The sequence below is a fragment of the Cyclospora cayetanensis genome, unplaced genomic scaffold, assembly GCF_002999335.1.
Source record: "Cyclospora cayetanensis isolate NF1_C8 unplaced genomic scaffold, CcayRef3 CcayRef3_contig_227, whole genome shotgun sequence".
Taxonomy (NCBI): Eukaryota; Apicomplexa; class Conoidasida; order Eucoccidiorida; family Eimeriidae; genus Cyclospora; species Cyclospora cayetanensis.
The window spans coordinates 1-54,161 of record NW_020312178.1 but is presented as its reverse complement, the minus strand read 5'-3'; the positions used below and the strand labels follow the sequence as shown (position 1 = coordinate 54,161).

Sequence of the window (54,161 nt, the reverse complement as noted above, 5' to 3'; positions counted from 1 at the left end):
ATATGCACAAACTCACATATGCAGATACCCATATATACATAAACTCACATATGCAGATATCCATATATACATGAACTCACATATGCAGATACCCATATATGCACAAACTCACATATGCAGATACCCATATATACATAAACTCGCATATGCAGATACCCATATATACATAAACTCACATATGCAGATACCCATATATGCACAAACTCACATATGCAGATATCCATATATGCACAAACTCACATATGCAGATACCCATATATACATAAACTCACATATGCAGATATCCATATATACATGAACTCACATATGCAGATACCCATATATGCACAAACTCACATATGCAGATACCCACATACACACACGTAAACATACATGCACAAGAAGCCGCATGCGTGCATATCGGCACGTGCAAGCCTCCCGACCCCCACAAGGACCGTAACACCGGCAAACACGCGAGGGGAAGCCTTGCAGCAGAGGCGACATTGCGCAGCGTACATGCGGCATTGCCCCTCGGTTGCTTTCCAGCTGCAGCGCAAGTGCTTCTGCATGCGCAGCTGCAGCAGCTCGAGGAGCTGCAACTGCCCATGCTGGAGGCGACTGTGGTCTCCAGGCACCGCCTCCACCACTCAGTCGTCGCAGCCAGTCTCGTTTGAGGCCTCTTATGACTGATGCTCGCTGAGCGGCACTCCCAGGCTGCTGCTGCAGCTGCTGCAGCAGGAGCTGCTGCTGCAGCAGGAGCTGCTGCTGCACCACCGGCGGCAAGGCGTCCTCCTCATCGCTGCTTTCCTCCTGCTGCGCTTCCGCCAGCTCCTTATACCCCGCAAGAGCAGCGCAACTCCCAACGGGAGGCACAGGGGCCGCAATGCATGCCAACTCGTCTGGCACGAGGTCCCTATACACCTGAAGATTGTGCGCAGCAGCAAAATGCGCAGCAGCCGCGGCGCTCGAAGCAGGGCTTTAAAAAGACAGGAACATACAGAGAGAGAGAAATAAATATATTTATTTATAAAGAAAGAGAGAAATAAAAGAGACATTTATTTACGAAGAAACAGAGAAATAAAAGATAAGGAAAGCGAGATAAAGAGCATAAAGGACGAAACAGAGAGAGAGAGGAGTGACGTTTGTACAGAATTGCAGCAGCAGCATCCAACGCCAGTGAAGAAACAAACACACAAACACATACACAAACAAACACATACACAAACCAACACACACAGACCTCTCCCCACCCCTCCTGCTCATGCAGACTGCCGCCCTTGCCGAAGACAGTACAGTGGGAGCTGCAGCATCAGCGAAAGAAAAACAGAAAACAGCAGCAGCCTTGAAGCGGTGGCAGGGGAAACAGCAGAACGACGAACCTGCCGGCACAGAGCAATACACAGCGCTTCGACTGCTGCTGCCCAAGGAGCAGCGAGAAGCCTCCTTTCTTCTTGGAGCTGCTGCAACATTCTGAATCTCCCAGCTGCTGTCGCGCCGCTGCTTAAGCGCAGCAGTGCCTGCCTTCGCCATCGCCGCTCGTAGTAGAAGTCTCGAGCCATCCACGCAGCCTCCTGGAGCAGCAAGGATCGATGGGATCGCTGCAACAAGGGTCCTGCCTGCTGCGGCACATCCATCGCCAGAGGCGTCCTATTGCTGCTGCTGGCGCTGCTGCTGCTGCTGCTGGCACCGATGTTGGCACTGCTCGCTTGTTGTGGAAGATGAAGAGCAGCAACTGCGTGTTGCTGCCGCTGTGGCTGAGAGAGAGCCGCCACTGCAACGCCCCCACCAGCAGCGGCGTAAAGCACATCCTGCTGCTGGTGCTGCAGCGCATGCGGCTGCTGAGGATCTGCGCAGACAACAGGATACTGGTGGGGGTGGTGAGGTTGCTGTTGCTGATGGGGTGCTGGTGGAGGGAGAGCAGCAGCAGCAGCAGCAGCAGCCGCAGCCACCTGCTGCTGCTGCTGCGGATGTTGCTGCTGAAGCTGCTGCTGCTGCGGGTGTTGCTGCTGAAGCTGCTGCTGCTGCTGCTGCTGCTGCTGCAGCCCCCAGCCAAGAGGGCCCCCGGGAGTCCCGTTCCGTTGCTGCTGCTGCTGCTGCTGCTGCTGCTGCTGCTGTTGCTGCTGTTGCTGTTGCCACTGCATCATTGCTTGCTGCTGCTTCTGCAGCTGCTGTTGCTGCTCGGGGAATGTCACAGAAAGGCTGGCTGCTCCTGGAGCCGCCGCTGTCGGAGCGCCAGCCGCTGGTGCTGCTGGGGGGCCCCCCGCATGCCATGGAGCAGCAGCAGCAGCAGCAGCAGCAGCAGCAGCCCCCGTCGCTGCGAGCTGACTCAGCTGCTGCTGAGGCAGCTGCTGGTGGTTCGGTGCCATGAGGTGGTGATGGTGGTGCTGCTGCTGCTGGGGTTGTTGTTGCTGCTGCTGCTGCGGCTGCTGCTGCGAGGGCAGGAAGGTGGCGAAGGCGCTAGCAGCAGAATAGGGGCTTCCCGGTGCAGGGGGCCCCGCGTAGTACGTGTTGGGTGCAGATGCGGCGCATGCGTAGGGGCCTCTAGGGGCCCCCGCGTCTCCTGGAGGCGCTGCGACTGCGGGATATCGGAGGGCGGGGGGGGCCCCCGCTGCCGCAGAGACTGCTGCATCGGAAGCAGCAGCGGCAGCGGCAGCGGCGGCTCCGGGGGAGGCCGAAGGCAGGGAGCCGTAGCCTTGCATGCGACGGCTTGCGAGCAAGTGGGGAGGCTGCAGTGGCTGCGTGGCGAGGGGCACTCCCGCAGATCCTGGAGCAGAGGCACCGTAGGAAGCGGGAGCGAAGGCGGAGGGAGGAGGGGGGCCTCCTGCTGCTCCTCCCGCTCCTCCTGCTGCTGCAGAGACTGCTGCTGCTGCTGCATGGGGGTCGCTGCTGCTCCGCTGCTGCTGGGGAGGCGGTGCAGCGGCAGCAGCAGCCGTCGCGTAGCTCATGTGCTGCTGGGGAGTGCAAAGAGGAGGCGAGGCCCCTACGGGGGCAGGGGGCCCCCAAGGGGCCCCTTCCTGCATGATGCTGGGGCCCCCCAGGGAACGCACGGGCTGGAGTAGGTGTTGCTGCTGCTGCTGCATATGCTGCTGCGGCTGCTGCTGCTGCATTTGGTTGGGGAAGGGCGGAGGAAGGGGGTGGAGAGGAATGAGCTGGTGCTTTTTATCCCGCTGCTGCTGCTGCTGCTGCTGCAAGCGGCAGGACTGCAGATGGGGGGCCCCCTGCTGCTGCGTGTTTCTCGAGGACGGGGGGGGCCCTGTGAAGACTACAGCGGATGCAGCGGCAGCGACGACCTGCTCTCCATGCTGCTGCTGCTGTGGCTGCTGCTGCTGCAGCTTCTCCTGTCGCATCACGAGCGGTGGCAGCCGCTGCGACAAGGGGGGACGCCTCCGCTGCTGCAACTGCTGCAGCGCGTGCTGCTGCAATTGCAGCAGTTGCAGCAGGCGCTGTCTGGAGAGCGAAACAGCGTGTGCATGGGTTGCCGACGGAGGTGCTTCGGGAGGTTTCGAGGCACTGCGAAAGGGCCGAGCGAGCTCGCCGCGGAACGAATCCTCTGCCCGCCTCGCGCCCAAGCTAGCTGCTTACCGTCCTCGCGGAGGGGCAGCAGCAACACACATGCGCAAGCCCTCTCCCCCTTCGCGCGCACAGGCAGCCACCGTCGACCTCTGCAAGAAAGCCGCTCGCTTCAAGACGGGGCCTAAGGCCCCTAGAAGGGCCCCTGTGCGTTGCGATGATGGCTGCGAAGCGGCTGAGGCGCTGGAGCGCCAGGAAGCCGACGCGGCTGCAGAGCGAATGCTGCAAGAGCAGGAGGGCAGACGAGGGAGGGTTCGTGTCTTAAACAAAGCGCAGCTCGTGGATTTCAGGAGCCTGAGGAGCACACGCAGGAGCGCGCTGCTGCTGCTGCTGCCTATGCCCCCGGTGCTGCAGACGACGTTGCAACCACTAAGCAGTCGCCACTCAATGCCGCTGCTGCTGCAAGGTGAGAGCCAAAAAAGATAGAGGGTTTGCTGCTAAGAGGGGCCCCAGGGAGTCGGTGGCCCCCCACAGAGAACCAGCAGCTGCAACTGCTGCTGCTGTCCATACACCCGTGGGGCCCTTCGCCGGCTTTTCCCGCTGTTTCCTCGCGTTTCTCCCCCCTCTTCGTCTTGAAGCGCTTATTTTGCCTATTAAAAAGGGGAATCTCGAAACAACGGCTTCCGGGGCGCCTGAGACTCTCGAGATCGCACGGGCCGGTGCCCTTCCCCTCTGGCGTCAGCAGGTGCCACGAGGGTTCAGAGAAAAAGCGGCGCTCTCTCTCGCCCGTTTTGCTGCCGCTATTGCTGTAATTTATTTCTTTTATTTTTTGTCAGACCCTCCACTAAAGCGTCTCAGATTCGGTGCGGCGTAGACACCGTCCGAGCACAGCACGGGCCTATAGCACTCCGTGGCTTGATTTACGTGCAGACACCGCTGCTTCTGCATGACGCTAGTCTCCTGACGGCAATCGCTACCACTGCATCATTGCTGCCGCAAGGGCCGCCTAAGGACGGCGATGGGAGGGGAAGGCTGCGGAAAAGCAGCACATCCCCTGGCTACAGTTAGTCCTAGGCTTAGCCCCCGTAAGCACCATGTTCCCTGCAGCCGGATTTGCTTGGCGAACGATCCAGCGACACACAGCACACTGCTGGGCTACATGAGATACACGCACTTAAGATTTTGTTAGACTTTGGAAGCGTGTCGTGGCTGCTCCTTCCTCCCAGTTGTGGGGTACGTGGGGAGCAGGGTATGGGCTACGCTTCAAGAGTTTCTACTCTACTAGTTATAGGTAACTTAAGATTTGTGGAGAATATATTAGCGCACTCGTCCGTCCGTGCGTCTTGTCTACTGCGTACTAGCGCTAGCGCGATACGAGAGGACGCAAAGTTGCGTGCATGCTCGCTAGATGCTCTGTGCAACTAGCTGTGAATGCTCGAAGGGCTTAGAAAGCGCATCTACTGGTTGCCTCCCCTTAACCTCATGTCGGGAACTTCGAGGAGCCCGAGTAGTAGAGAGCGGGGGCAGTTCTTTCAGGACCACTCAATAGCTTTATATTAGGTTTGTTTTGAGACAGGGGTGAAGCCCTTCCCTTACGAGACGTTAGATGGGACGTCACAGTTGGCAGCATTGCATGACTCGATGTAGCTGTTATCCCCTCTACGATTGGCTGTGGAATCAGTGGGACGGCAGGCTTTTCGACAATAGTTGTGTGGCTTTGTACATGTTATTTGGTAGTTCAGTAGCCTAATTGTCAAGTGCAACAGTCTGTAAAGCCACATTTTTCAAGAAGTAGTTCACTCTGGTACAGCGCCTATTGGGGCGTTACAGGCAAGCCTGCAAAACGGATGTGAAGGCACGAGCTTCATAGGTGGTAGAGAGGCTTGACTTGTTGGCCAACAAAATGTTCGTTGATGCGTGAATAAGGCTGTGCGGCCCAGAAGGGTATGACAGCCATAAGGATAGGCGAGGACTCAAAAATTTTGTCAGCTGGCTTGTACTGTACCGCACTTGATACCCCGCACATGGAGGGACATGAGTGCGCGTTGCGCTATTTTTACTGGGGAGAGAAACACTGCTTTGGTGGTTCTGATAAAACGAACGAAATCATCTACCTGCATGAAGTAATACGCCTCACGCCTTCATGCATCCCCTGACTCATAGATTTATGCCGTGACAAGCTCAACAGCAAGCTTTGGGGTTATTAGGAAAGCTGAATCAGGAGATCTACTAAAGCCTCACTGTACCCAGAAAGATAAAAAAATTGGTTCTCAACAATGACAAGGTAAATGAACACATCCTTTATCATCGCTTTTCTCTCAGAAGTACCCAAAGTGTCGTGTAAGTTGGCTGCGGTAGCCACTCAGCGATTAGGTGAGTGACCGCTGGGGCCTTCCATGCATTATGGACTATTCGAGGTTTCAGGAGCAAGGGGCGAAACTCCTGCGTTTTCCGTTAAAAAAGAGTAACCAAATCAAACTCAGAGCGTACGGATGCCGGAGCTGCGTCGCCCTACCATAAGCTACAGCCTAAGGGGAAGGCGACAAGGAAGTCAGAAAGAACCCACGTTCCTACGCAGACGCGGACAAGTATCATGCAACAATCCTGCTTCTAGTGGGGTAAACTAGTCACATAATGCAAATCGCAAGTACATGCCAAAAGCAGGACAGAATGTTACTAAGTCCAGCGGAGGCAGGCTGCTTAGCAAGCAGAGAGGGTGCACCAGGGATGTGGAATGTCCTACACGCAGGCTGTGTCGCATAGAAGAAGACTAAAGAGGATGGAGATTAAGCTGCAGTTGGGAACCTACCACCACTTTATTGTGTGTTTACACAAGTCCACATAAAGGTCAAGAAATGCCACCCCTATTTCACACTGAATGTACGTGAATCTGCGCTTCCTACGAGACAGCGTATGGATGTAATCTGCCTGTTCCCTCGTTAGACCAATCCATAGGAGCGCTCAGGTTAAGGATGCAATGATTGGCAAGGCTACAGCAGTACGCTGCAATTTCGAAGCGGAATCAAATTCTATTCGCATGACCTAGGACTCTATCTTGGAGCTGTCCACCACGATGTAATCCTAAGAATGCCCTGGGTGAATCATGGAAGGCGCTCGTGCGACCACAGCAATGGGCTGTGGTTAGAGTGCGAGAAGAAGCTAGAAACATGCAGCTCCTGGTCTCCTCAACATCGCTCTTCTCATTAACAGTACGCGGGGTAGAGGGGATACCTCAACAGGGTACAGCTGAGTTTTCATGCCAGCGCCTCTTGAGTGCAATGAAAGAATAAATTTCTGAGCATGCATCCCCCCTTACTAACCAGGCAAAAATTTTTGCATTGGGACGTTCAAGTGAACGCTAGAGAACAGCTGAACTGGCCAGCTAATAAGGAGTAGATCGTGGATGGGCTAAATACTGACGAGCTACCAACAGGCTCCCTACCTGCTCATCTTCCAGTGCATCAAACTGAGCTATTCCCCTGGAAAGCCTCACTCTCCGTTTCGAGGCTTTGGGAGCTACCTGCTGATAGTGCCATAAAAGGACGGAAGGTAGCAAAAGTGCGTTGGCTGTAAGCTGTGAAGCAGAATTTCCCAAGTTCTTTACACCGGCAAATTACTTCACACACTGCACGGCTCAACAGTCTACTCGAAATTTGACAGACGCTCACTCCCGGATCCCCATCTACCCAGATGACAGTCACAAAATTGCGTTTCACACTGGCACTCGTGAAATCGAGTGGACCTGTATACCGTTCACACTAGTTTCGTAGATTCATTGCTTCAGCTACAGGAATTGAGCCAGATCCTGCAAAATTGAAGCAATTATGGTGTGTCCTCTATCTTTGCGCACCCTCAATGACGCTCAACAGCTTTTATAAAATTCATCTTCGCACCGAAAACACTCTTTTGGATTAAACACCATCGCTGGTTTGACTGATCTACAGAAGTAGACCGGGTCCGCCACCTACCAACGGTGGTGATATAGCGGTGGGTGACATCTTCTATCCACAGGCTGTGGGCTCTTCGAAACATCGATTCTCGCTTGTGATACTTATCAGTTCACCCAACAAAGCAGTGGCATCCATTACAGAAAAAGAAACTGTACGGGGTATGGTGGGGCCTAGAAGGGCTGGGAATTTCTCATGGGCGTCACACATGCAATTTTCTAGTAAAGCCTCCCCTTCGTGCTGCCACCCTCACCCGACAGGCTTCCGGCATAAAGCACGATGAATAGGCGCCTTTGACCCTTCAAGCACTCGGAACCTTCATGGCGCGCTGCACACTGCAACAACCGGGGGGCTGCACACTGGTGGTTCTTGTGTTGAACTAGCTCTACTCTGCGACCAAACAGATATATGGCCAGCCAATGCCCTGTGGGCATCCCTACTAATTTTCTTTTAAATATTAATTTGTGAAGGATAAGCTGCCTAAGTGTAGCTTAGCGCCTTTAATTAAGTTTCGTCCTTTACTTGTCCTCCACATGTGGGTCGCGGGCTTTCGCTTAGGACCTCGATCTCAAGGCTCCAGGAAGGGCACTAGACTCTTGTTCCTGTCGGAGAGAAGAGAGGCACAAAGAGTAATGTACTGCTGCATATACTGCTTTGCTGGTGCCGACGTCACGGCACGCCACTAGGTGCCTCATTCTGCCGAGACAGAATTAACACCGGAGCAGGTGCGGGGGGTGCCCTGCTCCTTCACCGCTGATGAAACTGCTACGAATTCTTCCAAAAGCTTAAGACTGCCACTGCTGACTGCAGCGTGGTCATGAGGATATGCGCTACTCAGCGGCAAGCGGACGCTCTCTCCACGGCAACAGCGCATCGCTCTCCAGCGGGGTGGCTGTTAGCGCTCACTTGCAGGAACAGTAGCCATGACGGCGACATCCCTGGCAAAAAAGCATGCGCTGCTCCAGGGTGTCCAGACACTCTTGGGCAGGCAAGAGCGAAGGCTGCTTAAGGCAGGTCGTTGCCTCAACCCGTCAAGAGTCTTGGCAGCGAGCCCCCCCCCGTACCACCAAACAATTTCGCGAGCTCTCATCTGTGTGCCTTTCATTTATGTCTCCTGTATGGCGCTCCCAAAACAAATATAAAGGGCGCTGAGCCTATGGCCGTTGACAACGGCAGCCAAAGCCAGATCTCCGAGGCGGTTTGTCGTGGAAGTAGCAACACAAGTAGTAGCAGTACTAGTAGCAGCAGCAGCCTGTTGCCGCTGCTGCTGCTACTACTTGAGGTGCAAGTAAATCAGCACACGCTGCTCTTGGTACCGCTTCCTACGGAGGAGCAGCCTTCGCACGCATTGTTCTGTGCAGTAGGACACGAAGCCAAAGGGCTAGATCGTAAGCACCTCTGGTGTATCGGTCGCTGCAGGTTGTGAAAGCTCCAGCTCCTGCTTCTGCAAGTATGGAGATAAACACCGTAGCACAGACGCGGCAGTCGTAGCAGGAGGTGCAACGCCAGAAGTACTAACCGAGGACCCTCGCCGGGCAGATCTCCGCTGCACAGCAACACACTCGCACACCCTAGCCCTCATAGAGCCTTATTGTTCCTACGACTTTCAGCGTCGGCGACTCCTTTAGGATCTCTAATGCACCTGCACCAGAAGCGCAGCTTGGCGGTGCTCATGCAGCAGCTGCCGTTCCCCGTACGCTTCCCACCAGTGCTGCAGCTGCTGCAGCTCTCCCTGCCTGCATGCAGCCGCAGCAACACCAGTGATGGCATACGGCAAGAGTGACGCAGCTGCGAAAATACGCAGTCCACTTGCGCACAAAAGCTACTACACAAGTTGGACGACCAGCAGCAGCAGCAGCACCGCCAAAAGCGACCTCTTCAACATCCAAAGTCTATAAGCAGCAGAACACACCGCTGTTCTATCGCCTGGTACTTTTCTTGGAGCAGCTGCATGCGCTTATACAGGGCCTGCTTGCGTCTTGCCCGTTGTAAGCACAGCAACTGCCGCCTCAGCGTCTCAACTGTCTGTACTGCTTCCTTCTCTGCCTTCTGCGCCTTCTGATGGCGCAGCAGCACTCCCACCCGGCAAAATAGGGTTTAAAGACGAACACTGAAGACTGCGATCTAGCTAGACCTTAGGTAAGCGCCAGGATTTTGCTAAGGCCTCTTCCGCACCTTGACTTCCACAGATACGCGCATCAGTTCGGACGCTGCTTCTGCCTGCACATGCCGAGAATACACAACTTGTCAGTCTCAGCCATGAGCCCCTAACAAGCCACGCTCTCTCAGCAGCTCAGCTCGCCTTTCAAGGTTTACCACTCGGTGTTTCTCCCGCCTAGGGTAAGCTCATAGGTTTGAATATACCGCTTCTGCGCTGTCTAAGCTCTCAGCTGCCAGCTCCATGAGATCTTCCGCGTCCAAGCACCCTGCACAGGCCATAAAGTGAAAAGCCTGCCGTCGAAAGCTGCCGATTCGCTGCTGTAAATGTGCAATGGTGTTGTGATGTGGCGGAGTGAGGCCTACCTGGCATAGGCGGGGGTGCATTCGGTGTGCTCGGGCTGCACAAGGGAAAAAACACGCACTTCCGCAAAGCCGATCAGTGAAGCTCAATGCCGCGATGATACTTCTAGCAAGAGTGCCTTCTAAATGGTTCTCCGAGCAGCCTCGAACGCCCCCTAGGGCCCCCTATAGGGGTCGTGGGAAGCCACTGCTTACTGCATCCGCATGAGGTGGTGAATAGCCAGTCTAAGATCTTCTTCGGCCTCCTGAACAGCCAGATGCCAAAACCCTTCGCGGAAATGCCCCTCACATCGCCTGCCTGCCCGGTAGTATGCCGAGCAGCAAGAAGACAGTCTGATAAGGGGCTTGCTTTCAGCGTCGCAAACGCCAAGCGAGATCGACAGGCCTAAACGTTAGGGTTGCCGTGTTGCAGCCTCACCAGGATGCTCTTGGTGACTGACGCAATGCTACGCTGCAGCAGCAGCCCGCGTTCTGGATGTGTAGACAGCTTCCGCTCGCCTTCTTGGAGCCTCTGCTCGAGGTCTCTAATGGCTTCTGCGTTGACTCCTTCCTTCTCTTCCATCTCGTGCACCTGCATGGGGAAACCGCAATGCCCTTGAATGCCCCCTACAGCTATGCGCCTCAAATGAGAAGCCTCCAACAGACTAGACTTCACAAAACCACCTAACAGCCCTTGAGGCTGAGAATCTCTTCACGGCAGAGGCGCTAACTCCGAATTTGCGAGTCTCACAGCTTGTGCCGCGGCACGCTGGTGCTTTCTTAACATTTGCCAAAGGCCCTGAAGCACTTGCGGCAAGCCATCACTATCAGCTTCTGCTGCGGCGTTTTCCACTGGGATTTTCTGTCTGCCACCATCCCCTGCAGAGTCTCTGTCGCCACTGCTGCGGGCTGTGGAGCAGCACGACGGGCTGGCTGCGTTGACAAGGGCCTTGCGACCAGTGGCAACCTGTAAAGGGTGCACCTCACGCTGGGCAGACACAGTGGAGTCTGGCTTTCCCGCAGATTCCAAACTCCGGCTCGGATTGTCGCTGCAGCTGGTGCACCTACGCTGGCGGGTCGTTCTAAATCCTGGTGAGGGCTGGTTCAGAAGTTGATGCCGCTGCTCCTGGTGTTGCCGAGGGCTCGAGCTGCTGCACACTTCCCCTGCCCTAGAGAATTGGCTGCGGTATGAGGGGACTTCTCGAGTCCCCTCTGGCTGTATGTTCACATGCTGCCTGCTCATGCTGCTGCTGCGGCGGTGGTTGAGGTGCACGATGAAGTGCAACGCGGGGTCACTTAGACGCAATGGCTTAAGAATAGAGAACATTCAGATTTGAGGTGGCACCTGAAGGCCGAAAGTCTTTGGACTGTCGGCTCATACACCTACGCTGGCACGCAATGCAGAGGACTCTACTGGGGTACCCCCCCGCGCCCCCACAGGTGTAGCTGCCAAGGCAATAAAAAAATCCTATTAATGCAAAATCGAAGTTTATACCGCAATTTCAGATTAATCGACATGCAAAGGCGTAGTGGTGTGTGTCAAAAGACCGGGGAGCGGTTTCTGTCGGCGGCGGGCCGATGATCAGAACAAGTGTATTCTTCTGTCTTCTTCACACTAGACAATTAATAAAGGTGATTTTGTTCTCATTATGGCGTGCACATGCGGCCGTAGTGAGGCGCCAGGCTTCTAAGTTGGTCGTGAAGGCTTTGGGTTTTGGCGTTTCTGTATAGTTGAATAATAGGCTTCACCGCAGGGAATGCCGCAAGATGTTGCATGCCCAAACGGTTTTCGTACATATAAATCCAGCTCAATGGGCTATAAACATTCAATACTCTTTGTGCCTTGACAGTTGAGGTGCTCTTTCTCTACCGATTTCTCCTGGTGTGGCCGACTGTTTACCGCATTTTACTGCCCACCAAACCGTGGAACGGAATTTCCATGAATCCTCCCAATACTTCCCTTAGCGTCCTTCGCTGTATTTCCTTTGATGCTGCGACTTGGGAGGAAGTTATGGGTGGAGGAGAGAGCCTCACGATCTTCTCCAATCCTGGCTTGCCAGCTGGCATGAACCTGAACAGAGCCTAATTCCTCAGCCCTGAGATTCTACGGCTCAGAATCCCAGAATTACCCGTATGGAGGGTTGTCCGAGTACATAATATTCTTGGACTCGATGTTCTTTTGCTGCAGCCCAGCGAGCGGCTCTCCCTCTGGTGAGTCTGGTGCAGCACTGGCAAACACCTCATAAAAGCTACAACTGAGCAACTGACTTGCCTGTTTGGTGGCACGGCATCTGGGCTTTTTCGTGTGGAATATTTTCTGAATGATACTGTATGCATACCAGCTCATGACCAGGCTGCAGTTCTGAAACGGGTTGTACCGTGCTCCGTAGCCTCCACTTGCTCCTGTTGCTTTGCTTGTTGCGGCGGAAAGATGTAAGGAAGAGGATAGCCTGTCCTGTATGGCAGTTGCAGAACAGGCACAGCAGTTGTGGCTGATGGCTGCCATAGAGGCTCTGAAAGGTAGTACGTGAAAGGAGATCGCGCATATTGTAGATCGCTCGACATGTGGCAACGTACGGACGGGCTGGTTATACGATTCTAGGCCTCCTGGCTGCTGCCAGCCTCTGGGAATGATATTTTGAATTGGTCCATTCTATAGCGGGCACCGGGATTTGTAGTTTTTTTCATGAACCCATGACAGTTTCGACTGACTTGCAATGCATACTCCGGAAGCCCAAGGAATGCCACCGACCTCATGGCATGGGCTTTAAGGGTCTCGAGAAAGAAAATGTACAATATTTTTGTGCTCATTTGCGCAGAACAGCACTGTAAAGGCCACTTTTCCCCCCTAGGTTTGTTGAATGGCAGCTCCTCTTTGAAAGCCCCAGGTGTATCGGCACCTCACGCGCTGGAAACTTGCATGAGCAAGGATATTCAGCGCCAACAGATATTGGTTGACCCCGTATCAATCGATATGTGTTAACTGAACAATGCAAATGACTCTCGTATCGTTTCACTGTCATCGTAGCACTAGCACGACTTCCGCATTTCATTCTGACCCTCTACACCACATTGGCAAACTGCTACAGTCATTGTTATCAGTACCACCCACCATCCTAATACAACCAATATACTTACTCACACCGGTAGCTTGAGGTGCAGGAGAGCGATTCCCTGCCTCGCAACTGTCGTCTAACCAAGCCATCCCAAATTGTTGCATCTATCTCTGGAGGGATATGCTTTAAAGAGGGCACAGCTGTGCATCCCTAAGCGCGAGCAGTTGGAGACACTTATGACACTGTCGAACGCTTGAAATGGTATAAACTTAAGCATACTGGAAAAAAGGTTCAAGTTTCGATGTACTCGCTGCATCAAGCTGCCAACATCTTTAAGAGTGCAGAGCTAACTGAGGCGTTGCTCGTCAGCCCCGTCTGTTGCTTCTTTGTTTCTTCCTTCCTCGCGTACATAACTGGTGACTTCCCTACACCTCCTGGCTTCTTGGAGGATAAGAATGGTGCAGCAGATGTGTGCACGTCAGAATCTTCTGCCATTTCTTTCTCCTTCGTTTTACTTAATCTTAGCTGGCGCTGCTCCACAGAGTGCTTCTGCTCCAAGAGCTCCATGTAGATTTGGCTTTCCTTCTTAACTCTGGTCATTTGAGCATTCAGCCTATCCTGCCGTGTGCGTTTCACGTGCATGACGTCTTCATAGAGGGAACCAAAGTCAAAGCCTTTGAGGTACGAAAGCATGAGTAGGTCTTGGGCGTGTTTGTTTCTCTTCTTCCCTCCAAACGGCTGCCCGTGCATAAGAGCCACGACGCGCTTGGCATGTTTCTTCTTCCTGTACTCTATCCACCCATCGGTAAAGATGAACCCCTTGCCACGTCTATTACCCTTCGTATCCTTACGATTTAAAAACACCCGGGTCACCTCCCCAAACTTCTCAAAATAACGGATCACTTGCATGCGAGTCCACCCGTGGGGCAACTGGGCAACATACACAACACCCCTCCCTTTGATCTCGAGTTCACCCCCCAACTCCTTGCTGGGAGCCTCAGTGGCCTCACCAAGGCTGCCGGCGTTATGCGCATCTGTCGGCTCTGGAGTGACTGCCGGGGAGGTCACGCCTCCCTCAGACCCAAGGGGTGCCATTCTAAGGGGCGCCAAATATTGCAGTTGCCACACCTACAAATGCTTTCCTGATGTCGGGCACCAACAAATGCAGCATTGCAGATGAATCAGCGGCAAACAGCGCAGAGCCAGCGCCCAGTGAGAGGACTATAGAGCTAAGTCCCTTAGACGATGGCGCTGCGACATGCAACTGTAGAGCCAAAAGGAATAGAGCCCTTAGCAGTTGAGCAGTAGTCTCTCAGTAGACAATGGCTCTGCAACAAGCAACAGTAGAACCCCAGGGGAAAGAGCCCTAAGCAGTTGAACAATAGACTCTGAGTGCTAATGCTGGATTCAAAGATAAAAACGATGAGATGCACCCGGAGAAGACTGCATCAGCGTCTGGGAGGCCCCTCTCAGTGTGGGGCGCCCGAGCACAACAACGTAACATGTAGCGCCTCCCCTTTCAGCCTGAAAAACGCTCAGAAGTGAGCGAAAGCTTATTGCTTCAAAACAGAATGCTGACTCGAAACGCCTGTGGCCGCATGCATGAGGTCCGACTGTGCACTCGCCGGGGCCCCGAGGCCCCAGCCACTGTCGCTCATTCAGTTGGGTTTCCAACTGGTCTGCGCGGATATGCCCTAATCGAAACTAGGCACTGCCTCCACTAGAGTAATATGCACGAGAAAGCAAGGCTAAGGCTTCTGATTCGTAGTCTTTGGACCTCCTATGGCTCGAGCAACTAGCTTTGAGCATTTAGGGTCCCGCGGCCTTTTCGTTGCCTTGCAGGAGGCGTGCAACCCCTGCTTGATGGGATGCGATACCCGGATTCTAACAGCTTCTCTTGCATGTTTGCGTAGCCCTCACTCTCCCTTGAGGCTACTCCTTAACCACTGCAAGGCCTCAGTATCAGTTGACCGGGGCCGTTACAGCTCACTCCGCAAGTTACCCTAGACAGAGGTCAAGCCTCAAGAGGGAATTCCAAGCTGCGTGCTTAGTGCCTAGGGCTTTGGTTGTGGGGCCCTGGACTAATTTCCTGGTATCAAGGGTAGGGGTTCTGCGCACGAAACTAAGCAATGTCCTCTGAACCGGGCTCGTTTCTTCAAATTAGTGACTTGGAGGAAAAAGAACCTGAACTTCATCCTAAACTCCAACGATGTAGAGAAGTGTGCCATTCAATTTTAATCGCCGAACCAATGAATCTTCAAAAAATTGTGTAGTCCCACTAGGTTCGAAATTAGTCGCCGGTACACGCTTATACCCAGTTCAGCTTTTCAGCACCCTAAAGCCGGAATGGGTCTCAAGCAAGGGCATGCATGTAAGGGTCAAGAGTTTAAAGTCTTGTGTAGTGCAGGTTGCCTCCTCCGGTCCTCCTCCGGCCCCGCGTTATACTGTGAACACTCCTCACGAGGAAGTCGTGCTGGAGCAGCTGAAGCTCTTTGAATCACAGGCAGGAAACCCTAGACTTCAGAGCACGAACGCCAACCCTCGTAAATCCTCCCCGTAGTTTCATGCCCCTAAGTTCTGGTGGGGACGTGGGGACTTGGTCTGCGTGGTGCAGTTCCGGCAGTTATTTGGAGAACGCTATTTGTTCCTGGCACCACCGAACGAGTTTGGTTGTTTGAAGTTTGTTTGTTCTTCACTAAAGCCTACTCTTGTACCTTTCCCGTGAGGCACAAAACAATGATCCCGATAATGCGGCTTTTGACGTCGGCCGGAATGCCCTCACTGCTGCTCTTAGTGCTGCAAAGCTAGCCGCTGTTGGTCGTCTTGTTTCTGCTGCTGGTAGCGCTGCCTCTGTTGTTGCCGCCCTTGTGCCTCTGCTTGACGCTTCCGCTGGCTTTTGAGCCAAAGGTACTTTCGCACAAGCTTCCACACCGCCACTTTGTTGTGCCCCTCCTAGGGAGTGTTACGAGTTGGAAGGACTCGCGTCTTTTGTGTCGGATTACTTCTTCTATGAAACACTAGAGCCTCCCGACCGGTGCCCCCCATGTCTGCCATCAGTAGAGCGCCTTTTTCGCTGGCGAAGGGGAGACAGCTTCGATCTGTCTATTTGTCTTGCTTCCTGTCTTTTGGGGGCCGGATTTGACGCGTACTGCGTGGTCGGCACTGCACCAAGAACAATTGCTACGAATGATCAGGTACCCCTTATAGCGTAGACAGCAAATGCTCCTGTCAATCCTGAAAGCATTCACCTTGACCTCGAATGCCACTCAGCACTTCAAATGCTTCAAAAATGCTGCATTCTACTGCCTCCTTATTTGTGTCTTTTGCCCCTAGACCGACAGCGACTGTCCCTTCCCGCGCTTTTCCGAAGAGCCGTCCGAGCAGGCGGGGACTTCACAAGGAGCCTGTGTCGAGGCAACACCTGAGCAAGTATGCAGTGGAAGGCCTGGCACTAGGCTGTAGTACACCCAATTCTCCACGCTCACGATCGTGCACTTTAAAATACGGAGGCATACCAATCTGTTCGGACAGTGTCTACTCGGGATCAGCCTCTGCAGACCCCTGCCACTGACAAGGAGCGTGCGAAGCCACGGCTCGGGCAAAGGATAGAGGGGCTAGCGCAGGCTACTGAGGGTGCAGTATATGGGGCTTGCTTCTGTAGGCACAGCCAGCAGGAGGTGTCCATATAGAAATACCAAAGCCCTTGAGGTTCGAAGAGTTAGAGCAGCTCGCAGAGGAACGCAAGCAAAAGAGAAAAGCCAAAGAAGCCGTAAGGGGTGTACTTCTTAAGCCTTCGTAGCCCCCGCCTACTGACATCCTGTTCCCTGGTATCCCTGTGGGCCAAACAAAAGGCTACTTCAGCTCAAGCTCGCAGCCACGACCTTCAGTCAGAAGCCCAGACGCGTCACAATCCTAATCCTGAACATAAGGGCTTTTGCGCACTCAGGCATTCTTGGCGCCCTTTACTTCAGAACAGGGGGACTCCGAAATACAGAAAGACCCCTTCGAGGGCTGCAGAGTTCACTGCTGGGTACTCGTTCGCGCCGGTGCTCGCGGAGTCGCTTCTGACGTCTTCATCAACCCGTCTAGCGGTCTGGTCCCCCTCCTATTTCAACACTGCAAAACGTTTAAAGCTTACACTCTGAAAAGCACCCGAGAGCAGCTCGACTTATCTTTCTCGTCCCTGGACGACGTTTCCCATACGCAGCCTCTATACCGTAGACTTGACGTCCGATCAGAACTACAGCTGCGTTCCACAAAAATGCCAATAATTCCGCAGCTGTTTGCCAAAAGGGATCCCGGACGTGGGGTGCTGTGACACAACTTTTCAGGCAGGATTTACGAGCGAACAAACAGCCCATTTTTCACCGTCCACTTTTTGTGGAATGCAGAAAACTTTTGGGTAGGCCTAGTCGTAAGGGCAAAGGCGAAACATAAGCCTTACCGATCCCAGGACTTGACAAACCCTGCACTCTGTTGTTGATGTTGACGACTCAGTGGGATTTGTCGTTTAACGCAGCGTATTTGTGAGCTTGGTGCGTGGACATGGCTGACTCGAGCATGGCTTTTAGAGCTGCTCAAATAGCGCACACCATAAAACATTTGCAGTTTATGAGGGTCACTGTGGCAGGTTAACATGAGGCCCAAACTGAAGGCGCAAGATGTGGTTTTCTCTCTCTCCAACAGGCGATTCTTTGAATGCGCTCTCTGCATGCCCCAGCAAGTGAGGCTTTATGAGGCATCTGGTACCTTAAGGATTCGGAAGTCTGAAGCTTGGGGCTCCCGGGTTTTGCGGCGCCCAGATAATGTAGCTCCCGTTTATTCACCTTAGGACACCACAGGTAGCTACAGACAGAGAACACGCACGTTTTGTCGGAGATGATTTACTGTAGTGTGAGACAGGGATATCTTTTTCTGCAGCCTGAGGACAGCGATGGACCACTCACGGATGCCAAGGCAGATAGAAACAAGGGACACCTCAACGTACGGGCAAGAATTGATATCTGGAATATGGCGCTTCGACTTGCGAGACAGCTATATGACAGATTGCGAGTGGCTTTCCAATCTACTGCCGAACAGCTCAGATTCCACTGTTTGCGTGTAGTGTGCTGACAATTAATAGTCGTTTGAGGTTATAAGAATAGGGTTTAAGACCAAGGCATAAGGATCAGATCTTATGTATTAGGGTTTATGTTGAAGGCCCTGTTAGCCCCTAGAGCTTGGGGGCTCGCCGTCCGCTTGTCACCGAGTGATATGCAAAATCGCTACTTTGGAGGGCAGAAAACAATCTTCTACAAAAATGCAAAGCTTCAGGAGTTCCCGCCATACTCCCAAGTAAAACCATATGTCCTACATCCGCGTCGGTTGTGGGGTGTTCACGCACTAATGCGACTAATAGTGTTGCTTATTAGGACGTTGAATACGTGGGATGGGGCTTCCTAGGGGTCATCAAAGTTCACAGGAGATAAACCCTTTAAAGGATCCGGTTGGCGTTTTCGGCGTGTGCGCTGCTAGGCTGATGGTCTTGTGCGTAGCGTAACCTTCTACGCAGACCCTCGACGAAAATTCCCAGATGAAATACGCTTCCAGTTCAAAAACAGGCGGTAGGAGCCTCCAACCCTTAGCCTCGAAACTTAAAATCCTAACCCAACTTCCTGCGATCCAGGGACCATGATCAGGTTCCCGCACTGCAAAGCGCTATGCATGTCAACGCTTCCCAGCGCAATGCGGAGTGCACACACGCTTGGGACTGCCCTTTAGGGTTCAGCGCCATTGCTTCAAGGCGTTGAGCTCCACTAGTCCAGAATTTTGAGTCGTGCAGAGATGGGCTGGAGGAACGCATTTTCTGGCCAATGGCACGCCGCCAAGTGGAGCGCTACCGGCCAGGCAATCCGCATGCTTTGCGAGAAGTTGTAACGGTACGCGCTAGGTCCTGAAGTTCTAAATATGAAGGGCTAAGTCCTATTCCAGAGCTCCTGACTCCCAATTATGAAGCTGTTCTTTGTGCGACTTTCAGGTCCACGGCGAAAGCAGAGAGCTTTGCTTCTACAAGTCAAGGTGAGTCTCCCTGGAGCCTCTCGGATTTAGGGTCTAGGAGTAAGGATATACGGTTCAGACACAAAAGGCAGGGGTGTTGTGGCCTGTTCAGACTGGACGGCCTCGTGAAGCATTTGGAGGTAAGCCCCGCTGCCAAGTGCAATAACTGGCCTTATAAATTCTGACATCCACGTGCTGGACTGTGAGTCCCTGCTCACAAGCAGTCCTCCAAATACCCCAGCGCATGGGTGCTTGACGGAAAAGCAGACGTCCACTGGGTTAAGTTCGGCGGCTCCTTCTCAGTGCTTTGGAACAAAAATTTCCGAGGAGTTTGAGGGGAGGGATGATGGGCTGATAGCGCATGCAGTGAAGTTCAGAGAAGGCATGGAGGCAGAGGAGCAAAGCGAAACTCTCAAGGTGCGGCGCAGGACATTTTAACCTTAAGGCTTGCCATAGACAAAATATGAAGCTTACCGCATTTTGGCTTCGGACAAGTGTGTACGTTGCTCCAGAAGGCGCTCTATTAACCCTGACATTTGTACCCAGAAAAATAAAATCGAGTATTATATGGAAAATCTTTAACGGTGCGCTTTACAGGTGTCTGGATCTTTGGTGTGTATCCTTCGAGTATCTGCAAAATATCGCCGGCCTGCTGAGGTGCGCCCTCGAGGTTCCAGCTTTTGAAATTAGACGTATATTGCACACTCTGCTTTTAGGCCTAATGGTTAGGGCAGTGATGCGCTCATCTGACTATACCATATACGGTTTGGAGAGCAAGTTCCAAAGATGAGAGTTGCGTCTGCCGGTTTTCCAGCAAAGTATGGTAAAGCAAAAGAGGGCTGCAGCTAGGGCTTTACAAATGCCAAGAGTGCATGCTTCTGTTTTGCATTTGGGATATGCCGACACCTCAGTAAGTGTGCCGTATATGCACGAGAAGAAAGAGGCACTAACAACGTTGGATTTGCACTGCGGGATTTCCGCTGCAGATGAATAACGGATCCGCGTTAAGCAAGCTTGTCTATTGGGGGGGAGGGAAAGCACGTCTTACGTTACATCCCCCGAGAGATTCCATCATCAGGCCCGTCCTATACCTCAAACGGGTAATTCAAAGCAGTTCAGCAGACCGTATACCCTCAACCACACAGCCGAACTCTTGAATACAAAAGCAAATTCAGACAGTGCAGCCACAGCAAGGAAGAACGTTCGTAATGCGCCTACCAAGGCACAGCCCTTCTTATGAACCTTCCGGCGTAAAGTCTGGCTGTTACCTGCTTTTATATCCTCTAGATTACACATTCGCGGATATCTGTGTATGGATAGTGCAGATCCGGTCTCTCCTGCAATATGACGGAGAAGCTGTCCCCTTTTGCGGAGCCTGTGGATGCCCTCCTCCAACAGAGACAGAGGTGCGGCTTTCAGGAGAAAGGCACCACATGGGCTCTAGGCAAGCGCCTTTCCTCGAAAATTAAACTCCTACTTACTTTACTGCACAATTTTACCATCAAAAGGGTGGGATATGCAAGCAGTAGAGAGCAGATAAATTTTAATCGGCCAGCTTACAGACTCAATGGTTTAATGCAAACAAAGAAATTGCGCTGGACTACCAATGCTTCACACACAGTCGCACAACCTGTGAATGTACAAACTGTCAAGTTTTAGCTTTTTGCACTGCGCTTCGCATGCAAGGGTAAGGAAAGGTGAAGGGCACAAGTAGGACTTTGAATGCTCGGCATGTGATGAGCCGCAGGTCGCTCGCTACAGAAAGATGTTAAAGGACTTGGTAATGAGATTTTCTAGTGTCGTAATCCCACAGGCAGAGGCAATACACGAGGTAGGCTTCCGAAGTCCTAAATTGTAAATTCCCGAATTGTGCGTCGCACAGACCTGATACGATAGAGTGTGTGTGCATTCGGAAGGCATGCCAGGGGGCCGGGGTATGTGGTATGACTGATCAATAGCATCAGGAGACACAGAAATACTTCCTGTTACTCTAATACGGCGCCTCTGGTCTAGGCGCTAGTTGCATGCACGTTAGGCCTTCGTTTGCAGATCAGCGTGTTTTCGTACAGCAGGGATTACTTGTTCGCATCCTTGGTTTGTGGCTCGCGGGTTGCGATATTCTGCATAGTGGCAGAGGCAACAGGAAGAGGCAATGCACTTTTCGAGGAAAGCTGAGGAACAGAAGCTGCTCGGCAAGAAGCTGTGGGTCCTGCGTCACGACGAGGATTGTACTGGTGCTACGAGAGTGGACAAGGCAGTGGGGGGGGATAATTCCATCCTCCTTAATACCTTGAGTTCTGCTTTTTCTGGCCCTGATGATGCTGCCGGGACTGCCGGAGGGGACGCAGCAGAGTCATTAACTGCAGCTAAAACAGCAACAAGGGATTCTGAACAGCCAACCAATCAGATGGAGAATAAGGGAGGAGAACATAAATACCCCTTTTGCCCGCATGGGACGCTTGAGGTTTCCTTATCGGATGCTGCCGTATACATCGCCTACGAAACTGCTCCTCCACAGCCGAAAGAGCAGGAGGAAGAAGCCAAGCCAAGCGAATATTGCAAACAGGCAGGGGCTCTCTCTCTCCTGCTCGTGCTGATGCTCCTATTTTTCTGGTTTTGTGCAGGCGCTCTGCATGTGCTTCTAGTCTTGCCCTTGTGCTTGTGTTCGTTGTCCTCCCGCTGCATTTGGTGTGCTTCTAAGCATCACGCTTTTGCATATCATGCACGCAAAAGAGCTGCAAATTCAGGATCAAAGTAGGGCTTTCAGTATACTTTTCTGCCTGGGCGATGCAGATTGACTTCCTGGCCCCTTATATGACTGCCTACGAAGGTGCGCCTCTGGAGCAGCGCTTCAATGAAAGTCATGGGCACCGACCTCATGAACAACCGCAGACCACGTCCGCTGCTACTTTTCGTGCATGCGTTTTTGCTATGAGGTATAGGTAGAGAAATAAACTGTGCAAAGGCAGAGGAAATCGCCAAGAGAGCAAAGAATGACCTTAGAGTACGCCGACACGTAACAGACTGCTTGCTGCAGTGCTACAACCACCGTGAAAGATGCACAGCTTTTGAAAATGGCAATAACAGTTGAAATTGATGATAAGTATGCACGCGCATAGTGGCAAGTAAGTGCGAAGAGTCACATCAGAACGGAATGTGCCTACTACCAATGAAAACTAAAAGGCTCTTGCACAAGTGAGATGCAAGAATCCAGGTACTTCTAACAAATTGCATAACATGCGCAACACGGTATGCGTGTAAATATACCAATGCCCCTCTTCATCTACATTTAAATGCGCAGAACGCCTCTCCTTGGACATGTCAACAGTTTTGTGGGGCGTCATACGTGAGGCAATGGATGTGTGGATTAGTAAATATATCTGTGCTCAAAATGAACATATGGCTCCAATCTCATCTTTTTCAAATAGCCTGGCCGCTTGTGCGATATGGTAGCGTACAGGCATTTGCATGAAAACACAAATACAGTTACAGATATTTTGCTAAAGACACTGCTACAATTTGAGCAGTAGCGACACAAATTTGCGTCTAAGAATTTTGGCTTCATGGTTTTAAAAAGGAGCGCTATGTGGCGTTTGCTCTTCAGTTGCGATTGATGGGGAAGGCTGCAGCAATTCAGCAGCAATTGGAAGAGAAGCAAGAACAACTAAAACGTATAAAGGTAAAAGCATATACAAAGCCAAACGAAATACATGAGCGGAGAGTCTACCCTTAGGGCCTTTGAAGAGCATGTGGGGGATGTGCAATTTACACACAAAGCTTGAACAAACTCAACAACGAAATCCTGGGAAACGCATGTCGAGTGCTTCCGTGAAATCGGAGAGATTCAGCGTGCCTTAGCCAGCAACCAGACAACAGTTATCTGCATATTGCTGCCTCTTGCTTGCCGCAAATCATGCAGAAATCGATGCTTGCACCATCCGCAGGCCCTGCCGCCTCGCTTAAGCTCAGTTGCCTGCATGGCAATCTTTCTTCTCATCTTTTATTTCTGCTTTTATGCTGATTCATGTTCAGCAGTTTAATGGATATGCGAATTGTTGTATTTCATATGTATGCATTTAGTGGGAGTGCCTGCGCCGGTCGTGGTGCCATTTGTACTAGCGTATTGAAAATACGAACTCTCAAAAAACCACCTTTCCTTGCGGGTCCGTGTACTCCATAAATAATGGCAATGTTCCCCCTAGTTGAATCTGAGCCTTTTGTGAACTGTGTCATCCTTTCTGGCTATTATTTTGAGTGCTGTTGCTGGCTTCTTTGTTCATGAAAACGATACTCTTGGTGTGTGTCTTAGTAGCACTTGTACTCAACTTGCGAGCTGCCGAGAAGCTACTTCTCTTGCGGGTCCGCCTATTCCACTGTTAATGCCGCATTAACCTCCTTTTTGACTTTTGAATATCTGTGAGTTGTGGCTTCCTGACGTTGGCATATTAGTTGTGATGAACTATGCTCTCAGGAACAAATGCAGCGGAAGGCTAGGGAGGCTCAGGGGGAGGGTGGCGAACACATAGACATGCAGGAGGCACTGGAGCGCCATAATGATTTGGTCTTTAGGATTCAAATTCTAGAGCAGAGACTCAGCCGGCATGAAACGCAGGTTAGTAGCCACGTGTTCAGTTTCAGTAGGAGCAAAACTAATGGAAGCACTGACAGAGGGGTGGGAAGCCATTTAGGAATGTTTTTCTTCAAGGCCTTGTCAGGCAGATTTTCAGCTGTAAAGTTTGGATACCATGTGCTAGTCCATTAAGGCGGATGCCTTCTGCAGCAAGCATAATAGTGCAAGGTCGGCGATGTGGAGTTTACTGCGCAGGCGCTGCAAAAGCTTAACGATCTCGAGTGTGCCATTCTCAAAGATCCGCGTTTGAAGGCCATGTGGGTCCTCCCCACTTGAATGAGCTCTCATTTCCGTCATCTATAGTGTGAAGCTCATTAGTTTCAGTACGCCAGACGATCCAAATCGATTGTTACTTAGCGGTGTTAGCCAGTGGGTTGGCTCGCCTACTTTGCCTCCCAACTACTTTGCGTCCGTTAAAGGCAACAGGCCTTTGTGACCTTGTGCACAGAGCTGTGTACCCTGTTGCCAGCAAGCCCTGAATAGCGGCTGCTGATTAACTACTTGTTTTTGCTAGCTTATAGAGACGACCTCCTTATGCATCAGTCCGTAGGTTAGCGTGAAGCTGTAGATCCTATGTTTAATACTTTGAATTCGGAGCCGGACCCACAAGCAAAGTCACCAGCAGAGTAAATAATTGCAAAAACTAAAGCGAGGCCCGTTGAAAAGAGCCAAATGTGTATCAACTATTAGATATAAGTATATTTGCTACATCCCGACTTGTGTCTACTGCGTTTTCCTTGTCGTTGGTTGCGCTTCGTAGTGGTTTTGGCCCCACGACTCTTGCTTCTCCTGCTGATGCTTGCGCTGCTCGTACTCCCTCTAAGTAGTTTCCTATTTTATCCATCCTGCCATTGCGGTTGTTTCCCTTTTTGACTTGCCAGAAACTGTTTCGAGGTCAGCGAAAGGGGCTACCCCAGAAAACCCATATATCTTGAGCCTTCAGTATTTCTGAAGTGCTGTGCCATAGCAGTGTCTTCAGTTGCCTCGTTGCAACAGCATACCGTCCTATTGTATACTTCCAGTTTCACAGAAGGGGTCATATTTAACACTTTATGTAAAATCATATCAAAATGGGGCGGCCGAAGAAGAGAAGGTAATCAAAAGGTGCATGATTGCAATATAGGCACGCAGCTTTAACAGCCACACTCCACGCGTCATCAGTAGCACACACAGCTTAGGTCCCAAAGTGTATTTTATAGCTTATGTGAGGGCGCCTGAGAAGAAACACGGATGGCTATGCAACCAGAGGGAGAGGGACTGCTGGACACTTGCACTGTTTCTGCTAGTGTCGCCACTATAGCATCGAAGCTGCTGCGTACCTTACATGGTGGCCTGCTTGCAATATCCATGCTTATGAATTCGAAACTGTAAGACCGGTAGCAACAGATGTAGAAGGAACTGCAGACCAAACAGTCTACCGATGCCAAGGATGACCATGCGTTTTTCAGTATTAGGTGAGTCTCTATCTCTGGCCGTTGCTTATAGCTACGCCACTACCGCAGGTCACACCCTTTTAACGCTCATTGTCCAAGAGTCACTCTATCAGACAACACTGCAATAAGCTGGTCGATAGCGCGGATGTGCAGCAGCAGCGAGAGGCATCTCAATGTTGCTGCTGCTTTTACTGCCTTGCCCCGTTCGGGTTGGAGCTTTGCATCCCGTCATAGAGCTTTGGTTGTGTTACTCAGGCCCATTTGGCCCACCCCCGTATCTGCCTGCCTTGAGAGTCACTAGCCTTGGGCATCTGTGAAGAATACACTCCGGCGTTGCATTCGTGACATTAACCACATAACAGCAGCTGCTGTCCCCCCAAATTTATCCTTTTGTTCTTGGGACCAAGTAATTAATCGCAAGGACCTAAGGCAATGGAGTGCAACATCAACAACAGCTACTGCCGAAATGCCCTGTAGTAAACCTTACACTTGCAAGCAAAAAGGCACATTCCAAGCAATAGCACATCGTGCTGCTTTGGTTGCTGCTGCTGTTAAGGCGTCTGTCAACACTGCGTCACCAACACGTTCTCCAGCACTGATACAATGCAACTGTGAAGCTTTTGCTTGAAGGCAGTCTACAGAGCTGCGAAAACTACAGCAGCAATTCCGAAGGCACCGGACGCTGCAGCAGGAAATGGCATCACCTGGCTCATGCCATGCAGCTCCTAGTAGATAGAGAATGTGGAGTCAGCCGCTCCAGTGGCAATAGAAGCACCCATTATTCTTGCAATGGAGATTAACGAAATCAGTAGTCAGCTGCGGGATGCTTCAGCACAGCGGCAGCAATATTAGTCCGTCCATCAGCATGTTCTCCACAAAAAGCAGGCAATGCTGCGACCGCTGTTGTTAGGGTAAAGGCTTCTGGAGATGATGGTTTTGCTTTAACAGTCCTATGATCCATGTCCACTGTGGTTACTTCGTTTGCAGCTAAATCCCCTATATTTGCTCCTGCTGACACTAGAGCCGTGCTGCTATACTGTTGCAACACATGTGAATGAGAGGCGTCTATACTACAAGAGAGTACTAGTATCAAGTCTAGCGCCACTTGCGCTGAGTAGTAGCACATAATCAGCCGCCTCTTTGCAACAGACGAAGAAAACAGTGCAGTACTACAATTGTCAGTACAGCAGGCGTGGCCTGCAACAGGCCCATACTGCAGCTCCTGTGTCTCAAAAAAAGCAGGTGCTCTGGGTGATGGGTGTCTTATATCATGAGCTTGGGGACGTCAAGGGCATTGTGCCAAGGTCGAAGGTGCATTTGCCTTGCTTCACAACCTCTCCATAGTACGAAGCACTGGAGGCTTTGCAAAACCCTGGCACTGCTAACGGTGCTACGTATAAGTCATGGAGTTACTGCGGCTACCACTTCCACCGGTGCCGGTGGTGCTAGTGTCTAGTTGACTGATCCTGTTGACGGCGTTCCAAATGAGGAATACCCATCTGCCGGTACCTTTCCGCCTAGGGCTGCCACTTTGCGCTTTAGTAGGTCTCATGCATGTCCTGGTAGGCACGTCTTTTGCCCCTTCTGCCGCCTCACCGTTCGGTGTGCGGCCACCTTACAAGCTTATCAAGCCAGCCGTCCAGCTGTAAATACGAATCGAATGGCGCACACATGTAGAACTGACGGAAGGTTCATAGATCTGGAAACACATTGGGCAGCTTTCCGCAGGTGCTTCCACCTATGGTCTCATGACTCGCTTCTAAGAGTCAAGGGCTAAAAGGCTAAATGCCTGTTTCTTTCACAAGCGATAGTATTTGCTACTCGTTTTGGGATGCAGTAGTTAGACGCAGCGTGCATGATAAGGGGAAGGATACCACCATTGGTGCTTCAGGACGAGACGCATGGCCGCTCTCATGATTCTGTTTAGAAACTGCCACACACGACACCCCTCTGCATGGATTTCTATCAGCAACTGGAGAGTCAGGTTCCTGTACCGTTGCGGCGCGCCACCCTGGCTGCTACCGCGTGTGATTGCAGTGCCTTGATGTATTGCTGCGGTGTAGTGTTTCGCCGAAAAACAAGACTTCTTCAAGGCCCATGAGCAATCAATGGCTAGACACATCCTCTGTGCGTTCTGCCGCTGCCCTCAGCATTAAGGGCTGCACGAGTAGCGATATTGAGCACGGGGAGCGACAAATATTAAAAACCACCAGCACTTACAGCTCAGTAGCTGATCCTGCCCGGACCCCGGGGTCACCGTCAACCTATATCCCCGGCGTTCAACTAGAAAAAAAGAATGATACGAATAAAACTTTTTTTCTCGGCTGGCTTATCATCGATACCCCGTAGGGTCGTGCATTTCTTGGTATTCCAATGCTGCGAGCAGGATAACACCAATTCGCTTGAGTTCGCGAGTCGCTAGCTCCAAGAAGAGTTGTTGCTCTCGCAGTGCCTCGTTTTGCATGGCTATACAATGCTCCTGATGCTTGTGCTCTTGATCCTAGTGCTGGCTAAAACCTGGCTAACTTGTTCGCCTTGAAAGCGTTCGTGCCCTTGCAACAGAGCAGTGCCGTTAGCATGTGAGAACGCTGTCGTGGTCACAATAGCCACCGTAGCACGCTCGCTGGTTTGCGTTTCTTCGCCAGTAGCTGTAGCTGCTCACGATAGTGTTGTGTGGCTGCCCTGTTCACTTTATGAACGGAAGGAGTTGCAGCTAAGAGGATGCTCAATTGGATGATACCTCTATACTTCTGCAACTAAACACAATCGTCTCGCCGTGCTGCACGCTGGGTATGGTATTGAGTATATTTACGCTGTCACGAAGCCTTCCACAGACTTTACTTTTGAACGAGCTCTCACGCGGATATTGAATATGGTGCAGTCGGCCACTGCATCGTGTACGTATAGCTGCTCAGTCCTTGGTTGGTAGTGCAATTTTGAAACTTCTACGGCTGCCGCTCTGCTACTGCGGCAGCTATGCATTTTTTCAGCTGTTTTAAGAAGGATTGGAATGGGGCGTTTCGGCAGCAGGCCATTTGGTCCTGCTGTGGAACAGCTGCACAAGCCAAACGTGAGTCTTCGCAGCTGCGGACTCTGAAATGCATGAGACCCTTTTGCGACAGATGTGCAATAGATATTACTTAAAGGGGATTGAAATTAAACCCTAAAACGAGGACGCTCACACATTTTTGAGGATTTAGCCGTCGTTGAAAGTTGGCCCTTTTAGTTTCCGCTTCCTGTATCGTCCACCATATCTATGGCGTCTTCAAACTTTGCGTGTGCGCATGCATAAGTGTTCATTGGTGCCTATGTCGGCAGAATTGTATTTTCAAGCTGAAAGAACATCCGCTGATACATAAACGCGCACCCAGATATACTGACATGCTCAACAGAGTCTCTGCATGAGCAGCTCCACCTAGGTGATACGCCATTGCCCCGTGTACGCATTTACTTGGAGGCCTTTTCTCTGAGCAAGTAAGTGTGCATATATAGGGTTCTCTGCAAAGATGTTCACAGACGTATCAACTCGACACTCACAAACACCTCTCAACACGTTGAGAAAATGGATATTACCCTGCGGGGATATGTGTATCCATAGGCACTCGAGATACGTGTTGAACTTTCTGGAGTGTCTGTGCGCAAGTATGACTCCACTGTTCAGTCACAAAGATGCTTGTGTATGCATTTTACTTGAGTCTGGATAGCCCTCAGGACCAGGAAAATCGCATATAGAATAAGTCACTGGGCAGCATTGAATTGATCGAATACTGCAAACTCTGTGTACTGCTGCCCTTGATGCTGTATCCACTGAGAACTCGCCTGCAGTGGGAAATACCAGCGGTAAAAGCCTTGTTGCTCTACGCTGCCGTAACGGCGTCGCTTGAGTGCAGCAGCTGGTCGGCCACGCTCAGTATCGACAACACCAGTAGCACTTAAGTGACAGACGTATTAGGAACATTAGCAACAAAGTGCACAACAGCATATGTACTCAAATTAGCACCGGCAGCACCACTGTATAACTTTGCGGTTTCTCGTCTTTGAGCTGCCTGAAGCCCGCGGGGGAAGGAACTATGGTTTGTGCGTACGGAAATGTCCATATGCATGCATCTTAGAGGGCGGGCAGGGCATCTCTTAGATTTTCTGCTTCGAGGGGAAGCTTTAGAAGACATTGATTGGCAGAGTCGCTTAAGCAGATGGCTGACTACGGGTCCTCCAGGGTATATATATTTGTTTACAGATATTCAAGCTCATCCCATCATGTGCACAAGCAGGGCAAAACAAGGGTGTGCTACTGCTGCAGAACTTTTGCTGCTGCAGAAGTGTTGCTGCTAGACTCGGACAGCTGCATGAGTCTCTGTAAAAGTGTTACTGCTGCGCAAGCCCTTGAACACGGTGTTGAAGAGTTGCTGCAGAACCATTTCTGCTACTGCAGGCACTACTGCTGTTGCAGACGCTGAAAACTTCTGCTGTTGCACAAGCTGGGGCGGAACTGTTGCAGATCTGCAGAACTGCTGCAGAACTGTTGGAGTTGCAGGACTGTTGATGCTGCAGAACGCTCACTGCTGCATAACTGCTGCATAACTGCTGTACAACTGCTGCAGACTTCCTACTGCTGAACTCTTCATGCTGCAGAATCGCTACAGGACTGCTGCAGGACTGCTATACGACAGCTGCAGACTTCCTGCTGCTGAATTCGTCATGCCGCAAAATCGCTACAGGACTGCTGCAGAACTGCTGCAGACTTCCTGCTGCTGAATCCCTGTTGCTGCAGAACTGCTGCCCGTACAGCGGGTACCGCCGCTGCCGCAGCAGTAGGCGCACCAAAAAAGTGCAGAGCGACAAAGGCCCCCAAATGGAAAACATATCCTGAATCGTTGACGAGCAGCGCGTAGAGGCTGGTTAAAGAAGACGCCGTTGGTTCCAGGGGTGGTGTTTGAAAGCACCCCTGATTTGCATGCACATGTTTGGTTGTTGCTGCTTTCGTGGTTGCTGAGACAGCGTGAAGCCGATCCCATAAAGAAGAGGCCTCAAGGATTGTGCCACCTGGACACAGGCTACCTCTGCCACTCAAGGCAGCTTCTTGGGAAGCCGGGCAGAGAGCGAGGTCCTCGATGGGCAATCCGTGGAGCCTTTCGAATGCGGCTGCGGAGTCTCTTACCCGCGGCTGGTGCGGCAGCAGCATCTCGAAAGCGAGAGGTGAGAAGTGACGACACCGGGGAGCAAAGCAGCACGCGGCTGCCCTTCTTGGAGAGGCGTTTTGGCGTTGGCCTTCGCGTTTGCGTTGCGGCATTACTGTGCCGCTGCCTGGGAAACTCCGCGCAGATTTGCAGCTAAGCAAGCCAGACCCAAGCCTCCAGCCTGCGCCAGACGGTGGTTGTTGCAGCCGTGTGCGAGAGGCTGGCTAGAAGCGCACAGGAAGGCTGGAGGGTTTGCCCCCGAGGGTGGTCTGCAAGTGCTTGCCGAGCGGAGGCCCTCGAAATCCCGCGAGGTGTACATACGGCTGGCTGCAGCGTTGGGAAGGAAGCCATGAGGGGTCGGCGAGGCGGCGACCAGGAGGGGATTCGGAGAACTTTGAGCGCATGGATTCCAGCTGTCGCGACGCGCAGGTTGCTGCAGGCGGTGCTGCAGAGACGGGCAGGCTCGGCTCGCCGTCAGAAATTCTCTGGCGAAGTCGCCTCCTCCTGCCTTCGCAGTGCTCTCTGTTGGCGGATGCGCAGACGACTGCAGACCTCCCCAGAGACAGGAGGGAAAAAAGGGGGGAGCTGCGGGATTGAGGGCAGGAGCGGGGGGCCTTAGCGGCGCGCATGCGGGCAGGCGGCTCGAGTGTGCTGCTTCTCTCCACTGCTGCTGCTGCCGCAGCAGCTGCGGCTGCCAGTGCCGCGCCTGAGGCGATGAGGCCCACGACTTGTAGGCCCAGAGAGGAGGCCCCTTTGCAGGGGTGGTGGCGGTTGCTGCCGTTGCTGCTGTTGCAAGGTGGCTGCATGCGGCTGGCATGCGGGCTGCTGCCTCCCTGCAGATCAGACTCGAGGAATGCGCTACCACTGCAGGCCACAACTGACCTCCTCCTGATTGGGGCTGGTACACTGCCATCAAGGGTTGGTGGTGCTGCATGTGCTGCTGCAGGTGCTCGCGCTGCAGCGGCGTGATGCGCGGCTTGTGGGGGGGGTGACACTTCTGTTGGTGCTGCCTCAGCAGCATGAAGGCGAGTTCGTTCGCCTGGTGCTGGGTGACGCGCCGCTGCTGCTCCTCGTGCTCTTTGTGCTGCGTGCGCTGCTCGACGACGGGCTGGCCCTTCAGGCGCCCTACGCGTGCTTCCGCCTGGTTGGGCATCAGCTGCATCTGCAGCTGCCGCAGCAGCTGCTCCTGCAAGGCCAGCTGCAGCTCCTGCTGCCTCTGCAGCCCTCCGACTTCTGGAATCTGCGGCAGGTGCTGCTGCCTAGCTGCAAACATTTCGATCTGCTGCCTCGTGTGACTCTCTGGAGGGGCCACATCTGCTGTCGCTTCACACGAGGACGTCCACGCCGGAACCGAGCGGCCCATGCAGGAGGAGGGGGAGACGCGGAGGGAGAGGAAACTGCTGCTGCACCTGCTGCCTCTGCTGTAGTTGTTTGTGCTGCTGTTGCTCGGCAGAGATTTCTCTGGAGTCGTCAGGAGCGAGGTTACGCCAGTGGTCTCAGCGGCTGCTCTAGCGCGGCTCTTCGGCTGGTAGTAGTGCTGCTCCGGGCTAAGGACGAGCGTGCTCAGCCGCTGTTGCTCCTCCGCAGACAGGGAACCTGGGAGCCACTTCTGCGGCTGCTGCAGCCGCAGCTTCTGCAGCTCCACGTGCAACTCCAGCTGCGCAGCCACTGCCTCCGCTTGCGCTGCCGCTCGTGCAGCTGCACGGCGGGCTCGCCTCCGCCTTCTGGAGCTGCGGACACTCCCATCTGGAAGTACTCTGATTTCTGGAGGCATCGATTCCATGCCTGCTGTTGGCAGGATACCGGGTGTCTTCCCCGCTGTGTTTGCTGCTTCTGGCGAGGCTGCCCTTCTTGCTGTGGCACGTGCTTCCCCGCCAGCCTGCTTTTTCGCGGCACCAAATTTTGTTGGCTCGAGTTTCTTCTCGCCCGCCCTCCGCAAAGTCTGTCCTTGGGCGTCCGCTGTTACCGGCGTTTCTGGTGAGGCGGATGCTGAATGGAGTCTCACGCCGACCGCTGCTCGTGTGACTGCCGCCGGAACCGCCGGTAAGCCTCGAAATACCACGCAAGTCTCGTCACCTCGCGGGGAAAGTGCTGGCCTCGGGCGCAGTTCCTCGACGCCGTGAGCGAATCTGAAGGGAGGCGCATGGGAAGACGCACAGGGGCGGTTGTTTTTCTTTCGTGGGTTGTGCGTTTTTGCCGCGCCAGGGGTCGCAGGGAGGGCAGCTGCAGCTGCTGAATTGGGCTCGGTGTGCCTGCGGTGGCGCACGCAGCACTCCCTGCCGGCAGTCTGCGGTCTGCGCGTACCTGCACTTGTCCTGATTGAGGCAGAGGGAGGGATCTTTGGACCAGAAAGCACAGATTGCCGTCTTGAGAGTTTGGCTGTCTTCGGCGACCTGCAGTTCGTCTGGCCCATGAGCGTATCCGCAGTTCGGCCGGCTACAAGTGCCGCCCTGTACGAGCAAGGGGCACCACTTGGTCCTTTCCAGCGTGGGCGGCTTTCTGAGCTCTGCCTGAGGAGCCAGAAGCACCAACGGCATGAAAGACACGCAAAGACAAGGGGCTATCAGGACGCGCTCGCAACGAAGCCAAGGGTCGCGGCTTGTGTGGGGAGCTCGGCGACGGGCAGCACGCGCTAAGTAGAGCAGAGCTCGGCTGGATGGGCGCATTCTGGCGCTGATTTCGCTCACTTCGCAGTGGGCGTAGCCGCAATCAAGGCCCTGGGAGCAGCGTCCAGGGCGCCCCCCCCCCATAAATGGACAGAGTTGGGTCCTGTAAAACTTTGTAGTCCGCAAATCTGTGCCGTGGACGGGCTTGCCTCCCGCCGCAAGTTGTTGGAGCCGGCGGGAAGGAGGCAGCAGGTCGCCTGCCGGCCTGACATTCTGCAGAGGGAGGAAGGTCGGCATCCTAAGTGCTAAAAATCAGGGATGCATGTAATGGGTGTTCGGGATTGGTGGAAGGACCTGAAAGCCGCTCAAAGGTCCGTGGGATTACCGCCCAACTATAAGTTGGGATGAGAAACTGAGACTTGTGTTCTGGAGAAGGAACCGGCTGGGAAGCTGTGAGGCCGCTTCCCTGTGAATCAAATGGCTACGTGCTTCTTGAAGCCAAAATAGAGGGTTGCCCTCCACTAATCATACGGCCCAGGGTGCCCATAAACAGCGTTGCTTGGGGACTGGCCGCTGTGTGAGGCTTAAAGCGCAAGCCAGCACCTCTTGTAAATCCACAAGCGGGAAAGGTACGAACTGACTTCACCCCACGCGCAAGAGTGGATGAGCAGCAACGCCGCACATCCTGTATGTGGCTAAGTCACTGCCAAACGAAACCTGCTGCGAATAAAACGAAGGCACAAACACTTTGGTAGCATTTGAACTTTGATAAAACGCAAAGTATTTTCTTTGCGGGCTGAATGGTGTATCAGCGCACAACGGACCCGCAGCAGACATATGGGGCCACTCTGTCGGGTACGGCTAGAAGGGCGCAAGCAGCTACCAATTCAACACATTGGCCTTTCTGCGTGAAATTTTTATCTAGGTACGTTCATTATGTTTAATCATGGACCGAACACCCATAAAGCCTGCATGTTGGAGAGGTTTCGGCCCCTTTTCAAAGGGGCGACGCGCGGCGACCGCGAGGGCTCGGACTCAAAGAGTTGATTTCACCACGTGGATTAACTTTCTAATTAAGAGATATTAAATTGAAAAATGCTTTATTAAACGCAGCTCTACTCTAATTTGAGCTTCAAACATTGTTTTCGACAGACATTTCGGGATACCATCCCCCTGAAAGAGAATAGGCTGTGCATGCAGCACCTTAGCCAATAGAGATGTTCTTTTGGTGCTAGTAACTGCTATTAAGACGAAATACAGTCTGCATAACCAAGACCTACACTTTGACAATGGTGCCAATTCACTTGAGCTAATATCGAGGCAGAGCGAGACCGTATTCTACAAGCAGGCGTCTAAAAGAAGTGTATTTCAGTACCGCTCGAAATACCTATTCCCAATGCGTATCTTCATTCATCATGTCAATACATATTCGGGCTTGGCGCTCACGCGCACATTGCGGCGGATGGACAATGTTTTAAATCGTCTCTTCGGCACTGCTAAAGGGATAGAAGAAAGCGAAAGTATTGCAGCTGAAGAGGAGCACGATGAGAAACGAGTGCCTGTCCCCTCGTGCATTAGGCGGTTAGTGTCTAAGAGGAATCCCCAGCAGCTACTACAGAACCTCCTCACGTGCAGTCTGGCTGTGTTCGACCTGCACAATACAGACCCCGACGAAGTCGAATTCATATTCAAAAAGCTCAGAGCGGCACAGATAGAGCATCCTCTGACCGTCATTTTAATTTCGTCTCTTCTAACGTGGGGCAATACTCGACGGCAGTATCAATCAGATTCCCCAAAACTTGGTGAATCCTATGACGGGGAAGTTGTCGAGGAGAGTCCCACAGATGCACAGAGGAACAGTTCCCACGCAGATTCCAAAAGCCCTGTTGAAGCAGAGCGTGACACAAACTCATCTTTCACAGTGTTAAATGCCGATGAAAACTCTGGAAACAATCAGAGAAAGTTGAAACCTAGGATCTTCTCAGGGGATAATTTTGAGCTGCGCGTGCCTCCTAAGGCGTACGAGCGCTGGAAAATGGTGGAAACTCTGCTAATGTCCCTTAACTCAAAAGAAAATTTTAGAGGAATCGTCATTTCCTGTGGAATGATGTATGGATACGGAGAAGAAACGCTGTATGATCCATTCAGAGCTGCGTGGCTTGGGCTACAAACCCACAAAGTTATTGGTGCGTACAAGAAAGATAATGGTTTAGGCCTAAAGCTTCACATGTTGGTTTCCAGGACAAAATGTCAGCTTTCAAGTAAAATGATGTTATTATCGCACGTGTGCATAAGAAACAATGTGTATTGCGGTACATCTTGCATGCATATTCCCCATGAATCCAAAAAAATAGATCAATAAAATCAGCAGTGTACAAATGTCTAAGCTGCTTATCTGTTGCTTTCAGGCAGTGGAAACAATTTTATTCCATCCGTTCACGTACAGGATGTGTGTACTCTTGCAAAGACTTTGGCTTTAGATGCTTCTAAGGGACTAGGCGTTTACCACATAGCTGTAGACAAAGCCTTTGTAACTCAAAAAGAAATCCTTGAAGCCATAGTAGCCGAGCTTGGAACTCCTTTCAAAATCCCTGATATAACTGAAGAGGAAGCTGCTCTGCTGGAAAATACGGATATACTCTTACAAGATCTCCGTTTCGAGTGTTCACCCCTGATGGCCGCTGACAGCTTCCCTTGGCACGCACGCGATGGATTTGTCCGCTCAATTAAACAAGTGGCTGCTGAGTTCTGCACATGCAGGGGGCTCAGGCAACTGAAGATCCTCGTAACAGGTAACGGGCTCAACAAGCCCAATTGAAAGGCCCAAAAGTTAAAGGAAATCGTAGCCTTAACCGCGCCGTGGTGCTTCTCGGTTTCGCTGTAAAACGGCATGCTCCAAGCATATGCATTACTCAGAATTCCATCTTTGACTATCAGGGCCCCCGGGAAGCGGCAAGACTTCCATGAGCCAGCGGATAGCTGAGTATTACAATATCTGCCTCGTGAAGACAGCCGAAGTTGTTGAGGCAGCACGAGTGGGAGATGCAAATTTGCAGAACAGCCGGCAAGGAACGTCAGTGCCTGCTGAAGAGACTAAGAAAAAAGGAAAGCGAGTCGTTTCTCGAAGACCCAGATATGATGCAGAGACGATGGCGAAAATATTTCAAGCAAAGCTTTCACAGAATATTTGCAGGTACAGAGGATTTGTTCTGGATGGCTACCCAAAGTGCTATGATGAGTGCAAAGCTCTGTTTCTAAAGTCCAGCCCTCCAACAGAAGCATCTAAGTCTGATGAATCTGGAGAGGAAGAGGTGGATGACACAGCTCATGACGCTCTTGAACGTGTTGCAAAACCTGAATACGATACTTCAGTGGCCCCAGATTTTGTTATCTCTCTCGGTGCTTCAATAGAGACGTGCGAGAAACGACTCATGAACTTACCCCCTTCCGCTGTCGTTGCAACGCATAATGATCGAGAGGGATATCGCAGAAGGCTACAGCTCTATCAGCAACAGAACGAGTCATTAGAAGGACGGCCAAAAGTAACAGATTTTTTTCAGGTACAAGGTGTTTTTAGGCGGAAAAATTGTTGAAAGATGCCTTCGATTGCTCTATTCAGATGTTGTCCATGCGCACCTTGTGCTTTGGGTTGCTGAATATTACTTCATAGCCTCCGTAGACTTCCTAAACATTCTAGGATTGCGTACTGGTAATGTCTGTGTCGCGCAACGTAGGAACGTGGCGTTGAGATCATGACACTACCGACTGATGGAAAAGATATCGATGACCTGTTCAGCTCAACTGTGATATATATCGCTCGCTTCGGCCAAATTCGGAACTTCCTTTTAGAACCCAGCGATTGGCTGAAACAGCAAGAGCAGGCGCTGATGGAAAAGGAAGCTAACGAAGAGCAACGCCGACAGGATCAAGAGAGGCTTGAGAAACAAGAAGAAGAACAACGGCTTGAAAAACAGAGAGAACGGGATATTGCAAGACTCCGCCGGATAGCGGAGCACGAGCAGCAACTGCTGTTGATACGCAGTATTCCCCTTCGACGTTATCTTATGCAACACATAATACCTACCCTCTCAGAAGGGCTATTAGAAGTGTGTCGGGTACTGCCAGAGGATCCAGTGAGCTACCTAGCAGAATTTTTGTTTGCAAGGGCCAGACAAATGGAGTAACAGAGACCTCGCTGGTAGCATAAGCACAGCCCTCGATCGCTAGGCCTTCGGTATACGCGTCAGACCTTACAGGATTTTTCATCAGCATGCCTACTAAAGTAAAATGCTTTTCAAAAAGATGTAAATCTATAGAAACTCTGCAGCTGCTTTACTTAACTCCCTTTTCTGTCCATGCTCCGAAGCTTGGCGTATGACGTAGGAAGAGCAATATCAGAGCCATGTTGGTTTGGAGGTCCCAGTACTGTCCATACTCAGCTTAGTCAATCAAATATTCTGAAAGTAAAGTAGTTATTGCTCCCAGGTTTGAGTGAGGGGTGCTACAGAACCTTCGCTCCGAGCCAGTGGCTCAGGTGACCTGGGCCAGTGGCTCCGTGTGACTCTGTTGAGAGCTGACCAGGGATTGGAGAGGCTTGGGGGGTTTAAATTAACAATACTTGAAGGCAAGCCTCAAGTATGTCATTATTACAATTAAAAATATGAAGTTCAGATGCACGGATCCACAAGGCAACTCTACTCTTGGGGGCTGCAGCGGCATCCGCGCGCACGGTTCCAGGTCACCTGTACGACTGTCAGAGCTGCCAAGGTCTCTGCCAACTTAATCACTTGATTGTCGTCCACTTTTAAATGAATTCATGCTTTCAGATCCTTTTGAAAACAATTTCGATATGTACTCCTCGTGGGTGCGGCAAAATTTTTTGCAAGCTTGCGCCAGAAATCCGTATAAACAACTGTAGAGCGGATCTGTTGGTTTGAAACATAGCTCGTCGGCTGCTCGACCCATCGAAGAAAAGATGAGCCCAAGCCTGCACATATATACTTAGCCCAAATTCATCGTCCCTTCGTTTGCGAAAATGGTACAAACATTCCTTCCTCAGTCCACAGACTGCCAGGAGCTTAGCCCACGCTTGCAGGCAGAAGCGTCTCTAATAGAGAAAATAAATTCATTGAAACAACAAAACGAAAAAAGAAGACTTGAGGCAGAAAAGCTCAAGGTGAGTGGGAAAGACCGAGTTACATCTACATCATACCTCACTACTTCATGCATTTACAGAAAAGTTCCTTTGTAGAAGTATGCATGTAGCAAGGCGCCGTTCATTTTTGTTATCGGCAGCATAGTCTGTGGAGCACACCCACAGTAATTCAACCTAAAAAAACGTGACACGCTGAAGCGGATCTGCTGTGCCACGGTCTTTTCAAGATCCAATGGTGGAACTACTTTATCTTTCAAAATGCTCATCGCAACCGGTGGTGACCTTAAGACTCACGAGTGCTCCACGAATTGGCCGAAGTGGGCTATTTATCTTGGTGATTTTAGGATGCCCATTCGCCATAACCCAAGTACTGCTAATACTAGACAGCACCTAAAAGGACGATAGGTTTTCTGCTCGAAGATACATAGTCGTGCAAGATACAACAAGCTACTTTTCCCCCTGTTCTATATGCCCGATCCGCTAAGGGTTGACTACAGGAGTTACACTTGGTTGCGATTTAGTTGCATAGAATTGTATTAGCATATTCGATGGAATTACGAAGTAGGGTCTGAATGTGCAACTGCAAATTCGAGTGTGATTTTTCTCCTGTGAGTGCTGATAAGACCTTAGCAAGATTTTAGGGCGTGTTATTCCGGCTATCAAGCCAAATGCGCCATATTTGGAGAAGCAGAGCGTCTAGCCGGTTATGCCCTCCATAATGTTAGTGAATATCGTTTGTACCTGAATTTAATTTGGCGTCATTGAGCACACTATATGCAACGTGCAATTGCGTATTTTATTACAATTTAGATTCAGCTCTGCGGCGCAGCAACGGGCACATCTAGTGTCCCTCGAGACCCACGTTTTGCAAAAGGTTCTCTTGTCGATACTGCAAGAGAAACGGCCCTGCGGAGATCAGCCGCATAAGCAACACGGGCAAGGTGATTCCGGACTACCCCATTCCAGGCTGGGAGAACGGTGTTCCGTGGTGGCAACCACTGGCCTTTCGCTGGAGAGAAGGCACAACATGGTTGCGTCGGCTGTTGCAGCCTCAGCAGCCGAAATAGCTAACATAAAGGCAGAACTATCAAGGGCTAAGAGACTACTGAAGGTCAGAAAAGACAATACAGTCACAACTTTTTCAACTCGCTAGTAGCTGCTCTATCCGGTTATTAAATTGAGGCAAAGGTCACGAGATAGCTACTGACTTGTAATGGAAGGGTGAAGCTACACGTAAATCAGGCAGAGCAATGAGGGATCTCATTGGGATGACTCTCGGATGAGACTTTGCTTGTATAAACCAGTTCTACTCGTATCTGATTTTTGTGGCCTTTAATGCGAAAAAGGGCATCTTTGTGTACCGCCTACTGTGCTCGTGGGGCCTTTAGGAGACGCTGAAAAGCGGAGACCTGCAAGCTGCAGAGGTATATCACATACCCACAGCGGAGAGATGCAGCTTTTAGAATGGTGTCTGTACTCCACAAGGGCGTGTAGGTCAATTTTTGAACTGGCGGTGTAGTGCTCCAGTGTCCGTGGAGCCCATTATATAAGCTCTTGCTATGATGCTTTTAAAGGCGAATACGGACTTTAAAAGAAGTGTTCTACCGCGGGGTTTCTTCAGGTGCGGCGCGATGCCCTTGAATTTCGGCGGGACGTTATTGTAGGGGCAGAAGACCCTCTGTCAGGCCTCACATTGGGCGAGGCGCTTCTGAGGTGGCTGGAGATGCGCATTAGAAAGCGAGATGCTCAAGAAGAAAAGCTCAAGGCGAAGTTACGGGCAGCGAAACAAAGTGCTCTCAAACAGGCTGCAGCAGCCAAACGGCCCGGATCTGGCGCAAATGACCTCCAGTACATTGACATGCATCAATTAGAAATAGAAAACGAGCAATTCGCAGGAAAGGTTGAGGCGTCAAAGACAGATGTTGCGATAAAAAAGAGGAAATGTGGTATTACATTATGCAATTCCCCAAGCACACTGCCACGGCATTATAACAACAACCCGAGCAAAGCCTCCAGGCATTCACAAAGCAGGCAATAGATACAGGAACATCATGGTCCAGCGCTTTTGGAGCTGCTTTACACAAGCCTTAAGCACATTCTCACTCTCTCGCAGACCTGTACGGCAGAGTGCTGGAGTCACGAGCTTCAGTGCTTTATCTACTAATAATGCTTTGATATCGTTTGCGCAAGCGCGCAAGGCAACAGCGTGCAAGTTTGCTCAACGAAGCGTAGTGCTGTGGCTTTTCATAATATTTCACCGTTTCACAAGTGATGCGCAGAAAGCTCAAGGCCCAGCTAATCCTATATGCGGCATTTTCTTCCAACAGTAGGTACTCTATGCTGCAATATTTTGCTTGCTGTAATGTGGCCTTGTTGTGGGGTTGGACCTGCCGCAGCAAGTATCCTCCAGGCTCAGACTGTGCTCAAGGAACAGCTCGCGCGGAGCTTGGCAGAAGGTGCCAATCTCGCAGCTGGTCTCACCAGCCGACGCGCTGCGCTGGAGCGCACGAAACGCGAAGCGGAACAGATTTCCAAGGAAACAGACGCAGTAAAAAATGAAAACAAAAGGTAGACAGCTGCCTCCGGTATAAGGCATTGTATTCGTTCTAGGTCAAACAGGCCATTTGCGGATCTGTTTCTCCTTCACATTCAAACTGAGTTTGAAACACATGAGGCAATACCTCTATAATGGGTAGCAAACATAAAAGCTGGCAGCCTTAGTATTTCTCTGCCTTATGCATATTTATCTACCTGAGTACATTGGTTCCAGCATGCTCATGTATTGCACAGCTGCTGGTACTGTTGGTGATGCTCTTCGTGTCCAAGTGGTTCCTCAGGCTGCTCGTGCAATCCCGCAATAGCAATCACATCCCTCAAGTAATGGACCTCGTGCGGCAGAAGGCCGCATTGCTGGAGAAGTCGCGGCAGCTACAGTCCTGGAGGCGCAAAGTTGAGGTGGTTGAGCTGGAGGCGCGCACAGTTCGTGAAGACCTAAAGATTCAGGCTTCTCGCCGAGCGGCGGCTGGTGGCATTTCTTCATAGCAGTGCTCACATGAAAGATGAGCGTACCATTGTTGCTTTAAATACGTCTAGGTCCCTCCTCCTCTAAATATAGTGTCTCTCTAGTGCTTTTCGTCAGAATGTAGCTGGATTCAATGAAAGACGAAGCTCGAGGGCGGCGTCGACCAGAAAAGTGTGAAGAGCAGCAGCTATGTTTCGGAAGACCAAGAGAACATTAATCGAAACATCCAGCTTAACAAGGACTTGCAGCATAGACTTTAGAGAAGAGGACAAAAAACTAAGTGCAGTAGCTACGATGAGGACTGTCAAAGTAGAATCTGCGAAACTTGTATCCAAAAAGCAGCATCTACTCGGCAAATGAATTCTCCTGTCGACGTCTAGATAGGCTGTTGATTGCGCACTGTTTTTCCACTGTATCTGGGCGTCAGTGAGCATATACACTTGACACAGCAGCATATGAATACACCGAAAGTGATAATTTACAGCTAGTGGTACAGCGTTGTAGTTGAGCAGCAGATAGGATCAGTGGTGAATGCGTTTAGGGCCAAGGAGATATTCGTTCATGTTCCTAATAGCGTTCTGTCCAGTATGCGGTTACATCCCACTCCCTTCAGCACTACTTCCTCAGGTGGGAACGCTGGAATAGAAATAGCGAAAAGAGCTGTAGCTAGTAGGACTGAGGCCCTGTATGCTGTAATTTCATGACACACAACTGATTAACCCTATGCCCTAGTACAGTGGGGGCCCTCGTATTCCCTTTTAAAAGCCATTTACGTTCTCTTAGGAGTCCCAAGGCACCGGAGCATCTAGATGAGCAGGCACTCGGGCTCTTTGGGAACGCGTTTTCTGAGACAGTGTCGGCCCCCAAAGGCATCGAAACCGGGAAATTCACGTGCTTTAGACACCTCGACAGTGTCAGTAGCTCTATTCAACCTTTTCTTTTCCTTCAGCTAAAGATCTGATGGGGAATTAAGGCTACAAGCCACGGAAAGAGCGGTGGCGAATGCCAGGGCTTTCCACTGCATGCGCTGGGTTCTGGCCGTGCGGTCCTCGCCGAGGTGATTTCTGAACCAGCAGAGCCCCTGCTGGACTGGAAGGTTCATTTCATGATTTCTGTTCATTTCTCACACAAACAGTGTGGACGGTGACACAAGCGTGGCGCAGCCTAGGGAAGCTACAGTCTGTGCGAGCATCGATGGTCCGATGCGTGGTGTCGCGCCTTTCCTAGACTTCCATAACGGCAGTTGGTGCCAATGAACTGCGTTGCTGTATTTAATTGCGAGCTTTCCAACAACCCACAGAAGAGAGAGCGTGCCCTCGACACTATGCAGTTTGATAGTGGGCGCTGCAGCAGAGCCTTCAGGTCCTCGCTGCAAGGGGAGGCCTCCGCAGGTCCGTTGATCGATCTTTGACCTCTCTTTGGTGTACCTACACGCTGTTGAGTGCCGATTTGTCAGGAGCAGCGATGAATATGAGGGGGCAGGTACGCCGTCCGGGGTGCTCCTCCAAGCAGGAGGCCTCCTCGTATGTGGGTGCCCCCGCGCAATCCAAGTGGCCAGCATTTGGCCCTAACATACCCAGGAAGGAGGAGGAAACGCCTGTCCTCTTTAAGCCCGAGAAGGTGTCATCTGAAGGCGCTTGCTGCGGGGGAGCAAGCCTTGGTAACGGCGACTGCAAGGACCGCCTTTCAGCTCCTGCTTCCTTGGTGGCGACACCCCCCGCAGCGGATTTTGAATCGCAGGCCGCGGCGGGGGGGAGCAAGGGCAGGGGATCCGATGCTGGAAAAAAGAAAGCGTCCGTCAGTTTCAGCGACCAACTGCCCACCTGCGCGGGGGGCACCTCCCAGCACTCGCCTGCCTATTGCATGGGCAAGCGTGTGGAGGCTTTGCCCGACAAATGGCGCTTGCTGCCCGCTTTTTTTGAGAGCCGTGGACTCGTGTCTCAGCACTTGGCATCGTACAATCATTTGATAACCCACGAACTGCGGGCTATCGTGCGGGCTGCAGCGAACCGTCTCATCAAGTCGGACGTGGACCCTGCCTTCTTCTTAGAGTTCCTGGATATTCAAGTTGGAGATGCGCGCTTGGAGGAAAGCATGCAGCAGTTCAAGCTCACTCCGAAGGTGTGCAGAGTGCGCGAGCTGAGTTACTCTGCGCCCTTGCTGGCTGAGGTAGAATACAGCCGCGGCCACGAGATCGTGAGACGGCGGGGTGTCTGCATCGGCTACATCCCTGTCATGGTGAGAAGCAAGGTGTGCGCGCTCTACGGGAAGACGCAAGCGCAGATTCAACAGCTCGGGGAGTGCCCGCTTGACCCCGGCGGGTATTTTATTGTGAAAGGGACAGAAAAGGTAAGGCGCACAGAGTGGCGTGTGTTGTTGGTGGACGCCTCCGGTGGTTCACTTTTCGCTGCCTGCCAGAACTGCAGGAAGGGGCTGTGCAAGAGATTTCATCCATGCCTTGCCGTTCATGCTGTACAGATGGCTTTGCAGCGGGGAAAGGGTCCGCTTTGATTTGGAAAAGGCATGTTCGGGCTTGTTCGCGCCTACTTTCCGAGACTCCGGCGATTTCGTTCAGGGATCGCGTCCTCAGGTGTTAGCTTGTTCGCATTCCTTGAGCTTGCGTGCTGTTGCTGCTTTCAGGTGCTGCTAATGCAGGAGCAGCTCTCAAAGAACCGCATCATCGTGGAGGTATGTTCTTTTCGCCGGACCGCTTGGGTAGATGTTGGCACGCTTTGGGGAAGGCCTTGCATGCCGCGTGTTTGAGCGGGGTTTCGGCTGGTTTGCGGAGTCAAGTAGTTTGAGCAGTGTGTCTCACTGCTGCATCCTGTGTGTGTGTGTGTTTGTGTACAGCTCGACATGAAGCGCAACGTTTGTGCCACTGTAACGTCGGCAACAGCCGAGGCGAAGAGCCGTACCTCCGTTGTGCTAAAGGGCAGGCGTTTGTTTCTTCGGCATAACTCCTTTATGGACGATCTTCCTTTGTGCATTTTACTGCGGGCCATGGGAGTAGAAAGCGACCAGGAGATCACACAGATGATTGGGGAGGCTGCCTGTGGCTCGGACGGGCAGGGTGATGGCGCTCACGAAGCCCTCTCTCTTTCCCTTCAGGACTGTCACACGGAGGGAGTGTTGACGCAGCAGCAAGCGTTGCTGTGGGTAGGCACGCGGTTACGGCCGCGCATGTATGGCAGGGGCTTCTTTGCGCCAGCGAAGGAGCGGGAAACGCGCACCGCGAAGAGCGCAGTAGACGAAGCAGTCGACACACTGCATCGCGTGCTTTTGGCGCACATTCACAGTGCAGGCAGCGACTTTCGTCCCAAGGCGAGGTTTCTGAGTCTCATGGCAAAGCGGTGTCTGCAGGCGGCCAGCGATCCGCGGCTGCTGGATGACAAGGACTATTACGGAAACAAGCGGCTCGAGCTAGCGGGACAAATGTTGGGGCTGTTGTTTGAGGATTTGTTCAAGCGTTTCTGCAGCCAAACGAAGAAGCAGGCGGATTACGCGCTCACACGATACCACCAGACGCGCGCCACTACGCGCCAGAAAGAAGCGCTGCAGTACCCAGACTGTTTCCGCAACCTCCCGACGGATATTATTACGCGCGGCCTGCAAACTGCCCTTTCCACAGGCACCTGGTCTATCAAGCGGTTCAGAATGGAGCGCTCGGGAGTCTCGCAGATCCTTTCCCGACTCTCTTACATCGCCACTCTGGGAATGATGGGCCGTCTGAACTCCCAGTTCGAAAAGGGGCGAAAAGTCTCCGGTCCGCGTGCGCTGCAGCCCTCTCAGTGGGGTGTGCTGTGTCCATGCGATACTCCGGAAGGGGAGAGCTGCGGCCTCGTTAAGAACCTGGCCCTGCTGACGCATGTCACGACGGATGAAGATGAGGCACCCGTGGCGAGGGCTATCTTTGCTCTCGGAGTGGAAGACGCTCAGGCAGTCAGCGGGGAGGAGCTGCACGAGCCTGCCGTCTTCTTGGTGTTCCTCAACGGCTGTCTCCTCGGCGTGCATCGACGGCCTTCGGAGCTGCTGTCTGCGGTGCGCCTGCTGCGGCGCAGAGGCCTTCTGGGCCCCTTCGTGTCGATACACCTGAACGCAGCTCACCAGTCCATTTACATTGCGACTGACGGAGGCCGCCTCTCGCGGCCGCTCATCGTCGTAGAAAACGGCCGTCCGCTGCTGGAACGCCACCACTTGGAGCAGCTGGAGCGCGGGGAGCTCGTTTTCGGGGACCTGCTGAATGCAAGTGTGCTTGAGTGGGTCGATGTGAACGAGGAGAACAACCTTCTGATTGCGCTGTCCGAAGAAAGAATCGAAGCAGCCACAACGCACCTCGAGATCGACCCCTTGGCCCTTCTAGGAGTTGTCGCCGGCCTCATTGCCTTCCCGAACCACAACCAGAGCCCTCGAAACACATACCAGTGCGCCATGGGCAAGCAAGCCATGGGCGCGATTGCGTTCAACCAGTTCGCCAGATGTGACACGCTCCTCTATCTGCTCGTCTACCCGCAGCAGCCGCTTTGCAAGTCCCGAACGCTGGACCTCGTGCATTTTAATCAGCTTCCAGCAGGTAAGCAGAAGATGTCTCCAAGGGCGGCTGAGAAATTCGCAGGGCGCTTTCGCATGCAGTTGCCAGTCCAGTCTCCTTAGGCAGGGCCACACGGCACAGGGCCCCTAGCAGCAGCAACAGCACGGGTGGCAGGGGCTTTTTGCGCGAGTGGCGCCACTGTTTGTGGATTTGTCAGTGTGTGGACGCTTCACATGGGTCCAGTAGGACTTCGCCGGGTTCTGCCCAGTCGAGCCAGCGTGCAGCGCGCTCCTGAATCCGTTAGTCGTGCATTTATGGAGTCCGTGTCGCTTCTGCCCCTAATGCGCATGCATGCATGCAGAGCGTGGCTGCGTGTGCTCTGTTTCAAACTCAGGCCAAAATGCAAGTGTGGCAGTCATGAGTTTCAGCGGGTATGACATTGAGGATGCGCTGGTTTTGAATCGGGGGGCCATAGATCGAGGCTTTGGGCGCTGCTTCGCCATTCGGAGGCAAAGTGTGGACTTCAAGCATTACTATAATGGTGCAGCGGACAGAGCCTTTCCGCCTCCGACAGCCGCAGAGACGGGGCGTTCAGACACGGGAGCGGGAGCTCGAGGGCGAGGCCGCGGTTTCCCCAACCGGAGGTTTGCAGCTATTGAAGATGACGGGCTGGCTGGCGTAGGGGAGCTGATAGAAGAGGACATGATCTTGGTGAATCGGTTTTCTCCTGTCAATACGAAAAGCCCCATATCGGACCCTCTCCGCCTGCAGCGGAGCGATTTCACGCCGTCTCCCGTTCGCTACAAGGCCCCCGTGCCTGCCTACGTGGACCGGGTGCTGCTAACAGAGAATGCCGAAGGAAGCCGTTTGGCCAAGTTCATGCTCAGACAGACGCGCTTGCCGGAGCTGGGGGACAAGTTTTCGTCGCGCCATGGTCAGAAAGGCGTTGTCGGTCTGATCGCGCCCCCCGAAGACTTTCCTTTCGCGGAGGACGGCTGGACTCCCGACCTAATCATGAATCCTCACGGGTTCCCCTCGCGGATGACTGTCGGCAAGCTGCTCGAGTTGCTTGCTGGGAAGACTGCGCTGCTTAGTGGAAAGCTGCAATACGGAACTGCGTTTGGAGGCGCCAAAGCGGCGGACCTTGCCAAAGCGCTCGTGGCAGGGGGGTTGCATTACTCTGGCAAGCAGTATCTAACATGCGGTATCACGGGAGCCCCCTTGAAGGCCTACGTCTTCTGTGGTCCGATCTACTACCAGAAACTCAAGCACATGGTGCAAGACAAGATTCACGCGCGCGGTAGAGGCCCCCGGCAGTTGCTGACACGGCAGCCGACGGAGGGCAGAGCCAAGGACGGAGGCTTGCGGCTAGGGGAGATGGAGCGCGACTGTCTAGTGGCCTACGGGGCCTCTTCCTTATTGCTAGAGCGCCTCGTTATTTCGAGCGATGCATTTGATGCCACGGTTTGCACCCGCTGCGGCCTCATCGGCGCTGGCGGCTGGTGCTCGATGTGCAAAAGTGCCGGCAACACTGCGACGGTCCAGATCCCCTATGCCTGTAAACTGCTCTTCCAAGAGCTCATGAGCATGAATGTATGCCCTCGAATTTCTCTCAAGGAGGCTTAACGTGGGTTTTCGCTTTGGGCCTGCTGTGCATAGGCCGTTTTTTCGAGACGCTTTGAAAAGCGGCTTTTTAGAGGGTCCTCGCGTACTTTTTTTCTCGTGGCTTCAAGCAGTGCGGCCGCATTTAAGCAGGCGGCTTTAAGCATCGCATTCTACCGGGAGAATCCTAGCACCTAAAGGGCTGAAGACCCCTCTTGCAGGCCGCACGTCACCTGCTCTCCCCCCCGGCCGAACTGCGCAGTAGGCATGCAGTCGTAGCCGCACCAGGCGAGGCGTGTATATAGCAGGCCCTTTGAGGGAAGGCAGGGGGCAGCTCGAGGCACTTGAGAGTTTGGCGTGTTGTGCGCCTTTGCATCGAACGCCCTTTGAGTGAGGCGATTGTGCTCCATAAGACAAGCGTGTCGGTCAGCCCGCGAAAGGCGGACCTAGCAGCAGGCATTACTGTGGAGGCTTCCATATATTCGTGTTGGTGATGCTCCTTATCCCGAAAGGAGGTCTGACCACAGCGTGGCTTGTGTGCAAAGGTGTGCCAGCCGTTCGCTTCGTCCTTCACTGAGGACGACGCCCTAGTTCCCCAGATGCGCGTTCAGTAGAGGCATAGAAAGACTATGAGGGCATGCCAAGATACATCTGCTACAGCCGGAGTGTCCGTCGTCCACTATGTGCTATCCTTTCTAAGGACGCTAAAACAGTGTTGCAAGATGAGGCTAGGGATCGCGCTGCCTTGCGCATCGTAGGGGGCGGCAGGGGAAGGGCGGAAGGGTCAAGCAAAGGTGCCACAGCGATCTTTCTTTATCCAGCCCACGTGAGGCGGCTTGAGGCGCGGCGGCCTCCCCTGCATGCACTTGGCGCTGCTGGAAGTGCCTTGACGCAAGCTTTGCATGCGCCCCCCAGCGGGGAGCAGCACGACGGCCTTTCCATCATTTAGGGGAGAAAACACCCTGACACAAGAGCCGCTGCATGCATCCTTGGACAAGCACCTTACGCGCACTGCTAGCGAGCGACTAAACCCTCTGCTTTCCCCGCCTGAGATCGAGACTCGCTGGGAGGACGCACCGTAAGCGGCTCAAGTATACTAGATAATGCCTGCGCATGCGCCAGTGCTCCGATAATAGCCGCCAACCAGACGTTAAATATCGATGGACAGGTCCAAACCTGCAGAAACCTCGCACACAGCACAAAGCAGCGCGTGTGCGGGCTACTACTGCAAGGAGGCAGCAGGCACTTTTGAGCAGTGAAAACATCCTCCCCGCACAGGCTGATAAGGATCCACGTGCATGCGCATGCGCCGTGAGGCATCGTCTCCTCTCTGGAGAGGCTAGAAATTCCCTTCACGCCTCCGAGGCTGGTTTCGAAGACATGGAGCAGTCCCTCCCCAGCAAGGCAACAAACTCACCGCGATACTTAGACCCGCCCTCCGCCTGTTTCTTTCTCTTCAGGTGCTGCAGAGTGTTGCGAAAGTTCTTCATCACATCATCTTCCTTGTCTAGACACAGGACCACACCCATAACGCAGACAGGGGAAGCACTCTCTCTGCCCACTGCACGCCGGCAGCGCGTGAACGTGTGCATGCCGATGGGCATACACCGCGCGCATCATGTGTATGAGGCCGGTGATCCAAGCCTCGCTACAAGACAAGCCAACGCCTCGCCACGCGAGAGGCCTCGGAAAGTCACATCAACGCATCCAAGCGAGGGGGGGGGCTGCATGCAGATCTCACTACGCCACGCGCGCAGAAGCGTGGCTGCAGCGGACGAGAAGCCGGAAATGCAGTTTTTAAGACTCTCCATATGTCAGCGCCACCCACGAACGCGCATGTTGCGAAAGGAAATTCATCAGACAGAGCCGTAGGGGAAAGGAAATACCCACCAGCTACACTGCACCACGCGACTACACACCCGTGCTCAACCTACCCAATTCTGCAAACCTGCAGTGCTCCGCGCAAAGCGCAACAAGGTTCTGAATGAATTCCACGGTAACCTGTTTCACAGACCGCATTCGTAATCCTCAGTTCAAAAACGCTGCACAATAAGGTCTGACCAACAAGTGTGCGCCAGTGACGAGGTCTAGCGAGGCGCTAGTGCAGGCCGATCCCCTCTCCCCTTATCACCCGGTGCACAGGGAAAAATAGCATTTGAGGGCATCTTGAAATTTCCCTTCACCTCTGGGTTGTTTTGGTCGAAGTAGTAAACATATTTGTCAAGAATCTCGATGAACAGGGAGACGTGGGAGGTGCTGGCTTGCACACATATGTCGGCGATCTTGAGGCACTTCTGAAGACACTCGAGCACCCGCCGGCTGTCTCTGTACTCGGGCTGCGCGACAATCCCCACACAAACACGCACGAACATGTATATACATGTATACATGCACATATATAGATATACATATACATATGTGTGCACCTACATACAACATACATACACAGACATACACACACGCCGACCTACCCACAACCTACACACACGCCGACCTACCCACAACCTACCCACAACCTACACACACACCTACACACAGCATACACCCAACAGAGTCCGTGGAGTCACCACAGAGCGGCATGCGGGCAGCGCTGTGTGTTGGAGGAAGGCGAAGCGGCCGAACACCTAGCCTGACGCGATCGGGGAATACAGCGAAGCAAGCGACTACGGCACTCCCACAAAGTAGCGCAGAAAGGAAACACAGCATCAGCGCGTGTTGGTTAGCGGCCTTGAGCACAAGAAAGGAGGCGGCCTGTCGCGAGACTTTGAAAAGCGTGAAAAAGCGCTTTGCTCACGGCGTTCCAGTACAAGTGCGAGCACGAGAGGACTGCTCTGCACTGATCGGGCTTTTTCAACAGCTTGGCACCGTGTTGAGTCAGCTTTGAGGCGATGGAGTCGTAGTTTTCTCGGTCCAAGCGTCTAACAAAGCCAGACAGACAGCCCACCATCTGCGAGACAAGGAACAGCACAACTCCTGCGCTTTCAGGAGGCTTGCTTCTCCCGTCTTGTCGACAGCTGAAAGGCCGTGTGTCTCGACACTCCGCCCACTCGAGTCTGCTGCAGCTCGCTGCCGCCTGCCTCGCCTGCCCCTCCCTCTGATTGCAGCCTTTCGGGGGAAGGGGAGTGCAGCGCGCAGCAAGCTCAGGAGACATCAGAAGCCTCCCAGACGCGCGCAGGGGGTATGGAGGTCATGCTGCATCAGCCTGCCGGTTGGCTGAAGTGTGACACGGAGGAGAGGGGGGAAGAGGGAAGGGGGGCCAAGAGGTTGCTGCTCTTCGGACGCACTTCCGTCAAGGCAGCGAATTGCCGCTTGCTCTCGGTGATCTCCTCCTCGAAGCAGACGAGGGCTTGACTCAAAAACTCGTGGCAAATCGCCTCGTAGCCTCCCACCATTTCGCATGCGTTGTCTGCCGCCATTGCAGCCATGAGCCACATGCGAAAGGCCATCTGCAGCAGCGGCAGACACGCATGCGCGCAGTCCTAATAAAATCGCGTGCCTCCTCGACAGGCCGACGCCACGCTTCCAGACAAAGCATTTCTTTGCCTCTTCTTCAAGGCTCCCACAACGCTCGCTGCGTCTCCCCCGCTTGGAGGCACGCGCGCCGTTCAAGGCATTTCGCGCAGACGACTGCTGATTTTTTTTCAGTCTCCAGTGCCGTCCCACACAGCGCCGCTGTCTCAGCGCTTAACTGCAGTTCCCCCGCCGAGAGGCCCTAATGGGCTCGCGGGAGAAAGGGGGAGGAGGGAGGAGATCTTTTAGTTGCACCACCGTTTGATGCAGAGTGCGCCTCCGCAACACGCAAGACTCTGCGAGCATGCAAGGGAGAAATAGACACCGCACCTCAGCGCTGATTTGCACTAGTTCCAGACACGTCGCGTGAAGAAACTGGCAAATCTTCTTGCCTCCATGGGCTGGCATCGTCACGTCCTCAATCCTCTGCTCCGCTTGTTGCTGCCTCTCCAAGACAGAGGGCAGCAGGCGGCATGCGGAAACAACCAGCGGAGGCAACAGCACGCGCAACTTCGAAGGCCCCCCTGCACCAGCAGCAGAGGGAGAGAGAAAAAACAGAGGCTCAAGAAGCCACCACTTCCACGATAGCTGCAAAATCGCCGGCTGTTTTCGCCTGCCCGCCACCAACAAAGCGCGCGGCAACAAGGTTCCCAGAGGAAAGAGAGGCGCATGCGCGCGAGGAGGGCTGCATGCGCAAGAAAGCAATACCTTCGGAAAACTTGCTCTTCGCAACAAGAAGCAGATTAAAGTAATCGTCCGTGTCGGGAGCGCGCGCGAGGTGCACGAGCATCGCCATTTGCTGCAGCTGTCGCTTCGCTGCCTCCGTTTCCTCTGGCTCCCCAGTTTCCTCTTCCAGCCGCTTTCCATTGAGCACCTCATCTCGAAGCAGCGGAGACACTAAGGTCAAAAACCGTCCCAGAGACTCCGCAGAAGACAGGGGCATGCCAGCCGTCACTACAGCCGACACCATGGTGCTCGCCACTGAGCAGAAGCACGATTGCAAATACACACATACATACACACACATACAGACCTCATGCGTCCGCGCATCCTCTTGAACACAAGCACCCAACGATGGACACCACCCCTCAGCTACCCCCAAACCCAGAGAAAAAGCGCGTATCATGCTGAGAGGCACGGCCAGTACCACCTCTGGGTAGGGAGCTCCAGCTAGCTAGCTAGCTAGCTGGAGCTCGACATGGGAATTCTCTAGGGCGAGGAGGCCATATACACATATATATAGGTACTTCTGTAGATATTTATGTTTCTCTCTTGTCTATATATCAATATAGATATACATTTGTATAAAATATATTTCTACAGATAGATATTTCCCCATAGATATGCAAGGGCTGCCCAAAAACCTTCGTCCGAGGCGCAGACACGCGCAACCGCCTCAGTCCTTAGCCGATACAGCTTCAACACATTCTGTACCTTGATGCCGCGTGGAGACATCCAAAAAGTCCAAAAGGGGGGAGTAGCTCTCAATGCTCAGCACTTGGAGCGACAGAACGCGGAGTGGAGCAGCAAGAAGATCCATGAGGGCATCCATGCCAGCCTCCGGCAGCGGCTTCAAGTGCACGGCGCTGGGATCAGTCACTGCCGCAGCAGAGGCCATGTAGCTCCCTTCCACCGTGGAGGCGCTCAGCTCCGCAATACCAGAGCCACGCAGCTTCGCCAAACTTGGGGGCGATCTCCCGCCACTCCCACCGGCGGCGACACTTGCCGCAGTCACTGCAGCCGACGCGCGCTGGCAAGTCATGGAGAGCAGCCTGTGGGCGCTGTCTAGAATTTGGGCGACGTAGTCCACTCGGGAAGGAAAGAGGGCCAGACAAAAGTTGAGAAATGCCACTTGCATGGCTAACAAACTCGACAAATCCATGCAGCCTGCAATACAGGCGCACCGCATGCACGCACCGCCAGCAGAGACCTCCAATTTCGGAGAACGTGTCTCTGCGTCTGCTTTACCCCGATTCGAGAACCTTCCTTCCCGCATATATTTCCGGCGCTTCGCAGTTCACGCCGCAGGCGAGCCTCACCTCCAGAGGGAGGCTCTGCGGGTGTGCCGCTGCTGCCCCCGGAATACGCGAGGATAGCGGCGTCCACCTGCGACTCGAGGAAGTTACGAAATATATCAAACACGGAGATGTCTTTGGGCAGCGCCTGCTCAACACACGCACCGCAGCAGCGCACACCGTCGATCGAGGGCACAAGCTCCTTCCGCGCAAGAAGAAGAGAGGGACCAAGAAAGAAGGAGGCATGTAACTGCCGCTCAAGTTGCTGTCGCAGGATCCGGCTTCGCACCTCGGGATCGCCTTGCAAGAAGCTCGTAATACGATTTAGCAGATTTACCAACACCGGCTTTAGCGCCACTGCAGAGGCCGAAAAAAGCGAAGCACATTGATAATTCGCATCCTCGAAACAGGAAAAAAACGACCGCAGCAAGAGTTGTCGTCCAGCCAGAAGGGGGGGTGGCGAAGGCGGCATTCTGAAGCGCAGAAAAGCTGTGTATACGCTCGCCTCGACGAGACAGCTCACGTGCGCCGCAAAGCTTGCAACCCACCTCCTCTTTGTACATTTGCGGTTTGACTTAGCAGCAGATCTAAAGTCTGAAGATGGCACTCGTCGGAGAATACCTGAACCACGCAGTCCAGCAAGTACTGCTGAGCCAGGGTATCCTTGCACGCCATGATCTGCAATCGCCACAAGCATGCCGCGTGCAAAAGAGCAGGCTTTTTCCAACAGGCAGTGAGCTTTTTGCTGCTGCAGCATGTTTTCGGAAAGGCGACCGCAGGCAGGCATTGCAGATACACTCTCTGCAGAAGGTGCTCGCACACGCGCCTCGCTGCAGGGGTGTCGCCTCAAGGCCCCTTTATATGTACATATATATATGTACATATATATATATATATGGATTGCGGCCTTCTGCCGCTAGGACGTGCCAATGAAGGCTGCAGAAAAAAGTTTCCTAGTGGGTTTTCTAAGGCTGCCTTCCTCGTCTAGAGAGGATCGCCCAAGGTTCTCCTGAGTGCAGAACAAGCTGTAACACGCAGCCTCTGTCTGACTGTCTGTGCGCACTTGCTGGAGAATCGCAGGCAGCGCCTGCGTCCTGTAGAATTCAACAGTCATTCCCTCGAGCTGTGCCATCCGAACAAGCGCGGAGCCAACAAGAACTCGAAGATCTTGCCTCTCCTTCTCCCTCTTGACACGATCTCGAATGCTGCTCTGTTGCTGCAGTCGTACCCAGAGACGAGCACTCTCATTGAAGTTCGTCAGCAGGAAGAGAAAGGCATCCTCTGGCCCCGAACCGCCTTCCCTAGAGCAGCGCAACATCGGCAGGCGCCACACATCCCCATAGACACAGACAGACACAGACACATCCCCATAGACACAGACAGACACAGACACATCCCCATAGACACAGACAGACACAGACACATCCCCATAGACACAGACAGACACAGACACATC

At 52.8% G+C, this 54,161-nt stretch overlaps 8 protein-coding genes across 8 annotated transcripts; 4 read left to right on the top strand and 4 right to left on the bottom strand.

Moving 5' to 3' along the window:
- Positions 1 to 817: 817 nt before the first annotated feature.
- Positions 818 to 3,326, bottom strand: LOC113147448 (chromatin modification-related protein EAF1-like; the record flags this gene model as incomplete). Its single annotated transcript, XM_026338079.1, has 5 exons — positions 3,208 to 3,326; positions 2,430 to 3,036; positions 2,039 to 2,153; positions 1,321 to 1,711; positions 818 to 955 (listed from the first exon to the last, which is right to left on the bottom strand). Coding segments are annotated over exons 1-5 (1,370 nt in total), but the record flags the coding sequence as incomplete, so codon positions are not given.
- Positions 3,327 to 13,306: 9,980 nt separating this feature from the next.
- On the bottom strand, positions 13,307 to 14,086 carry LOC34620948 (pre-rRNA-processing protein esf-2). The gene has a single exon (XM_022734178.2). The coding sequence runs from the start codon at positions 14,084 to 14,086 to the stop codon at positions 13,307 to 13,309; it is 780 nt and encodes a 259-aa protein (XP_022588951.2).
- A 1,251-nt stretch (positions 14,087 to 15,337) lies between these two features.
- On the top strand, positions 15,338 to 23,933 carry LOC34620949. Its single transcript, XM_026338078.1, has 21 exons — positions 15,338 to 15,478; positions 15,718 to 15,883; positions 16,013 to 16,185; positions 16,325 to 16,420; positions 16,653 to 16,760; positions 16,938 to 17,082; positions 17,323 to 17,393; positions 17,622 to 17,714; positions 17,912 to 18,083; positions 18,150 to 18,325; positions 18,506 to 18,594; positions 18,813 to 18,909; positions 19,008 to 19,048; positions 19,140 to 19,167; positions 19,331 to 19,444; positions 20,353 to 20,433; positions 21,162 to 21,593; positions 21,821 to 21,857; positions 21,970 to 22,031; positions 22,632 to 22,706; positions 23,853 to 23,933. The coding sequence occupies exons 1-21, from the start codon at positions 15,338 to 15,340 to the stop codon at positions 23,931 to 23,933; spliced, it is 2,478 nt and encodes an 825-aa protein (XP_026193863.1).
- Positions 23,934 to 30,379: 6,446 nt separating this feature from the next.
- LOC34620952 lies at positions 30,380 to 33,170 on the bottom strand. The gene is made up of 5 exons (XM_026338077.1): positions 32,955 to 33,170; positions 32,708 to 32,919; positions 32,006 to 32,582; positions 31,240 to 31,837; positions 30,380 to 30,819 (listed from the first exon to the last, which is right to left on the bottom strand). The coding sequence occupies exons 1-5, from the start codon at positions 33,168 to 33,170 to the stop codon at positions 30,380 to 30,382; spliced, it is 2,043 nt and encodes a 680-aa protein (XP_026193862.1).
- Positions 33,171 to 34,269: 1,099 nt separating this feature from the next.
- On the top strand, positions 34,270 to 37,057 carry LOC34620953 (adenylate kinase 7). Its single transcript, XM_026338076.1, has 4 exons — positions 34,270 to 35,059; positions 35,282 to 35,665; positions 35,811 to 36,433; positions 36,608 to 37,057. The coding sequence occupies exons 1-4, from the start codon at positions 34,270 to 34,272 to the stop codon at positions 37,055 to 37,057; spliced, it is 2,247 nt and encodes a 748-aa protein (XP_026193861.1).
- An 851-nt stretch (positions 37,058 to 37,908) lies between these two features.
- On the top strand, positions 37,909 to 41,070 carry LOC34620954 (coiled-coil domain-containing protein 113). The gene is made up of 6 exons (XM_026338075.1): positions 37,909 to 38,049; positions 38,858 to 39,139; positions 39,417 to 39,452; positions 39,650 to 39,974; positions 40,425 to 40,596; positions 40,866 to 41,070. Exons 1-6 carry the CDS (start codon positions 37,909 to 37,911, stop codon positions 41,068 to 41,070), a joined length of 1,161 nt encoding a protein of 386 aa, XP_026193860.1.
- A 1,444-nt stretch (positions 41,071 to 42,514) lies between these two features.
- LOC34620955 (DNA-directed RNA polymerase III subunit RPC2) lies at positions 42,515 to 47,204 on the top strand. The gene is made up of 4 exons (XM_026338074.1): positions 42,515 to 43,399; positions 43,691 to 43,738; positions 43,901 to 45,620; positions 45,973 to 47,204. The coding sequence occupies exons 1-4, from the start codon at positions 42,515 to 42,517 to the stop codon at positions 47,202 to 47,204; spliced, it is 3,885 nt and encodes a 1,294-aa protein (XP_026193859.1).
- Positions 47,205 to 48,330: 1,126 nt separating this feature from the next.
- On the bottom strand, positions 48,331 to 54,023 carry LOC34620956 (vacuolar protein sorting-associated protein 35). Its single transcript, XM_026338073.1, has 13 exons — positions 53,769 to 54,023; positions 53,254 to 53,383; positions 52,995 to 53,062; positions 52,730 to 52,853; positions 52,125 to 52,577; positions 51,399 to 51,671; positions 51,021 to 51,214; positions 50,465 to 50,626; positions 49,975 to 50,127; positions 49,364 to 49,516; positions 49,115 to 49,181; positions 48,598 to 48,687; positions 48,331 to 48,356 (listed from the first exon to the last, which is right to left on the bottom strand). The coding sequence occupies exons 1-13, from the start codon at positions 54,021 to 54,023 to the stop codon at positions 48,331 to 48,333; spliced, it is 2,148 nt and encodes a 715-aa protein (XP_026193858.1).
- Between the last annotated feature and the right edge of the window lie 138 nt (positions 54,024 to 54,161).

Bases quoted from the DNA above. Each gene is read 5' to 3' on its own strand.
- LOC34620956 (XM_026338073.1), bottom strand. From the start codon at position 54,023: ATGTTGCGCTGCTCTAGGGAAGGCGGTTCGGGGCCAGAGGATGCCTTT. The intron at 51,215-51,398 runs GTATTGCTTTCT...CTGCTGGTGCAG, and splicing joins GAAGAGCAAGTTTTCCGAAG to GGGGGCCTTCGAAGTTGCGC. The intron at 50,627-51,020 runs GTGCGGTGTCTA...CCGCTGCTGCAG, and splicing joins TAGTGCAAATCAGCGCTGAG to ATGGCCTTTCGCATGTGGCT.
- LOC34620948 (XM_022734178.2), bottom strand. From the start codon at position 14,086: ATGGCACCCCTTGGGTCTGAGGGAGGCGTGACCTCCCCGGCAGTCACT.
- LOC34620954 (XM_026338075.1), top strand. From the start codon at position 37,909: ATGGTACAAACATTCCTTCCTCAGTCCACAGACTGCCAGGAGCTTAGC. The intron at 38,050-38,857 runs GTGAGTGGGAAA...TCTGCGGCGCAG, and splicing joins TTGAGGCAGAAAAGCTCAAG to CAACGGGCACATCTAGTGTC. The intron at 39,975-40,424 runs GTATTACATTAT...GACCTGCCGCAG, and splicing joins GATAAAAAAGAGGAAATGTG to CAAGTATCCTCCAGGCTCAG.
- LOC34620955 (XM_026338074.1), top strand. From the start codon at position 42,515: ATGAATATGAGGGGGCAGGTACGCCGTCCGGGGTGCTCCTCCAAGCAG. The intron at 43,400-43,690 runs GTAAGGCGCACA...TGCTGCTTTCAG, and splicing joins TTGTGAAAGGGACAGAAAAG to GTGCTGCTAATGCAGGAGCA. The intron at 45,621-45,972 runs GTAAGCAGAAGA...TTTCAAACTCAG, and splicing joins TTTTAATCAGCTTCCAGCAG to GCCAAAATGCAAGTGTGGCA.
- LOC34620953 (XM_026338076.1), top strand. From the start codon at position 34,270: ATGCGTATCTTCATTCATCATGTCAATACATATTCGGGCTTGGCGCTC. The intron at 35,666-35,810 runs GTAACGGGCTCA...TTTGACTATCAG, and splicing joins ACTGAAGATCCTCGTAACAG to GGCCCCCGGGAAGCGGCAAG. The intron at 36,434-36,607 runs GTACAAGGTGTT...CGCGCAACGTAG, and splicing joins AAGTAACAGATTTTTTTCAG to GAACGTGGCGTTGAGATCAT.
- LOC34620949 (XM_026338078.1), top strand. From the start codon at position 15,338: ATGGGTCTCAAGCAAGGGCATGCATGTAAGGGTCAAGAGTTTAAAGTC. The intron at 20,434-21,161 runs GTGCGGCTTTCA...GCATAGTGGCAG, and splicing joins CTCCTCCAACAGAGACAGAG to AGGCAACAGGAAGAGGCAAT. The intron at 21,858-21,969 runs GTGCGCCTCTGG...TATGAGGTATAG, and splicing joins TTATATGACTGCCTACGAAG to GTAGAGAAATAAACTGTGCA.
- LOC34620952 (XM_026338077.1), bottom strand. From the start codon at position 33,170: ATGCCGACCTTCCTCCCTCTGCAGAATGTCAGGCCGGCAGGCGACCTG. The intron at 32,920-32,954 runs GTGAGCGAAATC...GCGCCCATCCAG, and splicing joins GCGGCTACGCCCACTGCGAA to CCGAGCTCTGCTCTACTTAG. The intron at 32,583-32,707 runs GTAGCCGGCCGA...TGCCTCAATCAG, and splicing joins GCTCGTACAGGGCGGCACTT to GACAAGTGCAGGTACGCGCA.